The following is a 70,757-nucleotide window of genomic DNA, read 5'->3' as shown; positions in this document are numbered from 1 at the left end:
AGAGAAGGAAACAATCAGCAAAACTAAAAGGCAACTGACAGAATGGGAGAAGATATTTGCAAATGGCATATCAGATAAAGGGTTAGTATCCAAAATCTATAAAGAACTTATCAAACTCAACACCCAAAAAACAAATAATCCAGGAAAGAAATGGGCAAAAGACATGAATAGACACTTCTCCAAAGAAGACATCCTAATGGCCCACCGACACATGGAAAAATGCTCCACATCACTCATCATCAGGGAAATACAAATCAAAACCACAATGAGATACCACCTCACACCTGTCAGAATGGCTAACATTAACAACTCAGGCAACAACAGGTGTTGGCGAGGATGCGGAGAGAGAGGATCTCTTCTGCACTGCTGGTGGGAATGCAAACTGGTGCAGCCACTCTGGAAAACAGTATGGAGGTTCCTCAAAAAATTAAAAATAGAACTACCCTACGACCCAGCAATTGCACTACTAGGTATTTATCCAAGGGATACAGGTGTGCTGTTTCGAAGGGGCACATGCACCCCAGTGTTTATAGCAGCACTATCAACAACAGCCAAAGTATGGAAAGAGCCCAAATGGATAATGGAGTATTACTCAGCAATCAAAAAGAATGAAATCTTGCCATTTGCAACTACGTGGATGGAACTAGAGGGTATTACGCTAAGCGAAATTAGTTAGAGAAATACAGATATCATATGACTTCACTCACATGAGGCCTTTAAGACACAGAATATATGAACACAAGGGAAGGGAAGCAAAAATAATATAAAAACAGGGAGGGGGATAAAACATAAGAGACCCTTAAATATGGAGAACAAACAGAGGGTTGCTGGAGGGGTTGTGGGAAGGGTGATGTGCTTAATGGGTAAGGGGCACCAAGGAATCTACCCCTGAAATCATTGTTGCACTATAAGCTAACTAACTTGGATGTAAATTAAAATTTTTTTTTAATTTTTTTTCAACGTTTATTTATTTTTGGGACAGAGAGAGACAGAGCATGAACGGGGGAGGGGCAGAGAGAGAGGGAGACACAGAATCGGAAACAGGCTCCAGGCTCTGAGCCATCAGCCCAGAGCCCGATGCGGGGCTCGAACTCACAGACCGCGAGATCGTGACCTGGCTGAAGTCGGACGCTTAACCGACTGTGCCACCCAGGCGCCCCGTAAATTAAATTTTTAAAAAAGAGTATATTTAATACTCTTGTTTTCATGGAACCAAAGTATAATCAACACAAATATTCAGCCTTTATGATAAAGTGCATGCCTTTGTTTAGATTTGTATTAGGTGTAAGTAACATAGGCTATATTCAATAATCCATCATAACAAGAAAATCTGTAGGGATAGAGACCTGACTACATGATTCTTTTACTACATGTTTTAAAAGACTGGAGTTCCTGTCCCCTGTGCTGGTGCATTGCCCAGTGTACCACTGTCCCTGTGGTCTGCAGCCCACTGCTTCCTGCCCTAACCCCTCCTGCCCAACCCCCAACGTTTACTGAAGGGCCGTGTCGCGGTGAGATGGGGCACGCCTGCTGGCACTGAGCCCTTAGCCTGCTGTCCTGCCACACAGCCCCTACAATGGAAGCTTTGTACCGGGGAGGGGCGGTCAGTACTGCCACTTAGCCCGAGCCAGGAGAAGAAACTGCAACCACAGAGATCCCCGACGCACAACCCAGGCGCCTGGACTCCCCCACCCAGGCCTCCCTGAGGTTCCAAACCTAAATCCGCTGTCTTGGGGACCATTGCACAGATGCGTTCCTGCCCGCTCCCCCAGCCCTCACCCCACTTAGGGGACTCCCCCATGACCGGGCCCTCAGCCATGGACACCTGTTTTCCAAAGCTCACACTGAGAAGGGGTCATCCCGCAGCTCCAGCTGACCCTGCGATGCCAGACCTCTCACCTGTCTACATGCTTCAGACCCCGGGGCAGAAAGCAGCCAAAGCAGACGCTTCTGGTAGTACTGGGAAGGTCCTTGGTGCCGGGCACCACGGTCAATGGCAAGTGACAGCCGCTCATTACTAGACAGGATCCTGTCTCTCCACAACGAAGCGACCAGTCATGCGCCCCCGAAGGTGAACAGCAGTCTGGACCAGTGGCTGCTTGCGTGGGTGGACTGTGGGCAAATTGCAAAGTATAGAAGTCATTGTCCAGTACGATAGCTACTGTAGCACTTGAAACGGGGCTAATCTGAATTGAAATATGCTGTGAGTGTCATATCCAGATTTTGAGACTTCGTATGATAAAAAGAATATACAATATATCATTAATAATTTTATATTAATAACATGTTGAAATAATATTTTGAAGTAGTGAAGTAAATAAAATATGCCATGAAAATGCATTTTACTCCTTTAAAGTTTCGATGTAGCTTCTGGAAAGTGTGAATTTACATAGGTGGCTGATATTACATTTTTATTTAACAGGCATCGCTGCCCTAGGAAAACGATGATGTGAAAAATGCATACATTGTTTGGAAAACCCTGCCCTCCCTAATGTATAAATGTACATGGAGACAGACCCAGGAGGAGAGCAAGGAGATTTGAAAGGAATAATGAACAATGGAGGGGGAAAAAAAAAGAAGGTGGAAAGATGTTTGACTTACTCGTATTTCAATATCGTGTCAATCATTCCCTGTCTCTTCCCTCCATGATTCTGTTTTCACCATAGGATAGAAGACATTTGTGGAATAGACACCACCAAAGAGGCCGAATACTGGATTTTTAAAAAAAATTTTTTTTTCAACGTTTATTTATTTTTAGGACAGAGAGAGACAGAGCATGAACGGGGGAGGGGCAGAGAGAGAGGGAGACACAGAATCGGAAACAGGCTCCAGGCTCCGAGCCATCAGCCCAGAGACCGACGCGGGGCTCGAACTCACGGACCGCGAGATCGTGACCTGGCTGAAGTCGGACGCTTAACCGACTGCGCCACCCAGGCGCCCCCGAATACTGGATTTTGACTGAGCACTGGGTTTGAAATAGAAAGCAATGGCCTCTCCCAAATGGCTCATTCCAAGGAGAAATTTGGAGAGTTCTAACCCTTTGAGTCAAATATTGTTCCGTGCTGGTCGCCACAAAGGTGGGTCTGTGAGGCCCCTCTGAACATGAATCCACACCCTTCTTGGGAGAAACTGTTCGGTGGCTAAAGTTGTCCCAGCATTTCTTATACTCACCAACTTGGAGGTGCAGACTATTTTGCCTCTCACAAAAGAAAAATAACATGAATCTAGTCCATGTTACAAGTAAGTGGTTGTTGTGCCTGTGTAGTTGTTTTTTATTAAAAAAAATTTTTTTAACGTTTATTTATTTCTGAGACAGAGAGAGACAGAGCATGAATGGGGGGAGGGTCAGAGAGAGAGGGAGACACAGAATCGGAAGCAGGCTCCAGGCTCTGAGCTGTCAGCACAGAGCCCGACCCGGGGCTCGAACTCGTGAACCACGAGATCATGACCTGAGCCGAAGCCAGACACTTAACCGACTGAGCCACCCAGGCGCCCCTGTGCCTGTGTAGTTGTATAAAGACTCTTTTATAGGAGACATGGAAAGGGGCTGTGGAAGTTTATTTTATTCAGGGAGTCTTTTTCATCCATAGCTGTCATTATTCATTTTTTACATTCAAACTGTCCAAGATGTAGCCAGTGGGATCCCCTTCAGGCTGCCTTGTCCTTTTGACAGGTCCCCCTAGTTCTCTGAGCGTGTCCTACTTTCCAACATGTTCCAGGATCATCTAGAACATCGCTTGCCCCCAGCCTTCCATTTCCCCCAGGTTCCCTGGTATCTTTCGGTGGGGGAAGGGTATGCTTCCTGCTCCCAGGATGCCATTGCTTTTAGGTCCTTTTGATGAACTAGTTAGGGCACTAGGTGTGAGTGTGTGCCTGTAATTTTTTAAAATCATAGGTTTATACTAATCCTCCAATTTAAATCAAACGCCAGCAGGTTCTTCTCTATTTTTCCCCATTCCCGGTTTGTATTCCCTTTCTCCCATGGGGACAGCCCTGGTTACCCCACAACATTGGGAAATGTATGCATTTCCTCAATCCTATAACCCCCCAAAATAGTTTCAGTACTCCCATGCCTGTTGTACCATCAAAAACAAAACTGTCAAGCAAAGTTGAAGATTTCCTTATTGATCTTTTGGTTCTTAGAGTATATCCCACTAGGGAAGAGTATATATTCGAAGTGTTGTTTTTGAAAGTCACTTGAATTATTTATTTATTATTTATCATTTTATTATTTATTTTTAACGTGTTCAGTTGTTATCAATTTGCTGCACAGGTTTGTGTTCTCCTGTTTGTATTTGATTTTTGTATTTTGTTTTTTATGCAACTTTATATTTAGCTTTATTTCCAAATTGGTAAAATGTTGACACTGTTAGAAAGTCAAAATTATATTTTTGAAAGTGTAGCCGGAGAAATTGCCTTCCAATCCCTATCCTGTCCATACTATTCATCTAACCCTGAGAGCAAAGCATTTTCATTAATTTCTTGTTTATTCCTCTTGGGTTTCTTTTTGAAAGAAGAAACAAATACATATGCATCTATATCTATATATTCTTACTCTCCTTCTTTCTTCAAAATGCACATACACTTTGTAAACTGCTTTTTTCACTTAACAGTATATCCTTGAAATCACTCCATAGCAGTTAAGCAGATGGCTTTCATTAGTTTTCACAGATGCATGTTTTGCAATTTGTTTTAGATGTAGCGTATTTTATTCAACAAGGCTTCTCAGCATGGACGTTTAGGCTGTTTCAATATTATGCTGTTGCAAACAATACAGCCATCAACAAGCTCATGTGCACTGGTTTTTGTGTTTTGTTGGGGAGGGGGGGCTGGTTATCCTTTGAGGTGTAGTTTCAAGCTTTCTCCTGGAAGTGCAGTTGCTGGGTCAAAAGGTAAATGCATTTGTGGTTTTGTTAGATAGATAGTGTCAAATTCCCCCCCCCCCACGGCTGCTACACTGTATCCATACCCCACACTTACAGAGGGTGTAGTTGAGGTCGGGAATTTTTGCCAGTCCGAGAGGTGAGAAGTGAGATTTTATAGTTTTTCTTTTGCATTTATATAATAAGTGAATTAAAAATCTTTAGTGTATCATATGAGCCATTTTCATTCACTGTTCTTTTTTTCTGTCAATTTTAAGAGCTCTTTTCCATTAAGTAGATTAACCTTTTGAAAGGACATGTTGTAAATATTCTTTCAATTTTATTTGTATATTGGCTTAGCTTATGGTGCTTTTTGCCCATGCAAGAGTTTTTTTTCTTAGCACTTACGCATTAACCTATCAGTCTGTTCTTTTATTGAATCAGAATTTTTGGAGCGTACTTATGAAAGCCTTTTCCACGCACAGGTGACAATGGAATTACCCAGATTTTTTCTTCCAGTTCGTAAATGGTCTCAGTGTCTCCATTTATATCTCTGGTCAATATGCAGTTTATTCTTGTGTAAGGAGCAAGACACAGACCCGACTTCACTGGGGCCTGTGAGCAGGGGCTGCTCACACCCACCCTGAGGGGGAAGAAATCACGTTTCCCACCAAACCACTGGAAACACAGTCTTCACTTTGCCCCCTCCCTTGCTCCCACATCTGCAGTGACTCCCTACTGTCTGCAGAGACATGTTATTTGGGGCCTCACTGTGAGCTGACGTGGAACCCCTAGGACCCTGCTGAGCCAGGCCACGCACTGTCGCACATACTTAAAGCACTCCTGCCTTCTATCCACCGTCCCTGTCTTCCAGAATTCCACTTGCCCAGACCTCTCTTCATGATCCTCAAAGATCAGTTTCCTCCTTCTCTGCCTCCTTCCTGCTCCAGCAGCCGGGATTTAACTCATTTCCTCCTCTAAATCCTCCTGGAATAAGTTTCTATAAACAGAGTTTAATTTGGTCCTTAGACCCTAGATGAATTTTCTTTCTTGGGTCACGGACTGAGCTACATTCCCCCGGACCCCCTCCGGCTGATGTCCCAGTAAAGTCTCGGCTTCCTGAGTCAAACTTCAGGGCTGGTGGCTGCACGGTTCTAACCACCAGTCAGTGCTCAGTTCAGGGCTGGGGTGGGAGGAGTATCTAGGAGGAAAGAAGTTTCCAAGACATAGATGCGGCCAGGGAGGGAAGGATCCTTCTGGAGAGGTGGTCAGGACTAGCCACTGAGTCCTCTGGCAGCGGTAAAATGTGAGGAATCCAAGGATTCAATCCCTGTGAGAGTGAAGAGTGAGGAGGAAAAGCCCAAGGACCAGAAGGGAGAGTGAGGAAGGCATTGCCCGCACTTCTCCTTCCCTGGAAATCTATCTGTTGGTTCGACACCCTCCCTGGAGCCTCCGAGTTGAAATCTGAATCTGGCACCTATATTCAGAGGGCAGGGAGAGACTGACGGAAAAGGCAGGCCACTCCAGATCGGTAGGTGGCAATTTTAATCATAGCAAAGGGAACTTACATACGAGGCTTGTCTTGGGCAGCAGAAAGATGAAGGACCCCTGCCCCCACCCTCCAGCTATTAAAAGGTTTGCAGAGAGGCGCTAACTGGGCTCAGTCACATACATAAAGCATGCAGGTGTTTTCAACACCACGTCACCATCTCAAGACTCTGTCCTTGATCACATTCCCTAACATCGCCCCTCCCTTCGCCCCTGAAATTCCATTTCTGCAACCTCAGCTCACACACCGTCTCCCCCAGGAGGCCACCCCCTAAGCTGTATGGTTGGCACTCTGTCGCCCTACCCTGACCCAGTGTAACACATTGCTCTTGTCCCTGCGGTCTTCTTGCTGCTAGTGGGCGGTGGCTGGTGGCGTGCTTCATGCGATGAGCCGTGACGCCATTAGGCGGGTTGCCTGACTCCATTAGGACAGTGTGTTTTTCAAGTTTGAATTGCCATGCCTCTCATGCACATGGAAGGTCATTTTGTGGACCCTGAAGCATTTTCTAAGTGTGTGGGAGGGCCTGGGAGGCTGAGAACTGCTCCAATAGGCTGGGAGGCCAGGCAGAGAGACCCTGGTCCAATCGATCATCCTAGAATGTTGAGGGTTCCTTATACATTCCAATACCAGCCCTTGGTTGGCTACACGGTTGGCAAATATTTCCCCCCATCTGTATTTTGGCAGTCCCTCCTCTTTTAAGGGTGTTACACAGAGCATAAGCTCTTAATTTTGCGGAATTCTAATTTATCCAATTCTTTCTAGGGACCACGCTTTTGGTGTCAATCTAAAATCTCTTTGCCTAGCCTTAGATCATAAATTCTTCCGGAATTCCCCCCGCCAAAGCGTGTTCTAGTTTTATGTTTTACATGCAAGTATGAGTTCATGTTTGTATGAGCTGTGAAGTGTGGCTGTTTAGGTTAAGAAATTTTTGTGTGCTGGCTTGCGTGTTTTGCCTGGGGATGTCCAATTGCCCTGCTCCTGTTTGATGGAGAGGCCACATCTTTCCTCCCTTCAATGGCTTTTGCACATCTGCCAAAAATCAGTTAAGCTTGGGCATATTTGTTTGAGTCTCTGTTCCATCCCATTGATCAACATGTCTCTCCACCTGCCAACATCATCCAGCCTCTGTCAGCTCTGTAACAAGTATTAAATTAGGGGCAACTTTATTCTTGGTTTTCCAAATTTCTGTACTCCTAGTTTCTTTGCCTATTTGTAGAAATATTTTTTAAGGTAAACGTGTACATTTTGTAACACCAAAGAAATTTCTACAACTTGCTTTTTTTTTTTTTCATTTGACTGTTCATCATGAACATTTACTTAATTTTTAAAAACCCCACAAATTTATAGTATTGCATTTATGGATATGCTGGAATTTATTTAACCCCTTCCCTCTTAATGAGTGGTTATTGTTTTCCTCATTTTTTTGTTTTAATATAACTAATGCTAAAATCAATATTCTTATCACACATGTATTTGCGCAAATGTCCCCATACCTGTTTTCAGAATCCACATTCTTAAAAGATGGGGCCACATGGAGGCAGGGCTAGACTTCTGAGGAGGGGCCACCCCCCGGCCATGGAGATACCTCTGGGGCGGGCAGGCAGAGCACCATTTTGAGCTGGGACCCAGACCTCTGGAAGAAGGTCTTGATGAAAAGTAGAACAATAAACTTTCTAGAAGACATAGGAGCGTGTCTTCTTTATGTTGTGGTATTTGTGAATTTGGTATAAGAAGTGCTTTCTTAAATGGGACCCCTAAAACGCAATAGCCATAAAAGAAAAGTTTGTTAGGGATGCCTGGCTGGCTCAGTCAGTAGAGCATCCGGCTCTTGATCTCAGGGTCGTGAGTTCCAGCCCCACGTTGGATATAGATTTACTTAAAAACAAAACAAAACAAAACAAGTAAAGAATCTTTAAAAAAAAAATAAAAGATTGTTAAATCGGACTTCATTAAGATTAAGAACTTTGAGTAAAAAACAACAGCCAAGGGGTGTGTGGGTGGCTCAGTTAAGGGCCCAACTCGTGATTTCAGCTCAGGTCATGATCCCAGGGTCGTGGGATTGAGCCCCAAGTTGAGCTCTCTGCTGAGCTGGAGCCTGCTTAAGTTTCTCTCTCTCTCTCTCTCTCTCTCTCTCTCTCCCTCTCTCTCTCTCTCTGTCACCCCCTCCCCTGCTCACACACACTCTCTCTTTAAAAAAAAAAAAGACTAAGTCAAAAATTTACAAGACTAGTAAAACAAGTGTTGCTAATGGGAGTGTAAATTAGTTCAACAACTTTGGAAGATCGCTTGGCAGTATCTATAAATCTAAACATACATAACACACCTCCTATGACACAGCCTGACAGTGGTTATTGCTAATGCCCACTGAAAGACACGGAAGTAGGCAAAAGCTAGAAGAGTCAGACACAAAGCAATTTTACATCAATCGTAGAGCAGATATGTATATTTTGATATATTCGAACAACAGTGCATAGCAATGAGGAAATCAACTATCGCTACATGAAATAATATGGATGAAGTTCACAGACATGACCTTGAGTGAACAAGCTAGAATAAGAAAAGTACCTCATGTATGTTTTCATCACTGTTCTAGCTTTGATTGCTTCTGTTTGTTTCCTAACTTTGCTTTCACCAATACTCCAGCACAATAGCAAATAACATGGATGGAAACAGACATTATTGCCCCTTAGCTAATTTTAAAGGACATACTTCTGCTTTGTAATTTCCCCCTTTAAAGGAAAACACCCTCTTACATATGGGTCAATCTATTCCTACTTATTCTGGAGTCTTAAAATTTTAAAGATGTATTTATAACTATCTCAAATTATATTTGAGATGACAGTTTTATTTTTGCACGTTAAATGCTGATAAATAGATGTCTAATTGTTGCCAGCAGTTGGATGAAGAAGCCATGTTCCTGGTGGCATTGTCAGTGTAACTACTTCAGGCACATTTGATCGCTTATCTTCCAAACATCATTCTCTCTGAACACAGTATTTTTTTTAGAGTACAGAATTTAGTAAATAGTGCCATATTAAGGAAAAAGAATAAGTTTAAAATTGGAAATCTCAGTAAGATATTCATTCTGTATTCTTTTTTTAATGTTTATTTATTTATTTGAGAGAGAGAGAGAGAGTAAGTGGGAGAGGGGCATAGAGAGAGGGAGAGAGCATCCCAAGCAGGCTCCCACCTGCCAGCGCAGAGCTGGACACGGGGCTCCATCTCAGGAAGCATGAGATCACGACCTGAGCCTAAATCAAAATTCGGACGTTTAAACCGACTGAGTGACCCGGGCACCCCTCATTCTGTATTCTTACTTATCCTATTCAATCTGACTTCACTGGATCTTTCATAAAATCAGTTTTGAGTGGCTTATGTTTCCACACAAATGCGCAAGAACTAAAAAGGCAAGAATACCTGATGTTTCCTATCCCCAGACCAAGCGACGGTCTAGGGACTGGTCTTTTGCTGCCCTCTGCTGGTTCCAGTTGGAAGCCCTTGTTTAGATACATTCCAAGAAAACAGCTTTATGGTAGAATTTTTATAGAAGTTTACCTACACACAAAACCAACAAAAATAAAATAAATAAAAATATGAAATCCTTGATGTATATACACTTAGTCAAATATTTTAAAAGGCAAAAGTATTCTGATCCCAAAGAATATTTCAAATCTACATTATTTGGCTCTTGGTGCCATTTGAACTTAATCAAAACTCTGCAACATTTTACCCAGAACGTGAGATTCTCAGTTAATAGTAGAGGTCAATAGTGACTCCTTTCGTGGGAGCGGTTTCCCCAGGCCATTTGCTGAACAGACTGTCTCAGCTGCAAATCCTAATAGAGTAACTTTTCTCAAAGACAGGAAAAAAAAAAAAAAAGTCATGTGTGACACATCTAAACATAAGTCAAGCTGACAAAGTCTTAATATTCCAAATGCTTTTTATGTGATCTTATTCATGTAGGCACCAAGATTTTCACCACTGGAACCAGAGAACTTCCACCTGGTTCAGGCAAACACACACGCACAGGGGGACAGGCACAAGAGCACACACACATACACACACACTCACAAGATGATACAGAAGCTCCTGGTAGGTAACCCAGGTAGCCCAAACTCTCTCAGGACTCGCACATGGCCCAAACAGAGTTTCTTGTTTTCACCTGAACAATCAAGGTGACCTTGTCTCTGTGCTCCCCACTGTCTCTCAGCAAGTCAGGACTTGCTTTCATGCATTCTTTACTCGTCTGTCCCCTGACTGCTTGTCTGCCCCGTGCCTCTGTCTGCCTGCCTCTATGTCTGCTGATGAGCTGTCTATCTTGTTCTCTATCTACCTTCCTCTCTTTACGTCTGTCTGTCAACCTGTTGCTCAATTAGCTTCTCTATTTGTCATTCTGTCTGCCTGAATTTTTGTCTGTATATCTGTCAGCATGTCATTCTAGCTCTGTGCATGTCTGTCTGTCTGCCTTTCTGTCTTTCTGATAACTTTCTCTGCCTGTCTTTATATTCATCTGGCCATCTCTTTGCCTGTCTGCCAATCTTTCTGTCAGTTATCTATTTGACCGTCTTTCTACCTGTCTGAATGCCTATGTAATATCCATTTGTCTGCCTTTCTGTTGATCTATCTATATTATAAATCTACTTGTCTCTCTAACAGCCTTTCTGTTTGTCTGTCTCTTTGGGTTTTTATTTATCTTTCTATATGTATATTTGTCTATCCTTCTACCGGTCTATCCGTATAACTACTTACCTCTAGAGATATGTGTATATCTATTTGCAAGTCTACCCTTGTGTCTGTATGCCTTTCTATCTCTTAATTAGTGATCTATTTCTCTATCCAGCTCTCTGCCTATCCATTTGTTCATCTATCTGTCTATATGCCTGTCTGCTGCTCTTTCTGTATATGTGACTGTCCATTTTCCATCAGTCTGTTTCTCTCTCTCTCTCTCTCTCTCTCTACCGGTCTGTAGACAGATAGTGTCTTTCTGTCTGTCTCACTCTCTGTCTATCCATGTATCTGTCTTTCTATAAATATTTGTCTGTATGCCTGTCAATCTTTCAATCTATCTCTTTTTTTAAAAATTTTTTTAATGTTTTTATTTATTTTTGAGACAGGGAGAGACAGAGCATGAGCAGGGGAGGGGCAGAGAGAGAGGGAGACACAGAATCCCAAGCAGGCCTCAGGCTCCGAGCTGTCAGCACAGAGCCCGATGCGGGGCTCGAACTCACAGACCACGAGATCATGACCCGAGCCGAAGCCAGACGCCCCACCGACTGAGCCACCCAGGCGCCCCAATCTATCTCTTTTTATATATTTATCCACATGTTGTCCATCTGTCTCTCAAGCTATCTTTTTACCTATCCATTTGTCAGTCTGTCTATCTGCCTATCTTTCTATCTCCCTGTTCATCTATCCATCCATCCATCCATCCATCCATCCATCCACTTGCCTATTTTTCACCTCCTTTCTGTTTTTCCTTCTATATTTCTGATTGTATCTTTATCTGCCCATCCACCAATCTATCTCTCAGTCTGTTTATCTGACCCTCTTCCTGTAAATCTATCTACCTCTGTCTACCTACCTAGCTGTATGACTCCCAGTCTGTCTTTCCATCTGTCCATCTGAATCTTTTTCTGTATGTCCCCTTATCTTTCTATTTGTCAGTCTGCCTTTCTCTCCATATATCTATATGTCTGGTTATCTCCCTCTGTCCAGATAGATAGATAGATAGATAGTAGACATCTGTCTTTTTGAATGGCTGTGCATCAGTCTCTTTCTATTTTCTATCTCTGTCTGTCTGGGTCTTATGTGCATATGTGTGTCTGTATGTCTACCTATTTTTCTGTCTCTGTAGTTGTCTGTCTATATGTGTCTCTCTATTCGTGTTCCTGTCGTTCTATGTATTGTCCATCTGTGTCTGTCTGTTAACGTGTCCGTCTTTCTGATTGCATCTGTTTGTCCACCTATCAGGCTATGTCTTTCAGGCCATCTGTCACACTCTCTATCTTGTCTCTGTGTCTGTTTTTATTATTTTTTATTTTTTTAATGTTTATTTATTTTTGAAAGAGAGTGATAGAGTGTGAGCAGAGGAGGGGCAGAGAGGGAGACCCAGAATCCGAAGCAGGCTCCAGGCCCTGAACGGTCAGCACAGAGCCCAACGCGGGGCTCGAACTCACGGACCGCGAGATCATGACCTGAGCCAAAGTCGGACACTCAACCGACTGAGCCCCCCAGGCGCCCCTCTGTCTGTTCTGTCTTTCTGACTATATTTTTTCTCAGTGTATCTCTGTGTATACATACATATAAAATTTGTCTGTCGGCCTTTTTGTCTCTGAATATCTGTCTGTCTTCTGTAGATATGTGTACCTATCTCTCCAAACGTCTTTCGGTTTATCAGCTTCACATTGTGTCTGTGAGGAGCTATGTCTTGTGATGTATTTGCTTGAGATGCCACGTTTACTGGTGCCAGTGTGTGTATGAGACAGAGAGACAGAGTTGGGTCACCGGTGTGAGTGTGGCGAACTGTGTTCACTGACATGCATGTGGCACTGCGTTCAGTGATGCGTGTGAGAGACTCAAGCGTGTGAGATGCCGTGTGCAGAGGTACGTGTGTGAGCACCTCACCTGGGTGCATGTGGCCTGTAGGTGACGGCACCTTAAAAAGTCTTCCTTTTGAAACCTCAAGCCTGTGGGGGCCTCTGAGCTCTTTGATCCAACAACCCCATCTATAGACGGACCACCGAGGCTGGGCCAAGCCCTGAGCAGAGGTGAGGTGAATCGCCTCTCCCTTCATGCACGTGTCCCGGTCTCTTGAGGGTGAGAGGGTGGGGGTGTCCGTGCGCCCCAGCGGGACGATGTGGCAGGAGGAGATGGCGTCATTCTGATGCCTTATCTGCACAGCAGAAGCCCCAGTCATCCTCGGTGCCTCCCTCCCTCCCTCCCACCACGTCCTGCTGCATCACCTGTGTCTCCACCATCTCGCGACCGTTCGGTTCCATCCACGCGCCAGTGAGTCCCTGGTCTTGACCTGATCTCTTCTCCAAAACCTGATCTCTTCTCCAAAACCCAGCCCATTGATGTCTCTGCACACAGGTTTTGTTGGCAACTGCTTTTTCTTCCCCTTTATTTTGTTCAATAAAGTATAACTGACCTACATTTATCCTTCGTTGTGTGGAGTCCTGCGAGTCTTGACAAATTGCACCTAGCTGTGTGACCGTCATTACAGTCAGGATATACAGCATTTTTCATAGCCCTCCCTCCCATCCCTTTGTAACCCTGCCTCCCTGACCAACCCCCACCCCACCCCCCAACCCCCGCCCAGGCCCTGTTGACCACGGATGTGTTCTCCATCCATATCATTTGGGATCTTCCAGAATGTCACATAAATAGGAGACTCCTGAGTCTGGCTTCTGTCACTCGGCATCATGCCTTTGGGACGCATCCTGTCACACCATGCACCAACATCTGTTTCTTCTCCCTGCTCACACCAAAATGAATAGGGCCAGCCAGACGCCTCAGTGCTCCCATGAGCCCCCCTCAGCCCAGCGGCCATGCAGACTCCTAAACGCGGCCCCGGTCTCCTCCTCTCTTCCCAGACAGCACACCAGCCTCACTGTCCACTTCCTGCACGGCAGCTGGTGTGATCTTCTTAAGACGCCAACCATCTCACAGGGCTTTCTTGCTCCCACCGTGGACACCTTGGACCCAGTCAGCAGAGCCCATCCCCAGCCCATCCCTCCTCTTGTCCAAGCTCTGTCCCTGGCTCTAACTGCTCCAGCCACCCTTGCCTTCCTTCTGCTCCCCCAGCCCATGGAGCACCAGCCCAAGGTTGCCCCCACCTTGGGTGCACATCCCCAGATAATGGCGATGAGAGACAGTGCCCATACTTACACGGCCCCTTTGTGTGTTGCTATTTCTTATTCATTTAATCCCCATGCTTCTTCGTGATTATCAGCCCCATTGTACAGAGGTGAGAACTGAGGCACAAAGAAACTTGCTCACTGGGCTGGGGGCACAGAATTAGGGAGAGGCGAAGATAGGTTCACAGCCAGGGTGTTGGACTTGAGAGCCCGTTCACACTCTCCCGGTGGTTTCAGGGCCACTGTGAAGGTCACCTTTCCAAGGGTCCTTCCGACTGCCCTTTTTCTCTGCCAACCAATTAGTTTGAGCATCACTGGCATTTATCACATCCTAGGCCAGGCATGGAAGGAGTACCCATCTACTGAATGAATGAAAGTCACACTTCACTGTCTCCACCGCTGAGCGGGTCCTGGGGAGACATCACAGCCGCCTGAACTTTCCTAGTGCTCCCCCTTTGTGGCCACCTGGCTGGGCGGACGGAGGGACGCTCTGTCTCTGAAGTAGCAGAAGGCTCAAGACATGACCCCAGCCCAGTCCACCCTCTATGATCGGAACCCCAGGACCTGGGGCCTCATGGTCACTTGGGGGGGTCCTCGTCTCAGAACTGGGACCCAGGGGCTCCTCCCTGGGAGGAGCTGGGGCTCATGACTCCCCACCCCAAACAAGGCTGTTTAGCAGAGTTCACTAACGCACCTTCTATCACCTGCCCGTCTGGCCCCAGCAGCGGAGCCCCGCTGTTCTTCCGAGGGCGAGTAGGGCCTGATTCTGAGGGGCTGGGGTGGGGTTGGGGGTCCTTGTTTGTGCTGAGCCATTCCTGGGAGGGCCAGAGCCCGCGGCGAGCAGCCTGTCGGTGTCTCTGAGCAGTGAGGGTGTTGAATGTCGTGTGCCCCTCGGCTGACACCCGCCTCAGTGAGGGGCTCACCGCCCACCACGTCCCTCCCAACTCGCCCTCTGACCGCCAGCTCACCTTCCTTCACCTTCAGCCGGCATAGCCCACCCCCCCCCCCCCCCCGTCAGCCCCCTGGCCTCTGTCTGCCTGTCCCTTGCAGGCTCCACCTCCAGGATGACTGCTGTCAGCGGTGGCCGGCTGAGAGGGCAGCGCCGTGCAACCTTGGGTATAAGTCACCTCCGACCTTCAACTGGGAAACCCACTCTCTGCTGGGCAGGCCGTATGGACCCAGGACCTCCCCTTGTCAGGCCCTTCCTCTCGATCCAGGCACTGCCTGTCCTCTGAGCCCAAACCCAGCCCCCTGCTCCAACAGGAACCACCTGTTCCCATAGGCGACCACTGCCCCGATGTCTATCACCACAGATTAATGTCTATTCTAGAATTTCATGTGGAAATTCACACCACCATGTGGAATTTCACCACCGTGTGCCCTCTTGTGTCTGGATCCTTTCATTCAACATTGTGTCTGTGAGGTTCGGCCGTGTTGTTCCCCGCAGCGGGAGGCTATCTTCTCCGTGGCCATGTAACTAATATTCACACACGCTTATATGCGTGTGTGCTCAGTGTGTGCGTGTAGCTGTGTGCATTTTGGGGGTGTGTGCATGTGTTGGTGTGTGGGTGTTTGTGTGTGTGTCTGTGTGTTGGCATTGAGGCTGCACCACCTTTCAAACATTTTCTAGCTAGTCGGTGAGTTCACAAAACAACTTATAAAAGCTGATTATAAAAGCAGCCCCCGTCTCTGCCCCCCATCCCTGCCGTCCCATGCCACATGTTCCACGTGTGCTGTGGGTCCCCCCCCCCCCGCTACGTCGAATCCAGGGCAGTTCCTCTCTGGAGCCCTGAGGCAGTGAGGACAGGAAAAAGGCCTCAGAGATTGCATGTTTGTATAGGCTGTGAATGGCACCCCTGGGTTTGTGTAATACACCATCTGGGCAACTGCACCGCTCCAGAGCCCGGCCTGCAGCCCTGCCCTGGTCCAACGCTGTGGTCTCAGAGTTCCAGCTCAACCTCTATCCCAAGCCTCAGCTGGGAACCGCCAGGGTGCCTGGTGGCTCAGTTGGTTAAGTGTCCGACTTTGGCAATCTCACGGTTCGTGAGTTCGAGCCCCACGTCGGGCTCTGTGCTGACAGCTCAGAGCCTGAAGCCTGCTTGGGATTCTGTGTCTCCCTCTCTCTCTGCCCCTCCCCCACTTGTGTTGTCTCTGTCTCTCCCAAAATAAATAAATTTTAAAAAATAATAATAATAGGGGCACCTGGGTGGCTCAGCCAGTTAAGGATCCCACTTGGCTCAGGTCATGATCTCATAGTTCATGGGTCCGCGCCCCGCGTCGGGCTCTGTGCTGACAGCTGGGAGCCCGGAGCTTGCTTCGAATTCTGTGTGTGTGTGTGTGTGTGTGTGTGTGTGTGTGTCTTTGCCCCTCCCCCGCTTACTCTCTGTCTTTCTCTCAAAAATAAATAAACATTTTTTTAAAAAATGGTCCCAGGCCTCAGCAATGACCCCAGCATTGATCCAGGAAGGGAAGAAGATCTCTAGCACCTGGGCCCACAGAGCTGGCCCAGCACTCAGGGCCATGAGAAAGCACCGTTCCTGGTAGGCCAGATTGAAGATGGGGAAACTGAGGCCCAGGGAGGAGCTACAGCTGGCAGAGTCGGGGAGGCTAGAACCAGGCACAGGTTTGTTCAGCTAAACTCTCTGCCTTGCCAGGACGCCATCCCTGCCAGTGCCTCTTTGGATTCATGGGGGTCAGAGAGCCCAGATCCCCCAGTCCCAAAGCCAGGGGGCCCCAAAGACTTGCCCAGGTCAAGAAGAGAGCAAGAAAGCCCCAGTGGGCCAGAGAGGGGATAGTGGCCGTCATCTGAGAAGCAACGATGGCGGCCTGGACCAGCGGCAGTGGCATGGAGAAATCCAGTCAGGCTCCAAACGAATTTTAGAGATTAAAAGGGTCAGCATGTTGCGCCAGAGGGGGGGGCGTGAGGAGAGAAAAGGGGCATCAGAAATCTGGCTTGAGCCACAAGACAGGCTGCTGGCCCATTCCTCTGCTCCTTGAGCCTCAGTTTCCTCATCCATAGAACTCTTTCGAGGCGCTGTGTAAGCATCCATTGGAATTACTCATGCCTCACTTCTCCCTGTGTATGTGCCAAGCTCGGGCTAATAAATGCCTGTATTCTCTTGTTACTCTGTCTTTTGTCCATCTAATTCGCAGGGCACCAGGTGGAGAACCTAAGAGGAGAGAAGAAAGAATGTTCTCTCTCCTACACCAGAGAGGGGCTGCGCGGCCTGGCACCTCTGTGGGGGATGCCAGGTCACCCGGAATTCGATGAGAGCCTCGGCTAGGGGGTTAAGTCATACCTCTGGGGCTCCGTCCTGCCTGGCGTTACAGGACGTGTCCCTGGACAAGCAGCAGCAGCTCTGCAAGTGAAGCCCCCACCGCAGCACAGCCTCCTCGGGGAGCTTGTCGGAAATGCACGTTTCAGGGGCGCCTGGCTGGCTCAGTCGGTTAAGCTTCCGACTTCGGCTCCGGTCAGGATCTCACGGTTCGTGGGTTCGAGCCCCGCGTCGGGCTCTGGGCGGACAGCTCGGAGCCTGGAGCCTGCTTTGGATGCTGTGTCTCCCTCTCTCTCTGCCCTTCCCCTGCTCAATGCTCTCTCTCAAAAATCAATAAACGTTAAAAAAAATTTATAGGGGCGCCTGGGTGGCGCAGTCGGTTAAGCGTCCGACTTCAGCCAGGTCACGATCTCGCGGTCCGTGAGTTCGAGCCCCGCGTCAGGCTCTGGGCTGATGGCTCAGAGCCTGGAGCCTGTTTCCGATTCTGTGTCTCCCTCTCTCATTGCCCCTCCCCCGTTCATGCTCTGTCTCTCTCTGTCCCAAAAATAAATAAACGTTGAAAAAAAAAATTAAAAAAAAAATTTATAAAATGAAGGACACATGCATCTGGGTGCGAAGACTATATCTCCACGTTGTTTCACCACTAACACAAATTAAGTATTCTCTTCCTTTTATAATGGAGGCGACGGTGGGGGTCATGACCCCGCCCCTCAGTTTTATGGGACCCCCTGGCAGCGAGGCTGTGCTCCTCACTGGGGAGATGACAGCAGCGGAGCCACCGCCGGGGGGCGCTCGCCCATCGGTGGTTAGCGAGGAAACACAGCCGCTAACATGCCACAAGTTCATTCGTTCCCGTTTTGATGACGGCATTCCAGTGAAATGGGTCTCCTATGCCACCCTGTGTGTTTTACGTGGTACATTTCAAATTTTTATTTTATCAGATTCGACTTCACGGCACAGGAAACCGTCAAAGCCTCTGGGCAGCAGCTCCCTACGACCCGAGGCTGGATTTTTACTCGTGCGCGGAGAATGCCGACAGGCAGCTGCACTGACCTTTTTCTTCGGTGGCTCTTCCGCAGCTTGAGAGCAGCCAGATGGAGCACCTACTCAACTGACTGAACACCTAGCGGGTGCCGGGTCTTGCGTCTCTGGGCGCCGGGCACAGCCGTGAAGCAGGTGGAACAGGGCTTCCCCGGCCCTACAGAGGCTGACCTTCCGGGAGGTCGAGGCCGTGAGGCTGTGGCACAGGCCTGAGAGGCCGAGTGCCGGGAATGGGGACCCTTCATGGTCTTCCCTGCCCCTCCCCCAACGGAGTCGGTTCCTTCTGCTTCTCCTTGTGTTCTTTCCCCACTCAGGGCCTGGGAACTCCTCACATACTCGGCAAAGCCTGACTCATCCCTCAGATCTCAGAGGAAGTGTCACTTCCTTGGGGGACCCACCCTGGTCCCTCTCTCACCAGGCCTCCCTTTGCTTTTCTTCCCACGGCACCTTGTGTGCGTCCCATTACCACTCAGGCATCACTCCGTATTGTTACTGCTTGGTGCGGTAGGCTCCGTCCAAGCTGGGGCGATGGGAAGAGGTGGAGATTGTAGGTTGGTGACACCTGCAGACCCCTTTCAGGGTGGGAGGCCCAAGGGACCCACCCCCCCCTCCACTCAACCATCCATTAGGCAAACTCACACGAGGCACATACTGTGCCGTGCACCGGAGACCCGGCAGTGAATGAAAGAGAGGACAATCCCTGCCTTCATGGAGCTCTCCGACACTGGGTCAGGGAAGGCCTAGATGGGAAGGAGGAGGTAGATCTGAGGGGAAAGTGTTCCAGACAGAGGGAGTATCATGTGCAAAGGTCCTGGGGTGAAGATGAAAATATAGTGTTCTCAAAACAGTAGAAGGAGGCGGGTGCCTGGAGCAGAGGGGCACAGGGAAAGGGGGAGATGAGCTGGCTGAAGTCAGGGCAAGATGGAATGGGGCTTCAGGGGCGGAGAAGTAGTTGGAATTTTATTTTCAGTGTAGCAGGAAGCCAGGGAGGGCCGTGGGAAGTGGGGTTACAAGGCCTGATTCTGTCACTCTGGTGCTGGATGCCTGGTGGGCCGTAGTGGGATAGGGTATGTCCTCTGAAGCCCCCACTATCCCCAAGGGGCAAACGGACAGCAATGATGTCGACCATCCACACTGAAGGGAAACCCATTTGTGAGTCCTTCCTGAGCCAGTGGGGCCCTTCACTGCAGGAGACAGATGATTGGAAGGATAAACGGAGTCCAGGGCAGGCCCCCTGGCTGGGCCGTCATCCCTCCACTGGCCGAGAATCTAACCCCAGCACCGGCCACTGGTAGACAGAGGAAAGGTCCTGGATGGTCCGGTGCCTGGGAGGGTAGTGGCGTCTGGGTGAAATGAAGGCCGCAGGAGGGCTTGGGGACCCAAGGCCTGGATCAGATCCCAGCTCAGATAACCTCCCTTGAAAGTCCCTTAATGTCCCTGGACTGATTTCCTCTAAAGCAGGTAAACCCGGCACCTTAAAGACCTCAAACTTCAAGTTCGTGAGCGCTCACTAAACACTCATCACCCCACCCCCCACGCCGTTCTACCTTTTAAAAAGCAGATTCTGAGTTGGGCTCATCTCATCCTTGGGAGGCAGGTAAGTGCAGGGGGAGCCTGTGGTCTCAGCCACACACAGACCCGGTGTTGCTGCAACCTCGAGCCTCGGGCTCCTTCCACGTGCACCGGCCCCACCTCGTGGGCTTGTATATACAGCATGTGTGCAAGGCATCTGCTAATTAAAGGTCCTCTTTCTCCTTCTCGTTCTTTCCGACAAGCGTGAGAGCTAGCAACGATTATGGACACCCCTTCTTTAGAGACCAGGAGACCGAGGCCACAGGAGAAAAGGAATTCAATATAGGTCACCAAGCAAAGGAGTGGCCTGGGGTCTGCCCGAGGGTCACAGCCAGGACAGGGGGTATCTCAAGGCTCCTGAGCTTCAGTGCTACGAAGTTTGAACAATAAATATTTATCAAGCGCTGACTGGGGCCCCATACCCGTCTGTGGGAACTAGCACTCGGGGGGCTGGGGGAGGCCATCACTCCCTGGCCTCAACTGGCTTAGATTCAGGTACTGCGGTGCCAAGGAGGGCTCCAGGGTTAGGAGAGGATGAGCTCCAACCCCGCCCCCAGATTTAGCCGTAACCACCCTCAGCTCTCCCTGTCTCCAGGTTCAACCCCAGGGAAAAACAACCTCCAAGAAGCCTTCATGACCTGCCCCCAACACCTCCCAACCTCCTGTCCTTCATCAGTGCATACGTCACCACTACCCAGGCTTCCTACCTTGTGGTCTGGAATCATCATCTGAATCCTACAGAATGAAGGTCCCCTGGGGTCCTTCACTGATGCAGAGGAGTTCTCAGGCCACGGAACTAGTTTGGGCAAAGGAAAGAATTCTCTCCCTGTGGGCCCTCTGCTAGAAAGCCACTGAAATCCCAGAGACTGAGCCCTCCTACAGATAAAATTCTCCCTTCCCCAGAATGGGCCTTGCTGGCCTTCCTGCTCCCCCTTCTGGCCGCACTTGTCTCTTCCCTCTGTCCCGCATCGGCCCAGCCTCCCTAGGGGGGACACCACTCCAGGTCCTCCCCGTCACCTCACGGCGCCAGGCTGCAGTAGGGGTTCCTCTCCCCTACGGTGGTGAGAACCGGGGCTGCTGTCCAGCCGGGGCTCCTCCGCGCCCGAGTCCCAGGAAAGAGCTACTGTTGCCCTGCAGTCGGCACACGCGTGCGTGTGGACGCGCTCCTCAAATCTCTGCAGAAGGAACGCAAAGCGGGGAGGTGTGGGCCCAGGGAGGACAAAGCGGTGGCCCAAGGTCACGTGGCTGGGGAAGTGTGACAACCGGTCCGAGTGGGTGGTGTGCCCCCGGGGGTCTGTGTGGGACAGGGTGTGCAGTCACAGGAGAATGAGGGTCTATGTGCCAGTTGGAAGAGCCCGCTGGGGGCTGCGAGCAGGTTGTGTTCTGTCCTCTCTCCCAGAGCTCCTACCGTGACCCACCCACCCCCGCCCCCAAGGCCCCTGGGGAGCCCCGTCGCCCCAGGACACAGGGGGCTGAGGGAGCATCGGAATGCCAGGCAGGGATTTTCAAACACATATCTCCACACGGTGGCACTCAAAGAGATCAAAATGCATTTAATGTGGTCTAGTCTCGTGGCCTATGTCTTTAGATACTGCTATGTATTGAAAATAACATGAAAATTCTCCAGTTTCACCATTTAAAATAGATTTGACATTCTATGACCTCACGCAGGGCAGACACCCCTGTGCAGGGGCCTCCTTCCCATCAGGACCCCGCTCCCGCCCCCCCGGCCCCCACCGGGACCCTCAGCAGGCGGGGACGGGGCGGCACAGCACCAGCAGGGCACGGGGGGGCGGCCAGCATGTTCCTAGCAGCACGCACGAGCGTGCACAGACACACCATTTCCACTGACATCCGTGTGCACACACCCCTGGGACCTGCACATGCTCACACGTGCCCATACACGCTGCCCCCAGCAGGCAGGCGCCAGCCCTGCTCACAGAGCCTGGCCCAGCTGCCACGCAAATGCTCCACACGTGCATACGTGTTCACTGGGACAAATGCACACACGCATAGGCCATCCTTGGATGCCATGTACTCACGCACACACGAAGACACTGCCTCGGAGCCTCCGGCACGCACATTCCACACATTCCCCTCCGGACACAATCAGGGCAGGGGGTCAGCAGGACTACTGCGTTCAGCTATGTGCCCACGTCCAGAGCCGGCATCCGTCCTGGGCGGCGCGTCCCCAGCCTTCCAGCCTGGCTAACAGTTAAACCAATGCCCACGTATGGAACGCACACCCACAACCACGCCTACGGGTAAACGCACACACGAGTCTCTGCGTGTATCTGCATACGCATGCGTACACATCCCGCATGGATGCCATCAGCCCGGATTCACACACGTGTGGAGATCGCCCTGCGCACACACCTGTACGGCGCTCCCATGACGGGGTGAATCCGCACACCCGGGCACTCAGGCAAAGCTATGACTGCACACGTCTGCTTGAACAGAGATGAGATGGGATGATTGTCCACGTCAGTTCCCACACTCGGGGCTCACACACTCACGCTCCTGAGCACACTGCCAGCACGGCCCCTTTCCCACACAAGCGGCTCGGTGTCTCAGGCGGGAGGGTGTCAGAGGCCACATTCTGGGCCAACTGCAACCCCCACACCTCCTAGTTCAGGCTGTCAAGAAACCCCTTGGAGATCTCAGTGCCGGGGAAGGCAAGGGAGGGACCGGATTGGTACGCACACCTGCACGGCACACGGACCACACACACGGGCACAAACGCTCCCCACTCACCTGTGCTCAGCACACACACCACGCACGGCATGTGGCACACTCAGAGGACTGACGTGCTTGCCACATGCCACACACACATGCACAAACATGGGTGGCACACGCACACACACACACACGCGGCACACACTCCCAGGGACCACGTAATCCTTGCTCTGCACACACACGGCTCCTCCCATCCACCCTCCCGTTTCAAGTGCACTAGAGAGGGAGACTATTTTGGTCTTTAGCACAAGCAATAAATAAATAAATAAATACAGGGGAGGAAAAAAAAAGAGGGCAGAAGAGTTTGAAAACGCAGCATCTGCCTTTGGCAAGAGATGAAAGGCAGATCAGGGCTGCTCTCCCGCAGGGTCTGGGGCTGAACCATCCGGTGTGGGCCCGGGAGGGGGACAGGCCTGAGAGGAGGCGCACCAAGCCGAGGTGGCTAGGGCCTGGGGGGAACCCAGAGTCCCTGGCCCCTGCTCCGGAGGGTGGGAGCGGAAGCCGGACACACCCGGCCCGGGAAAGATCTCCAGCTACTGGGCACAGCAGAATGCAGGCTCCTATGCCAGCCCCAAGTGACCAGGACCACCTCGTCCCTCCCTGGCTCCCTGACAACCTGGGCGGGGGTGGGTAGGTAAGCCCTCCCGCATCAACTCCACCCTCGAGCCCCAGGGCTCAAATGGAGAAAGCCGGCTCTGGAAGCCAGGCCCTGGGCTGAGAAGGAGCTGAGGTCCCTCCAGCAGATCCTGAGAGGAAAGAGCTGCCTCCGCGGCCTGAATCATCCCAGCCAGAAATGAGGGTGGGGCCTGAGGCTAGGGCAGGATGCTAGGAGTCAGGCGCACCTGAGGGCACGGGCCCAGGGTGTCTATGGGTGGGAACTGACAGCTCGTGCACAGACCCTCCATGGCCTCTGACTGCAGGCCAGGTCTCCGGCTTCCCTGGGGGGCTGGAGAAGGAGAGAAAAGGCAAGGGCCCCCAGCCCAGCCCCCCCCCCCCCCGCCCCGGCCTCTCCCTGCCTCCCAGGACCCACCCACTCACTGGGTGACCTTGCACCCTACCTGTTTCCCCACTTGGGCCAGAGTCCTTGGTGCCTGGCTGTCTTGGGGGACGCGGATTGGAGTGGCCTAGACAGGCAGGCTGGGGAGACACACATGGGCTTTCTAATTAAGGACTTCCTTCCAGGCCTGGTTATTTGGGAGGACAACATTCTCAGCTGTCCTGGAAAGGGCCCCAGCTCCATCTCTGCCATCTGTGTCCTCCACCAAGAGCAAGCCCACACTGGGCAGCTCCTGGTCCAGGGGCCTGCTCTGGGCCAACAGAGCCCAGTGCCCCAAACCCCTTCCTGACGAGGGTGCCTGGATGCATGTGCCACCCTCAGTCATCTCTGCTGACGATGCCACACCTTTTCTAAGACGATTCCTCTGCCGTTCAGCAGCAGAGTACAGCCCGTGCTGCCCCAGGTGTGCAGAGAGCACCAGGACGGCCCAGCCTCTGCAGACAGGCTGGTGGGGACTTCACGGTGGAGTCAGGGGCGGCTGGGAGGAGGGGCGAGTCTGATAAGAACAGAAACAACCGGAGCTGGCCCACCCGGGTCTCTAAGGCACGACTCACTGGGGTCCCGTGGGAACGGGGCTGATCTGCTTCCTTGTAGTCTGGGAACCCGGCCTCCCTTCCCACGGGGCCATCTCCTCCAACGTTTTCCAAGTATCCCTCACTGTGGAAGGGGTGGGGGCTACTGGGCAGAAAAGGAGAGAAAAGTAAAACAGGAAAATCTGGCGGGTGGGGGGAGAGCGGACCCTCCACGGCAGGCAGATCCCATATCCAGCCCTGAGACGCACCTCTAAGGTACAAAAGTCAAACTCAAAAAGCTCAAACTGGTTTTTTCCCAGCCCCTACCCGTACCACCTCTACCGGAAAGCTTTTATTACGGTCATTCACATGGTCTTGGTTTTCTATCGCAAACGTCATCTAACGCGCCCGTGAGCATGAAGAACCACGGGTGGGCACCGCGCTCGCCCTTGCGGATGTGCCGCCCGGCACGCACCCGCCTTCGCAGAGGAGAGGCCTGTTCGGCCTCAGGGAACCTCGTGGAGCCTCCATCTGACTGCTTCCATCTCAGCAGACTAGTGGGATTCTAACTGTCCTTTCTTATAACCCCCACAAAGTAAATTGTTTTCAATCACGTGTTATTATTATTATTTTTTTTTTGTAAACAGTCTTACTCAAGCTAAGGTTGAGAAAGCCAAAACTGGTGTTTCTCCCCAAGTTAAAAACCAGCGAGGCGCACTGCAGCCTGCCAGCCTTCGCCCACAGAGGCTGGGTGGCTGTGGAGCCGTTTCCAGGCAGGCTGCAGTTCTAGCCTCAGGCAGAAGCCCCCGGCTCCTGGCCTGGACCCCGAGAGGCCACCTCCCTGTCCCTGCACCTGCTCTGGCCCCTGAGGCCAGGGGCAGCCCACTGGCCGCCCACTCTCCCGCCAACCTTGCCAGGCCACTGTGAAGAAACATAAAACATCTAAAACGCTACTGAGTCTGCAACCGGGGCACCTGGCCCGTTCTGCTCAAACCCGGGGCCCTTGCGGGACGCCGGGCCTCTCCCTGGCGGGGCGGATGCTGCATGTTGGCCGATGGCGGCTCAGATCTCTGACTCCCGTCTGTAGGGCCGCTGCTCGAGGCCGCCGCCGCCGCCACCGCCACCGCCACCGGCCTGGGGTCTATCAAAGTCATGCCGGGCCTGGGGGCTGCGGCCATCCTGGTCTCCGTCTGCCTCGTCCTCCTCATCACGGCTCAGAAAGGCCAGCTCGTTCTCGTAACAGAAGGAGTTGGCACTGGGAAGCAGGAATTTGTTCTCCACCAGGTCCTTGGCGCTGCAGCGGGGTGTGGAGGGCACCTCGTAGGTCTTGTGGAAGTGGGAGTAGTCGATCTTGTACTGGTTCTTCTCCTCAAAGAGGACAGGCTCAAAGCGGTGGCCCCACAGGATCTCGTTGGCCAGGTAGGAGCTGCGGGCCTGCGTGGTCATGGCCGTGGCCTCCACCATGCCCTCCAGGATGACCACGATCTCGAAGTCATCTGTCTCCAGGTCCTGCCGGCTGATGCCAAACAGCGGGCTGGCCTCGTCGATCTCGTGCAGGATGGTGATGGGTGACACGAGGAAGATGCGGTCGAGGCCCTTGTCGAAGCCGACATCGATGTCGATCTGGTCCAGTGGGATGTACTCGCCCTCCTCGGTGACCCTCGGCTTGATGAGCTGGGCCCGCACGTGGGCCTCCACGATGTGGCTCTTACGCAGGTTGCCCACGCGCCACATGAGGCAGAGCTTGCCGTCGCGCAGGGCCACCACGGCGTTGTGACTGAACAGCAGCGTCTGTGCCCGCTTCTTGGGCCGAGCCATCTTGGCCATGATGGCGCCGATCATGAAGGAGTCGATGATGCAGCCCACGATGGACTGCGCCACCACCATGAAGACGGCCACGGGGCACTCCTCGGTCACACAGCGCAGCCCGTAGCCGATGGTGGTCTGCGTCTCGATGGAGAAGAGGAAGGCCGCCATGAAGCCGTGGACCTGCATCACGCAGGGCGTGCGGCCGCGGCCCTCTGCCGGCTCCAGGTCGCCGTGGGCCACGGCGATGACCCAGAAGATGACACCGAACAGCAGCCAGGAGGCGAGGAAGGCCAGCGAGAAGATGAGCAGCATGTAGCGCCAGCGGATGTCCACGCACGTGGTGAACATGTCGGCCAGGTAGCGCTGCGACTTCTCATCCATGTTGGCGAACTCAATGTTGCACTGGCCGTTCTTCTTGACGAAGCGGTTCCGGCACCTGCGCCGCGTGTGCACCTTGCCGTTGCCGAAGCCGTTGGCGCCCGACATGGTGACCAGGTGCAGCCCGTCCTCCTCTGATGACACGATACTGTAGGGGTTGGCCCTGCCGGCCGAGGTCATCCCGGGGGTGGGGGGGCCCTGGCTCGCCCCCAGGCCGGCTCCGGGTGGGGCGTCTCCTGTAATGGAGAAGACGGCATGGCTGGCGGAGCAGGCCACTCGGGCCCGTGCTTCCGCCCCCACCCAGCCCTCGGACGTGGCGGGCGGACATTTTCGCCCTAACTCACCCATCACCGGACTCTCCATTTCCCCTCCTAAGCCAGCTCCTTATCCTCCCTCTCGGCTTGGAAAAGGGACACTCCATCCTCCCAGTAGCTCTGGTCAAAAACCTTGGATTCATCCTCAACTCGTCTTGGTCCCACCCCAAAGGCTCTGACTTCAAAATATATTTGGGATCCTGCCTCTTCTCCCGCCTCCGTGGCCCGAGTCCCCATCATCACCCACCCGGACCAGTATGGCGGCCACCTCACCAACCTCGATGCTCCTGCCCCGACCCCAGTCCAGAGGCAGCTGCAGTGGGGGCGCCTGTCCGTCCTCCGCTCAAAGCCAGAGTCCCTGCTGGCACTTGCCAGGCCTGCGCGAGCGGAGCCTGGGACCCCTCGGAACCCACCTCCCGCCTCCGCCTCGCTCACTCGGCCACAGCCCACTGCCTCCACGTTGTTCCTCGAGCCTGTCCTGGACGTTCCTCCCAGACATCCTCCTGACACCTCACCTCCTTCGGTCCTTGGCTTCAATGCCACAGGAGCATCTCCAGAGGTCTTCCTGCACCCTCGGGAGACCGCACCACCTCACCCAGGTCCTCACTGTAACCCCAAAGCACCGACCGGTGAGCTGATAATGGTGGTAATAACAGCAATGACATGCACGGGGTTGGCTTGGCTGCCATTCCCACTATGAGATCCCTGGCCACCGGAACACGGGGGGTGTGCTGTTTCGTTCGCTGCTGTCTCATGCCCAGGGTCTGGGACACAGCCTGGCCCCGAGGACACCCTCCTGACGCTCACGGGCTCTGCCCCAGGGCACCCACTCCCAACACCCCTTCTGCACGTCCTCTGAGTCCCCAGCAGTAGCTAGGAGGGGGTCCACGAGTTCAGTGCCCAGAGAGGTCCCTGACTGACCCCGGCCCAGGGGCCTTCCCTATCCCTGCCTTTCTCAGCTCCAAGTGACAGCACATAGGGAGCGCTCAGAAGCATCACTGTCCTGGGCCCACGCAGGGGAGCACGTGGTTGACTTGCCACAGACACGCGCACATACACCCAAGCACACCAACGAGTCTCAGGGCGTGCCCCGCTGCACAGCACCCGTGGCCGGACAAACACTGCTCTCACGGCCGGTAGCACACATTCAGCCCCCAGACACACAGGCTGGCGGCCGCCCCTCCCCCAGTGCCCCGTTGGCTCCGGGCTGGCCTGTTGGTGCCAGGCTGAGGCATCTGCGGGCCGGAGGCCACGGTGCCGCCCGGCCCTGCGGGCACTGAGGCCATCTGGCCATTAGCATCGGGGCTGCAAGTGCTCAGGCCCCCAGCCTGGCTCAGCGGGGCTGGGCTGGAAGGAGGGGGAGAACCCTGGCCGGCCGGCCTGGCCGAGGCACTGAGGAGTCAGGTGTATTCCTCCCCACTCACCCCTGATCCCCTCCTCCGGTCACGCCAGAAGGTCAGTGCTAGACAAGGCTGGGAGCCCTCGAATGCCCAGAAGACAATGGGGCCCCAGATAAGAAGGCCCCCACGGTAGCCGGGCCAGAAGCAGAGAGGCAGGTGGCTGGGCACCCACCAGAGACCGGGAAACAGGAAGTGACACAGCCAGGGGGAGGCGACACTGGCATTCAGCCCGGCTCTGTGTGACCAGGGGCAGCCAGAGCCTCCGGGGGAGCGTGACATCTGACCTCTGCTTCAAACCCCTGGGAGACAGGTGCGGGAGAAGCTCACATGACCACCCAGGCTGCAAACCCGTCCCAGGGTGTGTCTCAGCTGCCAGGTGCTTCTGGATCCCCGGGGCTGTGGCACATGTGTGACACTCTCGTTTCTCATTGCCTCAAACTGCAGAGAAAGCAGGCCAGACTCGTCAGCATTTGCTGGTCTTAGGTCATCCTCTCAGAAACCCAAGAAGGTGGCTGCTAGCATTACTTCTCCTCTGACTGGAGATTCAGAGAGGTTAAGCGACTTCTCCACAGCCACACAGCCACAAGGCAGGAGAGGTGAAATTCAAACCACTCTGTCTAAGGCAAGGTCTCATGCCATGGGGGACTCTAGGCTCCATGGGGGCCTCTTCTCGCACTTCCCTCCTCCCCCCACAGCTACTCCAGCTGACCACCTCACCATGGGTCTGAGGAGCTGAGGCCTGAGGCTGTAATGGTGGATGCTGCTTCTGCCCAGCCCAGGAGGCAGGGAGCCGGCGATTGTGGGGACCCCGGAGACTGCGCCGAGAAGATGGCTCAGCCCCGGGTTCCTGGCCCCTCCAGGCACAGGTGGCCAGGCTCGGGGTACTTAGATGCCGGCGGGAGGCCACCGGATCGCAGGGGGCAGGTTTATGTGGCCTGGAGGCCTGGAGGGATGTCCAGCGGGTCATGGCTGCTCCAACTGGGGCTCTGAGCGGCTCGAGGCCTGCAAGGGACAGAATCGGAAGAATCAAAGGCCGGAGAACCCAGCCTGGCGCGCTGCTCCCACCAGCCAGGCAGCCTCGCGCCTGGCCAGCAGCGCCCAGACAGGGAAGGCTGCTGCAGTGACTCCTGGTGTCTGTGCCCGGGCTGGGCACTTGGGACCCACCCAATGTGTCACACCGGCTGGGGAACCCCTCTTCTGTTGGTGTTCCTCCTAAAACCACACAGAGAAAATCAACAAGGTCACGTTCACGCCCTGCTCCCCTGTTTCTCAGGTAGAAACTGAGACTATGAGCAAAGTCACCCAGAAAGTAAGGATCAGAGATAGAGTTAGAGCTGCAGGCATCAGTCGGGTCCTCAGCTTCCCATGGCCCCCCTCTGCTGGGTGTATACGCCTGCCGGTACATGCACGTGTGTGTGTGTGTGTGTGTGTGTGTGATTCTAGGGGTGTGGGGAGCCCCTCCCAGGCTCTTGGTGAATACAGCACCACAAAGAAAGACCCAGAAGAGGACCCATGAGTAGAAAACCCAGCACCACAAACTTGCCAAACATCCCAAGGACACTCCAGGCAGACAAACACAGGTGTGGCAAGAAGGTTACGCAGCTCTGTGGTCTTTAAAGACTTGATTTAAGAAATGTGGGACAATATCCTCAACCAAGGATACGCAGGCCTGTTTGGCTCTTGCTCGATGGATGCATATGGTTAGATCAGATAAGAAATGGAATTAGATTTGTTTTGCTGGAAGAGGCCTTAGCAAGTAGAGAGGCCGGCTCCCCATTTCCCAGATTCAAGAGCTAAGGCTGAGACTCGTCCCAGGTCACAAAGCCACTCGTGGGTTTGGAGGAGACAGTAAAGACAGCAGTTGGGACCGCTGTGGGCAGATGCCCAGGTTGGCCAGTGGGGATCCCAGGCATTGCCCGGAGGGGAGCAGGAGAGAGGCAAGGGCTGTGCTACCTGAGCGAGCCAAGGTGACTTCAACGCCGCAGGCAGGGAGCGAGGCAAGTCCAGCAGGCAGAGAAGGAGCAGTGGGCAGCACAGACCCAGACACCTCTGAGAGACGGGGAAGCTGTCCCAGCCCCGTTGTCTCTTGAGCCCACTTCCTTGCCGGGCACAGCGTCTGCAGACTCAGGACTCCTGGCCCCCAGTGTGTTCAGAAGGCGACAGGGCCCGGGCTGGGAGCTTTTAGAGAGGCAGCTACCACATGACCCAAAGGTGGGGCCCAAAAGTCACCGGGAGGTGCCTCCGGATGCAGCAGGACACCCCATGCCCAGTCCCCTGAGGCTCTGGGCACCTCAGGTTTCGGTGACATCCGGAAGGGGAAGAGGACGGGGCCTGGGCCCACATTCTCAGATATTGAGAAAGCGCTAACTAAGTACAACAGCCAGGGGAGGGAGCCCAGAGTGGGAGGGGCTCAAGGTCCTGCCTCCGGGCTTTCAGCTGGCCAGAGCACCTTCCGAGGTGGGAGCACACTGATCAATGCCTCCTGAGTGCTCACTACATGCCAGGGCGGGTTCTAAGAGCTCAAACTATCTCACTTAATCCCTCCACAACGTTATAACTATTATCCCCGTTTTCCAGATGAAGAAACGGAAGCTCAGAAAGACTACATCACTCGCCCAGGGTCACGCTGCCTTTAAGCAGCAAGTTCCCAGTCTACAGTGTTAGGAGAGAAGCCAACACCCCATCCTACCAGGCCCTGAGGCCAGACTCCAGGCATGACACTGAATTCCTGTCTCAGTTCTCAAGGCCTTTGTCACGCCGCCGTGTGCTGAGAAGACATACAAATCCCAAATCTCAGCACCAAAAGCAGAGGTAAGCCCCGCACCAGCACCCCTGACCCATGGCCACTCAGCCCTTGCCTGGACCATCTAGGGATGGGGCACTCATTACCTCGTGACCAAAGCCTACAATTAAGAAATCCTTGGAGATCACTTGGTTCAGGGAAAGCCAGTGTGTGGCCTACACGCAGCTGGCACCCCCTCCTCTACCCCATACCCATGGCAGACATCACTAATCCATCAGAGAACTATTTCTCACGTGTCCTGGCACAGCCCCAGAATCTTTCTCAATCTAGTAACTATCCATCAGACTTAGAAAGAGGGTGTGAATGGGGTGCCTGGGTGGCTCAGTCGGTTGAGCGTCCGACTTTGGCTCAGGTCATGATCTCACAGTTCGTGAGTTCGAGCCCCGTGTCAGGCTCTGTGCTGACAGCTCGGAGCCTGGACCCTGCTTCGGATTCTGTGTCTCCCTCTCTCTCTGCCCCTCCTCCACTCATGCTCTCTATCAAAAGATGAATAAATGTTAAAAAATAAAAATAAAGGGGGTTTGAAGAATCCAATCTCTGATTTGTAGGCTCCAAGAGGGGCTCCCCTGCTCAGTCACACAGGAAGCGAGAGGCAGGGCCGGGCCTGGAGGGTGCCCCCCAGCCAGGCAGAGCACCTCAGCAGCGAAACGCACCCAGGGCTGGGAGTGCACAGGCAGGGGGCGGGGCACTGCTGGCAGGGGGTCGGGGGCCCCGTAGAGCAAGAGGGAGGACACGCTGGCACACTCAGGGGCCAGGGAGGAGGCCGAGGTCACGTTGGAGGGGGCCAAGAGTTTGCATGGAGGGGAGATGGAGGGTTGGGGGCACCATTTCCGTTCTCACAACAGGGAAGAAGAAGACAGTGTCCTTTGACCTTTCCAGGCCAAACTCCCCTCCCCTCCGCCAAAGCACAGACAGCCGTTGCCCACAGTGCACACCACGGCCCGCAAACATTCAGGGTCAACACGGTGCAGGTGTTCTGTGGCAAGCCCATGCCAGGCCCAAGGAGAGAAACAGTGATGACACCCCAGTATGATGCTGGAGATGACTGGTGCCCCACCCATCCCCCAGGCCTCACCACTGCAGGGCCCAGCTGCTCAATTTCCAACCGCCAATGCTAGTCTTTTTGCCCGAGAGCTCTCTCTGGCCACAGGCACGCGCTCTGCTCACGCATCGGGCAGGCTAGGGAACTAATGCCCCCAGGGCAGCCTTCCTTGAGGGGCAGCTCCCTGCCCCTGACAAGCCTCCTCCGGTGCCAGCTCTCTGCTGCCTCCCCAGACCCGAGCCTCCCCTCCTGGATGCTCCACAGGACCATGTGGCCAACTATGGCTCCCCGTCTTCTCCCAAACCTCCTCCCTCCTCCTGTGCCCTTCCCCCCTCCTCCCCCTCCTCCTTGCTTTTCTCGCCCATCCTCCCCTCCCCCACATCCACTCCTCCCCCTCCTCCTGTCCCTCCTCAGCCTCCTCTTCATCCTCCTCATCCTCCTCCTCTTTACTTCCTTCTCCCTCCTTCCCTCCTCCTCCTCCTGACCCTCCTGACCCTCCCCCTCTCCCCCTTCCTCCTTACCTCCTCCTCACCATCCCCCTCCTCCTGTCCCTCCTCATAGGGTCATTTGGTAACCTGACCACTTCCCCAATTGCCTGGCCTCCTCTCTCTCCTTCAGCCCCTATATCCACTGCCTCACCAGGTCCTGTGTAGTTTTCCCTCCTGAATTCTCAAAGTTGTCCACCATTTCCTCACCCACATCTTCCTTCCGGTCCAGGCCACTCCTGTTTGGACACACCAACAAGCATCTAATGGCTTGTGCTGTGGCAACCTTCCCCCCCATGTGGTCGGACCCCCAGATCACAGCTAAAGTGAATGTTTAAAATCCTCCCATCTGTCAGGGATCACTTCCAGGGAGCACTTTTGGATTCTCCGGTCCCGGGCTTCTCCTCTCGTGGCCAGAAGCTACCTTCTTCGTTGTGTGAGTCGCCCTTCCCCAGGCCCCATCTCTGACCAACCTCAGAGGTCCAGAGAGGATGGTGCAGGCCCGGCACAGAGGGGACACCCAGGAAACGCCCACTGACCAAACAAAAGGATGAGGGGATATGCAGCAGGTAGCAGACGGATAAGGAACTGGATGGATCAATTAATGAGGTGACAGATACGTGCACAGGTGGGTAGTCGAGCACAAGCATCAATAAATGGGACGGATGGACGGATGGACAGATGGACGGACGGATGGGTGGTAACCAGAAAGATGGATGGGTTAGGTGGATAGGAAATGATTCAGTGGGTTGGGTGGATGGATCAGTGGGTCGACGAAGAGACGGATGGATGGATGATGGATGGATGGATGGATAGATTTGTGGGCAGGCAGATAAACAGATAGATGAATGACTAGATGGATGAATGGGTGGATGGAAAAACAGATGGGATTTTGGGTGCATGGATGAATGGCCGGGATGGTGGGTGAATGATTGGGAAATGGGTGAATCTATGGATGGAAAGATGGCTGGATGGGCTGGGTAGGTGAGTGGACAGGTAGATGGAAAGAAAGCAAATGGGTGGAAGGATGTGTGGAGCTGGTGGATGGATAATGGGTTAATGAGAGGTCAAACAAGTGGTTGGATAGGGGAGTAAACAGATAAACAGACAGACGAGTATTTGGTTGAGGGGATGACTAGATGGATAGATGCACATTGCTGACCTTAATCTTACCTCTTGAATCCTATCTTCTAAGTAACGGTGCTGAGGGGGCAAGTGGCTGTCTTCAAGTCTGTGTTAGCAGCAGTTGCCATTTCCCAGGCACCAGCTGGAGAGGAAGCAGTTGCTAGAAGACCCTAAAGTTAATAGGACAAAGCCAAGTTACTGTCGGTGGTTCTGCTCTCCTCACAAGTGCTCAAAAGTCTGAAATTTCTGCGTGAACCCACATTTCTGCTGCTTCTCTTGGGGCCCCACAGGAGGTGGAAGAGGCCTCCAGCCCACACCTCTGTTACCTCACACCTTCGCAGAACGTGATCTATCTATAAAACCTTTCGGAACCAAATAAGGGCAGAACAAAATGGGTCCCCAGAGAAAATAACAACTGATAATTATAGAGGGCCTACCACATGCCAGACACTGTGGTAGGTGTTTTATAGAGATCAGCTCATGTAATCCTCACAACTACCCCACAAGGTTGAAACCATTGCTGTTCTCATTCCAGAGATGTAGCTAATGTGGTAATTTTCCTAAGTTCACAGAGGAACTCAGATCCCTAACCTATGCTCCTAGCCACCACCTACAGAGCCTTCCCAGTGCCAACCACAGGATTCAAGTGTAGATGGGTAGAAGGACGGATGGAGGGATGGATGGATGGATGGATGGATGATGAATAAATGGATGAATTATGGATATAGTAGGTGGGTGTGTGAGTGGATGGATGGATAGATGGATGGATTATGGATGGGTAGGTGGGTATGTGAATGGATGGATGGATGGATGGATAAATGGATGGATTATGGATGGGTAGATGGATATGTGGATGAATGGATGGATGGATGGATGGATGGTGGATGAATGGGTGGGTGGATTATGGGTGGGTGAGTGGGTGTATGGATGGGTGAGTAGGTAGATTATGAAGGGGTGAATGGGTGTATGGGTGGATTATGGATGGATGGATAATTAGATGAATGGCTAGTTAGATGGAGGGATAGTTGGATTGATGGATGAATGGGTGGGTGGGTGGGTGATGGATAGATGGAGGAATGGGTGGGTGGGCGGGTGGGTGATGGATAGATGGTGAATGGGTGGGGAGATGAGCAGGTGAATGAATGCCTGGATGGATGAAGTGGTTGGGTGAGTGGATAGATGAACAGACAGATGAGTGAATGGGTGGATAAATGGCTACATGGATGGGTACACATCAGTAACTTGTCAGAGACTTGTATTAGGCATACACATATCCTACGTGGTCACAGCATTCCATAAGCCTCAATTTTCTCACTGTCAAAGGAGGCCCCTGCTTTTCTTTCCGGCACACCGTGTGGATCGGGGGAGAGTGTGGCGGGAAGGGGCTCTGTGAATTTCCAGAGGCAAACTGACTTGAGAGGCCCTTCTCACCTTTCCCCACCTCCCAGCCACTGAGCCCGTGGAGCCCCACCCTTTCGCGGCTGAGGCTGGCTGCAATCCACTGTCACACTGGCTTTTCTGGCTGGGATTAAGGGAACTGTGGGTGAGTCACCCCCACATCATAAGCCTCCTGGGGCAGGTGATAGCAGTGGGTTTAGAGGCTCACAGGCCTGGGTTCAAGTCGCAGCTCTGCCCATCACAACCTGTGTGACCTTGGGTGACTCACTTCCCCCTTCTGGGCCTCTGCTCACTCCATAAGGGAATGTCTTGCTCGTCCCTCTTCACCTTCCAGTCTTTCACCTCAAGACTTCCAGTCCTCAGCACCCTGCTTTCTTGTCCCTCATCATTCCCTGAGCAGCTGCCATGGGTCTGCAGGGTGCCTCCCTTAGCCCTTACACTCTCAAAACTGATGGGGAAATTGAGGCTCAGGGAGAGTCCATCATAGACCATATCACACAGCTGGGAGACTCCATGGCAAGGACTTGTGTCCAAGTCCCTGATCTTATGTCCTTCCCCTTGAAGGGGCCTACACTTTGTCTGGCCCTGAGTGCTCAGCTCTTGGCTTCAGTTATTCCAAGCTTCACAGCCCCACCTTGAGGGAGAGATAGTTCTCCCAGCTGGACAGACTGGGAAATTGGGGCTGGGAGAGGCTAAGTCACTTGCTCCGGGGTCACCTGGAGCTGGAACTCTGAAAGAGGAGGTGTGACAGGGCAATGGGAGCCAAAGAAGTTTAGGGAGAAGGGTGCGAGACAGCCTGCCCCTCCCTGCTTCCTGTTGGTCACTTGGCCTGCCCCAGGCTCTCTCAACCTTGTTCCTGGTGCCCTAGTTCCTGGAAGGGGCTTTCTTCAGACCCACAACCCCAGGCACATTTTTTCTCACAAATGGGCAAAATTAGCTCGATTCTAAGGGTAACTGAGGCTCAGAGCAGAGAAGTGACTCTCCCAAGGTCAGAAAGCCACTGAATGAGAGGCAGCTTGGAGACAAGAACCCAGGTCTCTGGACACCCTGTCCAGTGGTCCCCCTGCCACCCTGTGGTGGCCACAGCAGCCCATGATGTGAACTCAAAACTTCTGAAGTCCCCCAAATGCTTCTACGGGTCACGGTCACAGTCCTAGATGGGACAGGCTGGGTGGGGGGCATGGCTTGCACATAACCCTGGAGCGGCCCGAGCCCACACAGGCCAGACCGGCCCTCAGTCTCCCAGCCAGTGAAGGCAGCACCTGGACGGACACTGAGGCTTCCCTACTCCTCCCCGTCAGTGCCAACCCGTCAGCCAACACCGGGCTGACATCGCCAGGGACGTGGTGCAAGTCACTTCCCCTTCCTGAGGCCCAGCTTCCTCCTCCACAAAATGGGCTGATGACGCCTGCCCAGCGGATGTGCCTTGCAATTCAGTGTGGTGAGGGAGGTATGCTCTGGGCACAGGGCCTGGGACAGCAGGGCTCTGGGAGGAGGCAGCTGTCACCAACGTGCACAACAGTCCTCCCGGGCGGGGTGCGGCCGAGGGGGCCGGTGATCCCCGATTCCCTAATTCAAGCCTGGCTGACCCCAGCTCGTGAAGGGCCCTTTCTGGGCCTCAGCCTCCTCATTTGCAAAACAGGTAGACCCTGCCTATCTCAGGAGACTGTCGAGGGAGTAAACCGAGGCCCTGTCCCGGTGCAGACCCACGACAAGTGCCGAGTCCCTTCCGTGTTCTCTGAGAGCGGGTGTCCGGCTCTGACCGGCACCGGCAGCTGACAGCAGAAGTGGGGACTCCCCACAGGACTGAAAGGTGGCATATGTATCCCTGACCCTCCCACACAGCCCCGCGTGATCCTCTCCGAGTGCATCCCAACAGGCAACAAAGCAGGAGAGCCATGACCTTGCACAGACAGAATCCTGGCTGCCTCCTTCCCCTGTGCCTGGACGGTGCTGGCTGGCACGCAACCCTCAGGCCCCTCGTGTTCCACGGCCCATGACAGGGGCTGGACACATCGATCCCAGGGACAGGCTGCGCCAAGTGGCCAGGAGAAGCGGACATCTGCCTTCTGAGCCCCAAGGTGAAGCCAGGGCAGGAGGTTCTGGCCCCCAGGATGGACGGCGGGTCATGCCAGACACTAAGGAATGTTTCTGAGGGTATTTTTATCTTGAGAACATCCTTCTACAGGGGGGGCGGGGCCAAGAGGGAGACAGGGTGTCCTTGGCCCCAGGCCCCTGGGAGCAGCAGAGGACAGAGGCCCCTGGGAACCCTCCACTAGAGTGGCCATTACAGACACTGTGCCGTCCCCAAGCTTCACTGAGTCCCAGGAGCAGATGACACCTAGAGGGTCTTGGGGGTTTCACGGGCTTGCTGCTCCGCTCCGACTCACTGTGCGACCTGGGGCAGGTCTCTGTCCCTCTCTGGGCCTCCGTCTTGCAGTCAACCTTTCCTGAGGGCCTGCTCCTGCCGGGCTCAGCTGGGCACCAGTGACTTGGATGGACCAGCAAATAAATGCCTGTCTGCATGGGGCACCCTGCCAAGCAAGGGAGATAGTGAGTTTACCAGCAATCACAACAAGGCTGGATCAGAGCCACGGTCAGAGCCCTCGGAGCCCAGGGGAGATGTCTAACCCGGTCAGGGTGCAGGGGGACTTCCTGGAGGGAGCAGCAGGAAGAAGCCCAGGCCAAGACTGACCGCAGTGCAGTGAGGGGCGCTGACAGCCTCACGAATCAGGGTCCCCACCTGGCTCTGCTCCTCACACACCGAGCCTTGGGCAAGGCTCTCCCCACCTCGGAGCCTCCCTGTTCCTATCCCAGGGGCTGGCCCTTCCAAGCCCAACATTCCAGAATCCTAAGGGATCTGGGGCCGAGGAGGGTGCAGAGCGACAGGCGGGGACATACTTTATCACTCTAATAACAGAGAAGTGCCTGCATGCACAGGTGCTGGGGCCAAGGCATAACATTAACAGATGGAGAAACCAAGAACCTGAGAGGCGCCAGATAACATATTAAGGAGCTTGGACTTGATCCTAAGGGCTATGAGATGTCAGAAGGAAATCTGAAAGTATGAGCTCTGGGGCAATATGACCTGGGTTCAAGTCCCATCTCTGTCCCTTCCTCTGTGTCCTTAGGCAAGTCATATCATCTCTCTGAGCCCATCTTCTCATCTGTAAAATGGGATTAATAATGGTATCTATCTCGTGGGGTTTCAGCAAGTTAATACACGGAGGTTGCCTAGCTGGAAATTTCCTGGTCCCCCACCCATTCCCATCATCATATATCTGAGGCCCTGATTCACTCTAGAAGAGGGGCATAGGCCCCTGGAGGGCCTGGACTGGACCTGACTCCAAGTAGGAAGGAATGAACAGATGGGAAGAGTGGGAAGGAACTCCAGCAAGAGGAATACAGTGAGCAAAGGCACCATGGCCTCTATATTTCTTACAGCTGTAATGCTTCAAGCTTCCACTTAATTGGGGTCTCGGACATTTCCTAAGCATGCAGCATGTGCACAGGAGAGCAAAGACCTGAAATAAAGTTACAAGAAACACTGGGGCGCCTGGGTGGCGCAGTCGGTTAAGCGTCCGACTTCAGCCAGGTCACGATCTCGCGGTCCGTGAGTTTGAGCCCCGCGTCGGGCTCTGGGCTGATGGCTCAGAGCCTGGAGCCTGTTTCCGATTCTGTGTCTCCCTCTCTCTCTGCCCCTCCCCCGTCCATGCTCTGTCTCTCTCTGTCCCAAAAATAAATAAACGTTGAAAAAAAAAATTTACAAGAAACAACCTGGGACAAGGAAGACCGTGAAAGAAAAGATAGGACAATTTACCCACATCAAAATATTTATGATGTTGTTGATCACAGTCCATCATAAGCAAAAAAGGTAAATGAAAATGTTATAGAAAGGACTGGAGTGCTTAAATATATAAAGAGTTCTTAGGAATCAACAACAGAAAAAGACAGAGTAGAAATGAACCCAGTGCTAGAGCTGGGCTCCCCACTGAGTATCATGTGATCCCCAGCAAGTGATGACTCAGGAATGTCCACACCTCAGAGCCCAGCATGAGATGGCCCCTGACAGTGGAATGCCTTGCTCTGCCTTCCAGAACTCAATGCATTCTTCAGGCTCAAAGGATGCCTCCTCCATAAAGCCTTCCAAGATTTCCCTGGGTCCCCTGTTACTCCTTGCTGAGTCCCCACAACATGTCGCGTGCCCCTTGAACTGAGTGCCTGGCTTCAGCTGAGTGCCTGGCATTGCATCAGAGAATGTTCCAGGTGGAATAGCACGAGCATTTTTGACAGAGGAATAAATAAGGCAGAGAAAGGATCATGGCCATGTCCAAGGTTACCAGACTGCGAGCTGAGTCTATCACCCAGGTATCCTGCCTCTGGTCCCTCTGTGCTCCAGCCACCTCCTCCCTAGTGAGTCCTCCAGACCTGCCTTGCCCCCATCGGGGAAAAGGCCCCCTCTTGGAAGCTGCATTTCTTCATATCAGGCTGGGCCCAATGTGGGGCCTGTCTGGGACAAGGCAGGGCAGGATCGGGGCCTGAACCCCTGGCCTCAGTCCCCCAATGACCCCGATGTTCTGCAGGGGGAAACACAAGGATGGTTGTTTTCTTAGCTTCCCTTTTTTTTTTTGGTCCTCATTTGGCAAATTTGTTTTTATTTGGAGAACAGAAAATGCACCGGGAGAGCCTGCCAGACCTCTCTGAGGGGCCCGGGGTTCCTTCTGGCATGGACAGGAGGCTGAGCTCTAAGATCAGGAGTCCATGAAAATAGAGGGGGCTTTCTAGAAGGCTCATCACTCCACTCCAGGACTCCTTTTTACAGTTCAGGTCTGGGGGCACCGCCAAGGGCTTGGGCCTTCACCTCCTCACCAGAATCACACTTCATACTCACTAACTCACTCAACAGGTATCTACTGAGACTACGACGTACAGATACAGTGCTTGGGGCCAACATTCAAGTGGAGCAAGACGGACAATGACCACGTTAGAGGGGAAAAAAAAGAAGCGATTCCAGAGGCAACGTGGGCAGTGTTCCAGAGGTCTCTCAGAAAACTGTGATATTTGACTTGAGACCTACAGGAGAAAATGTGGGAACAGTGTTCCTGGAAGTAGGAACAGCAAGAACGAAGACCCTGAGGCCAGAAGGTTGCTCCATGTGTTTAAGGAACTGGAGGGAGGGCAGCAGGGCTGGAGCTGCGTACGCCAGGGAGAGGAGGGGAGTTGAGAGGGGACAGAAACAGCTCAGAGAGAGGACTTGGCTGGGGACACGCCGCCAGCTGGGTAGATGGGAGCACCTGAGCTGCTTTTTGCTCATCTGCCAGTGGCGGTAATAACCCAGGTCCCAAAAATGGTGCTCCGAGGAAATGCTTCCCACCGCCCTGCCTTGCCACATGCCAGACCCTCTGCCCAAACCCCTTTCTTCCTTTTTCTCCCTCAAACTCTTCTGCATCCTTCCAAGCCCCTACCGCTTGTGCTTCACTCTGTCTTTGACCAGACCATGCTGGGTGGCACTTACCTATCCCTCCAAGTTTTCCCTACCAGGCCAGGGGCCCCCTAAGGCCAGGGCCTGGGTCTGACTGCCCTGAGCACGGTCCAGGTTCTAGAAGAGGCTAAGGAGGGCAATGGAGACTAAGCCTCAGAAGGCCCCTCATGATTCTGCCACTATGACCCAGGAGTACCCTCGAGGCACGCGCTGCAAAGCAGCAGGCATGGCTGCTGTCCAACCCAAGACCACTTCAGTCTCAACTCGCCATGGGACCTTGCTCTGTCTGGGCCTCAGTTTCCCCATCTGTCAAACGAGAAGCTCTTCTGGGTTTGTTCATGTTGCCTCAGGGAGAAGGCTGTGGCCCGGGGAAGGGGAGTCCAGGGGGGGGGTCCAGGCCGAGCCTCAGGGTGTTGGAGGGTCCTCCCACCCCTAATAAGACCCTGCTGGGAAACATCCCAGTGCCTGCCTACCCAGAACAGCCATGTAGGTGGCACTAAACTAAACTAAACTGTAGGGTGCAGCTAAACTTTTCTCCCTGCCATGGCCTGTGTTGGTCCCCAAACCCTCACGAGGGCTGCTCAAGGACACCAAAGCCAGGGAGCCTGAGTGAGGGGAGAGGGGTGCAGGGAGGTCCGGAGGACCACGTGGGGCAGAGGCAGGGCTGTGTGATCCCTGCCACTCAGTAGCATGTTCCGGGGGGGGGGGTCCTACCCTGGGGCCCCGAAATGGAATCCAGGGCTCTCTGAACTTGATGGGAAAAACACCCGAACTTCCCCTTTTCTCTCCGTAAAATGTTCCATCCCCTCTGCGACAAATGGAGGCAGCAGAGCCCAGCAGCCTGGCGCTCAGTACGGCTGGTCCCGGGGCCAGCAAAGGCATTCTGAAGCAACAGCGTGCTAATTACCGTATCACACATTCCAAAATCACGTTTTGATAAACAGTTCACGTTTCTGGTTTCCTTTGTGGTCCTATGTGGGACCAGGCCAGGGGGCATCATAGGTGCTCTCACGCGTTCAAGAACATTATCCTGAGCAAGTGCACATCAAAGGCATCCACAGCCAGGCAGGTCGGGACTGGGGCATCATCGTGAAATGGTGGAGTCACCTGGGCCGTCTCGTTCGTTCACTCGTTCGTTCATTCATTCACGCGTTCGCTCATCCATCCGTCATCCATCCGTCCGTCCGTCCATCCCACAAGCATGTCTTCATGGAGCACCAATTCCGTCTCTGGAATTGGTGTAGTGGGAACAGGGTGAGAAGCCCGTGCCCCTTGGTGTTTCTAACAGGTAGGGGAAGAGACAGACACTTCAGAAGGAAGTGAATGAATGGAGAAGACTCACGCTGCACCGGAGGCTGTGCGACCACGGGGGGAGGTGCGGTCCGGCTGCCTGGGGGGAAGCCAGGGCTTGCAAGAGGACACAGGGCTCAAGCAGGGAGGGCAAAGGCACAGGCCAAAGGCAAGAAGGAGTTGCTATCTGAAGGAAGAGGGTTGGCAAGAGGGAGGCGGGCAAGATGAGGTCCGAGCGGGCATGGGCGGGTCCTCGGCCTGTGACCCACCTATGATGCCCCCTGGCTCCTGGTCCCAAAGTCACTCGGGAGTCTTGGGGCCCAGGCCAGGAACATGAGCCTGAGGAATTCTCTGGAACACAGGGGTGAGTATTGACAGCATCGTCTCCCAGGCATTGCTTCGTCTAGTCCTGGGTGAGGTACAGGATCTTCTTGGCCCAATGTCACAATGAGCTGAAGCTCAGGGTGGGAAGGGACCCACAGCCAGAGGGCAGTGATGCTGTGACCTCACAGCTGTCTCACCCCGACTCCCCCCACCGCACACGCTTCTCCAACCTCAGGAAACCGGAACTGCGCACCAACCGTGCACCAGGCACACCCAACACCGTGACATATGCTGCTTCAGTTCACAGCATCGTTCCTCTTGATAAAGGCCAGAGACGGGCTCAGAGAGGGTGAGCACCTTGCCCAGAGCCACACAGCTGGTCCACAGCAGAGGGGATGGGAATCCAAGACTTCCAGGGCCATGGGAAGAGAGACCCTGGACAGGACTACGCCAGCCTGGCCCTAATGTCTCCAGGAGAACCCAGTCTCTCCAGATGTCTCAGGACCACCTCCTGCAGTGAGCCTCCCTGTGCGCTGCTGTCTGTCTCTTCCTGAAAGCTAACTGATGCTGGGGCAGGACAGCGCGGGGCGGGGGGGGGGGGGGCGCGGGGGCACTGCTGACAGCCCAGGGCTGGCGGGGCAGGGGCCTGGGGGTGTGACCAGCAGGTCTCTGCCCCAAGAGCAGGTGGGGCAGCCACTGAGAACCCCAGGAAAAGCTTTCTCATGCCTGAAGCTTTCATTTAGCACCTCTGCTATATTCCTCTGAACAACCCCACGAGACGCTGCCTGATGACCTCCCCCAAGAGGAAGAAACAGGCTCAGAGAGGGAGTCGAGCACCTCAAAGCTACAAGCCAGTCAGCGCCCAGAGGGCCGTCTCCTCCTCAGGCGAGGCCTGGAGGCCTGGAGGCCTGGAGAGTTCGTGTGTGTTAGTGGCTGGGGTCAATGGCCAGAGCTCAGAGGACGAATGAGGCTGCTTCCTGACCCCATTCTCACACCAGCATCTGCCGGCAGGAGGAAGATGTTAGGGGCCCGGGGATTCTTCCCACACTTGGTCCCAGCCCTTGCCTGCTCCAGCTTGCCCTGCCTCCGCTTTTAAGACACAATTACAGGATTAACCCTTGCCTCAATTTCCACATCGGTTACGCGGGCCAATTATATTGCCTGCCTGGTACTGCTGTTTAGGGAATTAGTGGAGTTGGTTTATGCAAAGTGCCCAGATCAGGGGCCAGCACACAATAGGTGCTCATGTGTGGGCACATCCTTGCATGAACCTACAGCCTGAGGTATGGGTGCATGTTTTTCTAGGAGTGTCAGGGAAGTGTAGACACTTGGCCCCACTTTGCATTTCCCCAGAAAAGACCTTGAGTGAAGGATGCGGGAGCAGGAAGTTTACTTGGGAGGTGATCCTGGGAGCGGGAGAGAGAAACAGGGGAAGGACGGCAGCAAGTCACTGCCAAGGGCACGTAGGCTCCGGCCTGCTGGTGCCCAGAACTCGAGCCTCGGTTATCCCCCCAAGGGGCAAGGGGCGAGTGGTGCTGGGGGAGGCGGGGGTTGCGGGGGGCCTGACGTCCACTCCACTGATGGGTACAGGGCCCCGGGTGGGGGTGGGCGTGGGGGCGGTGCGGGGAGGACATGTTCATCTCCCCCCCCCCCACCGCCGGCCACACGTGCAGGCAGCTCCGGTGACCAGAGGAGGCGCTTGTGCAGAGAGTTAGGGTGTGGTCAGAAGCGAAGTGGGAGGTATGAAGCGGGCAGCCCCGAGAGCTGGTGTCTCACACTCGGGGGTACACGTACGGCTGGGGCTATGTGCGCTCCTGCTCTTGGGCAGGACCACATGGGTGCCTGTGCAATCTGCGGTGTGTGCACACAGACACAGACCTGTGCCTTCACGAGGACAGATCTGTGCCTACATTTGTGCTGAGGCTGGACACCATGGGGTGGGTCTCTACGTGTCTGCCCTGGCACACACGTAGGTATACGTTTAAGCTTTACAAGGCGCGGCACACACATGCATGTGCGCTCAGCCTGGGTGCATGTGCATGCACTGTAGTCCCTCGCCCAACCCTGGCAGTGGCCATAGGATGGCAGAGATGGTCTGGTCACCTTGGCAACGGGGCAGGAGCTGGCAAAGCTGGGACAGCCTTCGTTCAAAGGAAAAAAAAAAAAAAAAAAAAAAAAAAAACCAAACCACTGAACACAAAGAGGCTGGGAAAAGAAAAGGAGGTGGAGGGCCCGGATGGGGAGAGGCTCAGCCCCCAGCCCCCAGCTTCTGCTCACAGATCTCCTACCCCCACTGGATCTGAGGCCCAGTCCCTGCCCTGGCTGCCGGCTGCCAGGAGCCAAGACACGGGTCCAAGGACCCATATCAGGCCCAGTTTTCTGAGCATCCCCTGTGTAAGATCCCTTTAGAGTCCTGGGAGCTCACCTAGGAGGAAAGCAAGAAGGGACGAGGTGGGTGCCACAGACCCCGACTGCCAAATGCCCCGGGAGAGCCCTCTCCCAGATTCGCTGCACCCCAGAAGAGGGCGCCCCAGACACGAGGCACTTTGCAAACCAGGGGACCCTGGGCCGTGCCCACACAGAAGTCACCCTCTCTGGACAATTAACGCACAAATTGCGTGCACCGCCCCACAGCCGGGCCATTAGCCCAGATCCTGCGATGATTTATTCACGAGCTCCTATCTCCTTCTCATCCCCACGGCCAGCTCATCGGCCTCACTGCCTAGGCCGGGAGGGACGACCCACAGACGCTTTCCTGGCCTCGCTCGAAAACATTGCATGCTATTTATATTTCATCAGACGAGTGCACGGGATGAAACCGCTGGTGATCTGCTCCCGCAGGCAGCCGGGAGCTGAAAGCCCCACATGGGTGGCCTCTGGGAAGGGAACTCTGGCTCTCAGACAGGAGAAGTCCAGATTTCTTTCACTCTTTCACGGTGGGCCCATGCTGAGAGCCTGTGGCACAGGACCTCGGCTCACATTGACAGGGGCTTTACCTTGACTGCCTCACTGTGTCCTGACAAGGCCCCACTGGAAAGATTCTGCCATTATCCTCATTTAACAGATGAAGAACGAAGGTTCGGAGAGGTGAAGTCACGAACCTGAACCACACTGCCTGTAAGAGGCAGAGCTGGGAAGTAAACCGCAGGCAGCCCCAGAGCCTGTACCTTTACACCCCAGCATCTGGCCGCCCGGAGCCCCAGGGCAGCGCTATGAGGTCGTAGGCATCCTGTCTTACAGGTGAGGACACCAAGGCTCAGAGAAGTACAATGACTTGCTCAGGGTCACATAGCCAGGAATGGAAGTCAGGCAGGTGACCTTGACTGATAATGTGCTCTAATCCTTGCCCCGGGAGACCCCGCTGATGTGCCCAGGGAGCAGCCCCAGGAGGAGGAGAATGGCTCGGGGCAGCCAGTCTCCACTGCTACCTGAAGCCACAGCCATGCAGGGTCCCCTCACCTGCCAGGCGGTGGCCCTACCTCAGTGCCCAGCCCCGCCTCCCAGAAGCCAAGTGGAGGAGCAGGGTGGGTGGCTCTGGTATAGCTCCAGCTGTCAACACAATGACAAGCGTGAAGGGCACTCAAACCACAGCGCTACCCTCTTGTCATCGCCCTCACAGAGAAGGGACCCTCACACAGTCGGACGGGTCAGGCCTCACCAACATCGGGCTGGGGAGCTCTGGATAACCCAGAGCTCCCATAACCCCTGGATTTTCCTGAGACCCCTGGGAGCGGAGTTGGCTAGAATCCCAAATCCTGCCAGACAGACTGCCCCCTCTTTGAGCCTCAGTGTCCTCATCTATAAGATGGGAACTGACAGTGCCTCCGAGGGCTGGGGTGGACATGTGAGAATTTGGTAGCCAGCATGAGGCCGGTATGCAGTGGTCACCCAGCAAGTGGCCACTGTGCATTCACGTTATTTGCAAAGCCTGAGGTACCTCACCGGCTTGAATACAGACTGCACGAGCTTTGCAGTGGGCCAGCTCTGGGTTCAAATTCTGACTCTGTGACTCCCTGGTTGTGTACCTCGGGCACCTGGCTTCCCCACTCTGAGCCTCCGTTTCCCTGCCTGTCAGCTGAGGATGTCACTCCTTCCCTATGAGACTGTGGGAACAAACTACGTCCAGGCGTGTACAGCACTGATCTCCGACCTCAGCAAGCACTTGAGAGCCAACCAGCCCCCCCACTCGCATTTCAACGCCAAGGTCAGGGTGGCAGGCACCTCTGAGCAACCCCCGGCCAGTATCTGCCTTCTAGAGACCCTGAGAGGCCGCCATGCCAGGCCTGGCAGGGACCCAGGGACAAGAGGACTGTGGCCCAGCTGGGGAGCAGAAGGTGTCCCAGACTGGCTGCAGGGGCTCAGGGCCCAGAGAAGGGCAGGCTGTACCTGGACCACATAACGGAACAGGGTGGGGGGTTGGGGGGACCCAGCCAGGAGAGCCCCCCCTCCCCGACTTACCCTGCCTAAGCCAAAACCAGAACACCTTTCTCCTCTCCCTGGACCAGTCCACAATCCTTGCCTGAGCACCAACCGTGTTCAAGCACTGTTGAACTGAGCACTGTTCAACCGTGTTCAACCGTGTTCAGTTTCCCCATCTGTAACATAGGGGTGAGACGACGTGATTGCTGTGATGATGAATGAGTTCATAAAAAAAGAACCGTGCCTGGCATAGAGAAATATTATTAACACGTCAACATGATCAGCAGGTGCATTTGTGTGCCAGGCCCCGGGGATACGGAGGGAAGAGGCCCGCGGATCCCAGCGCTGACCACACTGTGTGTCCGTGGTCTCTGTCCAGGCCTGCCAGCTCCGGGGCTCCTCAAGCACTTTCAGGCACCCCTTTTCTATGACCCCAGCAGGGCCAGGAAAGAGTTTTTGGAAACAAAATGAATTGACAGTTTATCTGACAGTTTATCTCTGGCCACACTGAACTCCCAGCAGGCCGTTCGCCTACATGCCTTGGCCCAGGCTGTCCCCCTAACCCACAGGGTGTCCACCTCCTGGCTGACCTCTGGCTTCTTCTTCAGGCTCCCAGGCTGGGTTTGGAGCCACCCGTAACCCTCTGCAGCCCCCTGGGTTTTTCTCTGTCACAGCCCTGACCACACCAGGCACCCCTACCACCCCTGCCTCAAGCCGACCTTCTGGTCACCCAGCACGGGGCCGGGCACAGTACAAGGGCTCCGTGTCTGCGTTCAGAACAACAACAATCTACAATTTAAGCTTTTATGTTTACTAAGCATGCACTATATACCACACCTTGTCCCCAAGGACAAAGATTTCCTTGTTTAAGCTATACAAGAGTCCTACGAGGTAGATATTGTAATTTTACAGGGGAGAAACTGAGGCTTGGGGAGGTGGCCTGAGAACACTGGAGACTTCATGTGAGTCACAGCCCAGATCTGGACTCCTCTCTCTGCTCCAGCCCGTGGGGCGGCAAGAGAGGCCCGCACTGGTGACCATTAGCACCCTCAGTGCCCCAGACCCAGCTTGAAGAAGGATCCTTCTGCCAAAGAAGGGCCCTCAGTGTGGGGGCAGGACAGAAGGGGCACAGGGGCTGGCTTCACACTTGGGGGGCTGAACTGTGCATTCCAGGCCTCTGAGGCCTCATCTGTAAAGTGGGGACACTGAGACAAGCCTGGCGCCTGACACAGACCGGGCACTCGGCAATCAGTTGTTGAAGAAAAGTGTGGAGGGGCCCTCATAGCCTGGGATCCCCTGGCCTCCCTCTGCTTAGGCCTCTGCCTAGTGGTGGCGGCAGCTCAGCCCAGACAGGGGCCCCAGGCCCCCAGAAGGACATTAGGGGCCCCCAACACCAGATCGATGGCCTGCAGAGAGTGCTGGCCCTGTGAGCAAGAAAGCAAAAACACCCGAGGCCTTGCACAAGGGCAAGATGCTGCACGGGCTCTGTGTGCACAGGGAAGGGCAGCAGGGGGTGGGGCCAGCCCCGGGAACAGCCAGTGACATAAGGACAGACTGTGTGGGACCCTGAAGCTGGGCTTCGGAGGGCTTCTCCGTCAGCCAGAGCCAGACCCCTGGACCCGGGCTGAGAAAATCCCTCAAACCTCTCTGCGCCTCACGTCCTCCTTTGTAACTGGGGATACCAAGAGGACAGCATTTCCACGGTTATCTTGTGAAAACACCCATAAAACTCTGAAGCAGCAGAAGCTTCCAGTAAACGTCCTTTCCAGAGACCCAGGAGCCTGCACTTTCCCTCCAGCTGTGGGTGGAGGGCAGGTGACAGGTGAGCCAGAGAACCTGGGAACTGGGGAGACACGGGCACCGTGGCGCAGGGAACGGGGTGTTAGAGTGATGTCAAGGGACACAATAATGACTTACAAATCCAGCCCCGGCCTAGAAGCAGCCTCAGCCCCCCCCTCCCCCCCCCCCCCCCCAGAGAGCGGTGGGCTGGGCAAGAGGGGCAGAAGGTACCGAGGGTCAGGGAAAGGGGAGGCGGGGGGACCAACCCATGTATACTCCCCACGCCCACCCGCGCTGCCCTCCCCACCTGTGCCATCGGGCCACATCCACTTCACTGGCCAGGACACACACATCTCTCCCACCTGCTCACAGAACTCAGGCGCACGCCCTCTCCACGGTCAGGGCCCCTGCACGACCACCACACACACGGAGCCACGCACCCCCATCTCCAATGGCTTTCCACCTGTCTCTACAGTCCACGTCCGTCTACACTGTCCCCAAACGGGACTCATCACCACAGGCCTGGCCCTGTGAACACGGCTGGTTCACACTGACCCCATGTGCCTGGACTCCTGGGTTGTGAGGACGGGAAACAGAGAGGAGGGCAGGGGACCATGAAACCCTCCACTCGCAACAGTACCAGCATCCCCAGGCCAAGGGGAGCCAGGTGGCTTGGACGCCCTCCAAATCCAGCCGTCAGGCGCAGCCCCGGTGGGGGGCTCCTGCCGGATCCTCGGTGCTGACAGGCTGATGAGGGGGTGGGGGATCAGCTGGGTCTGTGCCTCCGCCTCAAGCAGCTGCAGTCTCGGGAGGGAGGGGTAGAGGGGGGGGTCCTATCAGGAGGTGGCATCTGTCCCCTTCCTGCCTTTCCATCCCCACTGTAGCAGGCAGGGCCCCCCTTCCCTGAGGAGCCCTGCCTGCCAGGCTGGGCACTGCTGAGCACACTCGTCCGTGACCCCCAAGCAGGCACAGGTTGAGCGCCCACTGTGTGCCGAACTTGTGGGAACTCCTAGACACAGAGCCCTGCTAGGACCTCTAGTGGGTAGCTTATTATTCCCACTTTACACATGGGGAAACTGAGGGTCAACAAAGCTCTGTGGCATGCCTGGACCGCTTCCTGTAGAAGTTGCTGCAGCTCAGGAAGAAAGACAGGATAGGAAGCCGCTTCAGAAAGCCCACCCCACCCCCGTGCAGGCCACACACTGGGCACCCTCCACTGATTGTCTTGCTTCACCGTAAGGACAGTCCTAGGAGGTGGACAGCAGGATGCCTGCATCCACCGTTCAGATGAGGAGTCCAGGCCACAGCGGCAGAGCCAGGAAGCAGTCCTGCCAGAAGGCCAAGCCGTGGCTCAGTTCCCCCAACCCGCGGGCCACCTGAAGCCCTGCTGGGAGTTGTGGGAGGTCGCCTGCCGCCCGGGGAGGGGGCAGAGGATCAGGGGAAGGTAAGAGCTCGCAGGGGAGATGCTGCTGGGCAGGGAGGGGGCTGAGCCTGGAAGTGGAGGGCAGGCCTGGATGAGAGATGAGACCGAGAGCTGGCTGAGGACACGGCTGAGGCCCGGGGTTGGCGGGGAGGAGAGGGCCCCCCAGTGAGCGCACCTCAAGGCGCTGGGGCGGATGTCGAGCCACACAGACCTTCCCAGGGGGAGCCAGGGCCCTGGGCCCAGACGGTGCTGACGGTGAGCCAGACGAACTCTGGAGGTGACCAAGGGGGACCCAGGTGACCTGGACCTGAGCAGTTTGTACTGCCACCATAGGTACAAAGATCAGGGGCAAAGGCCAAGAGGAGAAATTGGGGAAAGCGACTGGGGACACACGCAGTGAGGAGGTCTGTAGTTACAGGGAGCAGAGAAATGAGCAGAAGCCAAAGGGGAGGGGGCGGTCAAGAGAGCGTGCTTTTAGTGGCGGGAGATAATATATCCTCAGAAACCTAAACACAGGGTTGCCATATGACCCAGCAGTTCACTCCTAAGTAGGGACCCAAGAGAACTGAAAACCAGTGTTCACACATGACCACGCACATGACTGTTCCCAGCAGCACGACTCACAACAGCCAAAGGCGGAAACTGCCCTGACACCCGTCAACTGCCCAAGGATGACCAAAATGTGGTACATTCACCCATGGACTATCATTCAGCCCTACAAACCATCAAGTACTGAGCCACACTGAAGCCTGGATGAGCCTCAGAAACACTCTGCCAAGCGAAAGCAGCCAGACCCAAAAGGCCACAAGTTGGATGATTCCACGTATATGAATGTCCAGAATTGGTAAATACACAGACGCAGAAAGCAGTGGCTGCCAGGGGATGGGGGCATGGAGAGTGCGGGTTGGAGGGTGGGGGTGATTATTTAATGCGTACAGGGTTTTGTCTTGCGATGAAAACGTTTTGGAACAGGATGAGAAGTACATTTGCACGCCATTGTGAATGTATTAGATGCCACCGAATGGCTTGCTCTCAATGGTTAATTTGATGTCATGTGAATTTTGCCTCAAAAAATATTTTTTTTTGAGGAGTCACATGAAAGGGATTTGAACCCAACTAAAGCCTGACAGATGCAAGGCTAACTCCTCACACCCACTCAGCGGGGCCACGGCCACGGCCCAGAGAGTGGGAAAGAAACGCTTGCTGTTGCAAGAAAGAAGGAAACAATAGCAGAGCACTGCATGGCCTCCGGGCCACCTGCAAGGCCCCCTCCTTACTCACGCTGCTCCAGCCATGATGTTCTGTTCTCCACACCAGTCCCTGACCCCGATGGGGGAACACCACCTACCTTTGGCCTCTCCCCGGGCCCTCTTCCCTCCGATATGCTCCTGGCTCCTCCCTGACTCCATGAAGGTCTCCGATCAGATGTCCCCTTCCCTCCCGTGTATTCTACGGTCACTTATTCAGAAATCTATGCTCAGTTGCCCCTTGACATGTGAGGGCAGGGGGGTGGCATCCAGGACTACTCGTTTTCCAAGACTATTTTGTAGAGGTGTTCTAGGTTTACACCAAAATCGAGGGGAAGGTACAGAGATTTCTCATATACCCCCTGAGTCTACACATGCACAGCCTCCCCCACTGTCAACATCACTCACTAAAGTGGTACATTTGTTACAATTGGTGAACTTAAACTGACACACCATAATCACCCAGAGTCCACAGTTTACCTTAAGGCTAACCTCTGGCGTTGTACTTTCTATGGTTTTGGACAAATGTGTAATGACTTGTATCCATCATTATGGCATCATACAGAATAGTCTCACTGTCTAAAAATCCTCTGTGCTCTACCTATTAAACTCCCCTTCTCCACGCCCGGCAACCACTGACCTTTTTATTGTCTGCATGGTTTTGCCTTTTCCAGAATGTTACATAGTTGGAATCCTACAGCATATAGCTTTTCCAGACTGGCTTCTTTCACTTAGTAAATTTGCACTTAAAGTCCTCCGTGTCTTTTCATGGCTTGATCTCTCTCTCTCTCTCTCTTTTTTTTTTTTTTTGTTTTTTTTTCTGAATAAGGTTCCATTGTCCGGATGCACCACTTATCCATTCACCTATTGAAGAACATCTTGGTTGCTTCCAAGTTTGGGCAATCGTGACTAAAGCTGCTATAAACATCTGCGTGCCGTTTCTGCGTGGATGTAAGTTCTCGACTTTGTTAGGTAAATACCAAGAAGTATGAGTCCTGGATCATACGGTAATAGGATGTTCAGTTTTTAAGAACCAAACATCTTCCCAAGAGGCTGCACCATTTTGCATTCCCACCGGCAATTACAATTCCTCTTGCTCTGTGTCCTCGCCTACATTTGGTGTCAACAGTATCCTGGATTCGGGCCATTCTAATAGGTGTGCAGTGGCATCTCGTTGTTTTAATTTGCATTTCCCCGATGACATATAACGTGGAGTGTCTTTTCCTATGTTACCTGCCATCTGTGTATCTTCTTTGCTGACACGTCCATTCAGGTCTTTGACCCATTTTCCAATTAGGTTGCTTGCTTCCTATTGTTGAGTTGTAAGACTTCTTTGTATATTTTGGATAACAGCCTTTTATCAAATGTGTCTTTTGCAAATATTTTCCCCAAGTCCATGGCTTGTCTTCTAATTGTCTTAATACTGCCTTTCCCAGAGCAGAAGTTCTTAATTTTAATGAAGTCTGGCTTGTCAATCATTTCATTCACGGATCGTGTCTTTGGTGTGGCTAAAAAGGCATCACCAGATCCAAGGCCATCTAGGTTTTCTTCTATGTTATCTGCCAGGAGTTTAATACTTCTGCATTTTACATTTAGATCTATGATCCAATATGAGTTAACTTTTATGAAGGGTGCAACGTCTATGTCTAGGTTTTTTTTTTTTTTTTTCTTATGAATGTCCAGCTCTTCCAGCCCCTTTTGTTGAAAAGACTATCTTTGCTCCATCGTCAGAGCTGGTTGACAATACTTATAGGGGTCCATTTCTGGGTTCTCCACTCTGTTCCTTTGATCCATTTGTCTATTCCTGTGTCAATACCACACTGTCTTGATACCTGTAGCTTTATAGCAAGTCTTGAAGTCACGTGGTGTCAGTCCTCCGACTTTGTTCTTCTTCAATAGTATGTTGGGCTCATCTGAGTCTTTTGCCTCTCCATATGACTTTAATCAGTTTGTTGATATTCATAAATTAACTCGTATTTTTTTAAAAATTTTTTTTAACGTTGATTTATTTTTGAGACAGAGAGAGACAGAGCATGAACGGGGGAGGGTCACAGAGAGAGGGAGACACAGAATCGGAAACAGGCTCCAGGCTCTGAGCTGTCAGCACAGAGCCCGATGCGGGGCTCGAACCCTCGGACCATGAGATCATGACCTGAGCCGAAGTCAGACGCTCAACCGACCGAGCCACCCAGGCGCCCCAAAATTAACTCGTATTTTGATCAGGATTCCATTGAGTCTATAGATCAGACAGGGAAGAGCTAACATCTCGGCAATATTGAGTCTTCCTATCCATAAACACGGAATATCTCTCCATTTATTTAGTTCTTCTTTGATTTCCTTCATCAGAGTGTTGGAGTTTCCCTCTTAAAGATCTTGCATATATCTTGTTAGACTTGAACCTAAGCACTTCATTCCAGGGAGTGCTAATATCAACGGTATTGTTTTTAATCTCAAATTCCACTTGTTTGTTGCTGGTATATAAGAAAGCAATTGACTTTTGTATATTAACCTTGTATCCTGCAACATTGCTAAAATTGCTTATTTGTTCCAGGGCTTATTTGTTTTTTGTCAATTCTTTCAGACGTTCCTACATAGACAATCATGTCATCTGTGAACAAAGACACTTTTATCTTTCTTCCCAGTTTGTATATCTTTTATTTCCCTTTCTCGCCTAATTGCATTAGCAAGGACTTCCAGTATAATGCTAAGAAGGAGTGGTGAGAGGGGACATCCTTGCCTTGTACCGGATCTAAGTGGGAAAGCTTAAAGTCTCCCGTCATGAAATATGATGTTAGCTATAGGATTTTTTTGTAGATAGTCTTTATCAAGGCAGGAAAGTTCCCCTCTAGTCCTAGTTTGCTGGGAGTTTTGACAATGAATGGCTGTTGTCAGGGCTTTGTTTTGTTCCCTAGAGAGTCCTGGTACTTGCAGAAAGTGCTGGCCTACGGTGAGCCCTTAATGCCCACCTTTGGAAGAAACAGGTGCAGAGTGTAGAGAAGTGTCTAGCAGAGAGAGGGAGACTCACCACAGTGACGATCTTGGGTAGGTGCGAGGGATGGGGGCCCAGTGGGCAAGGCAGGAGATCATTCCATCCGCAGGAAAGAGAAGAAGGCGCGCTGAGGGGCACAGGTGCCAGGACATGGGTGGCTGCGGTGGGAGCAAGTAGAAGTTCTCTTCTTTGATTTTCTCAGTGAAAGAGGAGGCCACACTGTCAGCTAAGGGTCCGGGACCTTGAAGTGAAGGGCAGGGCCCCAGAACTGAGGGAAAAGGTTCTGGAACAGGCAGGAAGGGGACAGGCCTGGGATCAGCAGGGTAAGCGGAGAAGCAGTACCTGGAGTGAGGTGGGGCTAACTGGCCCACCCCAGGCAACAGACTCAGGGGTTCGTGTCCCTTACGTCTTTCTCCCTGGTGTCTAGAAGGGTCGGGGTATGCCCAAGAGGCAGGTGGCAAGAAACCTCTCTGCCCCAGGCCCTGCCCAGGGCCCCAGGGATGGCTCTGAAGGACTCTCTAAGGTCTCCACTGGCTGGAAACTCACCCTGGGAGGCACTGGTGTAGAGACACCTCCTTAGGGTGCCTTCTCTGCTCTGCCAATCCCCACCGTCCTCTGCAGAAACTTCTCCTCAGGCCATGGGTTAATTTAAGTCCATAATTAAAGGAATCAGTGAGTGAAGGAAGAAGTGATCAACGGCTCCTCTGTCTGCCCAGGCACCAGAGCGGCTGCCATCACATCCCGGGGCATCAAATAACATTCGTGGCCAGGTCTACAGACAGTGTGCTGTGCCTCCACCCCATATCCACAGACCCACAGAACTCAGCTGGGGGTGGGGTTGGGGCTCCAGGGACGTGGGACCAATAAACAGACGTGAGAAATGGATGAAGGGGAGGAACCCCGACCCTGAGAGCTTTAGCAAGACCTCGACCTAAATCTTTCCCCTGCACGAGCCTCCCAACACACAGTAGGTGCTCAAGCGATGACCTTTCTGCTCTAGTCCTGTGGGGGTAAGAATGAGGGAGATTGGATGGACGCCGTGTTCGGTGGCCGAGGTCTCAGGGGACAGAGGACAGCAGGTCATTCAATGTGGGCATCAGCTCTGCCGCTCCCTCCCTCTTGGGGCTTCAATTTCTCCCCCTGCAAAATGGACAGAACTCTGGGAGCCCTCCATCGTCTAGAGCTCTGTAATAGTGTTAACACTTGGCACACACGATCGCAGTTTAAACGGGGTGTAGACTTAGCCCCATTTCTCAGAATAAGGGAGTGAGGCTCAGAGAGGTGAAGCTGCTTGCCTCAAGACACACAGCTAGCAGAGGGCGACAGCCCCATTGGAATCTAGGCCGACCTGGCTCCTGCCCAACATCGCATTTCCCGGATCCTTGGCCAGGGCATCTCTGCCCCCTTGGGGGAGAACATGCCTTTGGAGAGAAACTGAGGCCCGCTCATAGGGCCTGTCAATCTGGGTTCAAATGCTGTTTTGGCCACCTGTGTCCCTCAGTGGCTCCTCTCTCAAGCCCTACGCCCCGCCTGGCCAGGACGTTTTGAGAATTAAATGAGATAATGTTCGGGAAAGCACTGAGCACAGCACCTGGCACCAGAAGACACTGGGTAAACAGTCATTTTCATTATTATTTTTGGGTGCCAAGTCTCAGCGAAACGTCACGTCACTTCCTGAGAAATAAAGGCACCCGGTACCACCACGGGCTGCTGATTTCACCACCAGGGCATGCATTTTGCTAAAGCCCCCAAAACGTCCTGACGGCCACCGGAAGCCAAGGGAGGGGCTGAGGACACCCAGGCTCTCCTGGCCACGTGGCATCAGGCCAGGGCATCGCAGCGGCTCATCCGTGGTGGCCCGAAGCGGGGGCGACGGCGGGAATAAAACCCAGCCCCCTCCCTCTGGCAACTTCGAGCTCTCAGGGAAACCCAGACCCCTGAGGAGCCCACCCCTCAGGCTCCGGGCGCAGACTGGACTGTTGAGAGACACGATGGGCTGCGCGCGGCCTCTCTGAGACTCCGTTTGGGCATCTGCAAGACGAGGCAGCCGCTTCCTGTCCCTGGCGTTAGTCACGAAGACCCACTGCGATGAGAAAGGGCAGGGGCATGCCACCTGACTCCCAGTGACCTGAGCCTGGGGGAAGGATGAAGGTCAGGAAAACAAGGTCCTTGCAGGAGCTGGCTGCGGCCAGAAAAGCTATGGGAAGGTGTCTGGATGTAAAGAGCTGCCCCACCTGACTCCAGAACAAGAGACGGGCAGATGAAGCAACAAGCAACAGAAGTGCAAGGGCCACCGTCACAGCCAGGACTGGCAGGGGCTGGGTGGCCAGCGACACTGGCGGCCGTGGGTGCGAGGGCGCAGGCTCGCTCGGCTCTGCCGAGAGGTGAGGACGCCGGGATGACCCGGAGGAGGGCACAGCAGTGACGGCTCTCGACGTCACAGAGGCACAGGCCCTCTGACCCCACAGGGCCATTTCTGGAACGTTTGGCTTGGGCAACCCAGGCATGGGGACCTAAGTCCGGGCAGGAACAGCCCAGGGGTGGGCGGAGACACAGAAGCGTATCAGAATGAGGCGGGCTGACTAAATGGAAACTCAGCCTCGCATGGGAAACGCCAGCTAGATTTTAAAACCATTTCACTGGTTGGTATCCTAACAAAAGGTGTCACACACACCCCATCCCAGGGCTACGTGTTTCATCTGACTGCTCCCAACAGCCTAATGGACAAAGGACCCTAATAGCCCCATTTTGCCAATGAGCAAACTGAGACACAGAACAGCTGAATAATTTGTCCAAGGACACACAGCTGGCACAGTAGCAAAGATCAGGCATGTAACCCCAATGCTGTATGTCTCCAAAATACATCGCTAAAATAGAATATGTTTCTTAAAAAAGAAAGGACAGCGTATCCAGGTTGACCATGTGTAGTGGGTTGAATGAAAGCCCCCCCCCCCCGCAAAAGATATGTCCACCCAGACACCTGTGAAAGTGACATTATTTAGATAAAAGGTATTTGCAAATAAAATTAACCCAAGGACCTGGAGATGAGATCATTCTAGATTAGGATGGGCCCTCCATCCAATGACAAGTGTCTTTAGAAGAGAAGAAAAGAGAAGACCAGACAGGACACGACAAGACACAGAAGAAGGCTGGGTGAAGAAACGGGCAGAGATTGGAGGGATGTGTCTATACGGCAAGGAACACCAAGTTTTGGTGTCAGCTACAGAAGCTGGGAGAGAGGCATGGAATGATTCTCCCTCAGAGCCTCAGCAGGAAGCAAGCCTGCCGACCTCTTGATTTCAGACTTCTGGCCCCCAGAATTGGGATATAATAAATCTGTGTCGTTCTAAGCCACTCTGTTTGTAGTAATTTGTTACGGCAGCCACGGGAAACTAATACAGGGTGCAGTTTGCTCCCCACTGTCCCTGCGTCTGTTTTCCTTTCTGGGACCTGGCTGATTGTCCCCCCTGGACTGCTGCCTCCATGCTCCTTCCACCACCCGGACACAATTTCAAGTGTATGTGTTCATTCAACCCATTTTCCCTAGTGTTCCCATTTCACAGATGAAGAAACTGATACCACTGGCTCGGATCGCTGCTCCAGAGGACCCCTGGAGCCTGCCCAACCACGGCTGGTCCTGCGACCACCAGGAAGGTAGCTGGGTCAGGACAGGGCCCAAAGCCTGGTCACCTGGCCCTGGAGCTTCAGAACTAGGGCATCTGCTGCAGGATGAGGGCCAGGCCCCAGGGGTGCCTGTGAGGCTGCGGCTGGCAGGGTCCACAGAGGAAAGGAGGAAGGCAGCCAGGGGCTCCTCATTATGCAGCCCCCAGGGAGGGGCTGGACCATTCTGTAGCTGCCCCAGGGTCTGCTGGGGGCACCCCTTCCAGGGGTCCTGAAGGCTCCCCAGGGCCCAGGAGGGGGCCTGGCCGCCCCAGCCAGGCAGGTGCTGCCGACAGCTTGAAGCTCAGCAGGCCAAGAATATGGGCACGGTTGAGCCTCCGGCCCGAATGGCAGAGGGCGGGGGAGCAGAGAGAGAGAGGAAACTGCCCTGCCCTGCCCTGCCCTGCCTTGACCGCAGAGCCAAAGCCAAGAGGGATGAAAAAGTGGGTGCCCAGATGTGGGCCTGGTGTCCACACCCATTTCGTAGATGAGGAAACTGAGACTTGGGGTCCAGGAGCAGTGGGGGGTGATTCACACCCCTCTCGGACTTAGGCCAGCAGATCCTCTCCACCAGGGGCCCTCAGTGGACCGAGGCAGGCAGTGTCTTTCAGATTCAGGCTCAAACCAGGTTATGGGAATGATGGGCTCACCAAGCAGGTGGTAGACATCTGAGATGGAGAAGCTCAGAGATGAATCAGGGGTGACCGATTCCCCAGAGGCCCTTCTGAAGACCATGAAGAAGTAAACGATGGCAGCGAGCACCTTCCCCGTGGTGCATGAGCTGTGGGTCACTAAGGCCCAGAGGGGGTGGGATCTGCCCCGGGGCAGGGAGCTTCGCGGTGGCATGGGGACCGAAGGGGGCTGGGCTGGGGGCTCCGAGGTTCGGAAGATTGAAGAGTGCAGGTTCCCAGGCTCTACCCCAGACCCTCCGAACCAGAATCTCTGGGGATGGAGCATGCTCCCAGAGAGGTCTGAGGAAGGAGGTACCCCGTCCAGGATTCGGCACCTCTCCCACGGCTTAGATGCGCCAATTCTGCAACTCTGTAATCTCGGTCTCAAAGAGGTTACAACTTCCCAACTCAAAGAATCCAGGACCCGTACGCTTGGGTGGCTCTGGATATTCAAAGACTCCACAGCTAAGACTCTATGATCTGGACTCTGTGACTCAGCCCTCAAGCCAATGCCCATCAAAGGAGAAAGGATGAAGTCCCTGGGTCTGGAGCCCTGGGGCACCAGCAGGGACAGTGCGTATGGAATGATCCCACGGGGGAGAAAAAAAACCAGAAAGCAAGAAAGGAAGAAAGGGGAAAGGGAACTATAGATGTTGGCATGTTTATATAACTACATTCACATGTTTGCGTAAGCACTCAGACAATCCAGAAAGTTCTCTAATAATGGTCACCTCAAGAACATAAAGCTTTGGGCTGGGGTGAGGCGGAAGACAGAGTCTGAGAAGGAGAGATTCACTTTCTATCCCTACACTTGTTTAATACTTTACCATGAGCATGTAACACTCTAATAATTAAAAACGATAATGATTCATGGGGAAAAAAAAAAGGCATGACAAAGTCTATGCTTCCTTATGTGTTTGTTCGCTTGTTTCTTTTATCCTCTTCCACCCACCAAGACATCAGCCGCGATCCCAAGGCACAGGGCACAGCTCACCGTACTCGCTCAAGAGCTAATCGTGGAAAGCATGAATAGCGCCGAAATCCTGACATCCCCAGAGCCTGCACACTAATAACTTGACCGGTGAGACCTCTCCGAGAAGGGAAGGGAGGGGCCTGGGAGAAAAGAGATGCCAGGGGCTGGTCCTGAGGATGGGGTGGCACCGCGATTCCCAGGTCCTGTCACACCCTGCTTCCACGAGGCCACAGTCAAGGCCCCTAGGAAACCCCACTTTTGAGCTCCCTACCTGCCCCCAGATCCCCACGCCCTGCATCCACCTCTGCCCTCCACGTGACCCAGACAGGCCTCACACTCTCTGGGCCTTACCAAGCTCTAGTCCCGCGAAGGAATGGGGCGTGAAGGGATGGGGCCAGCTCCCCCCGGCCATCCCCAGTCCTCCTCAGGCCCCCACAGGCCCGAGTGGAAGCCTGGCCTGGCCTTGGCCCGGAACCAAGAGCCCAGAGGCATAGGGTCGGGGGCAGGAGGCAGGCGGCTGCTACCACCCAGAACGCCAGCTGCTGGCAGTGATTTATTTTTGCTTTAAGTGCTGGAGAATTGCAGGGCTGCAGCCGCCAGCTCAGGGGGCTCAGGCTGCAGCTGGAAGGAGAGGGAGGTGGGCAGGAGGTGGGGGCCGCACAGCCCCTCCCTGACCTCTCTTGCCCTCAGCCTCTCAGAGTCTCCATCACACACACACACACAGACACACACACACTCACACACACGCGCGCGCGCACACACACACACACACAGAGCTCAGGACCTCCCTATCTCCACATGCTCCCTCCTCCCCGCCCCAGCTCTCCTAAGTAAGTCTCAGAACAGCTGCAAGGAGGCTCTAGGGGGCAGAGAGTCTCGACCAAGACCCCCCACCTTGCTTCTGAGACATTTCACCACCTCTGGCTGGGGCTGTCCCTCTCTGGCCCACTCCCACCTTGGGATGTCATATTCACCCTTCCCGCAGGACACCCACTCACAGGTCAGAGGCTGATGACAGTCACAGGCAATCTGGAGATAGCTCTGGTTTTCATTATGACCTGATCCCTTTTCTGCCCGGAGGGTGGGCCTCAGGAGACAGTGCCCTGCCCTGGGGCACATCTGGCTAAACGGCCGCTGGGCCCCTGGGGTTGCTGAACAGCCCTGGCCGAGGCCCGGCCCCTCGGGAACCTGTCTGCACATCCACAGAAGGAGTGTAAGCCTTAGGTTGGCAGAGGTGATGGGGTGATCTGGGAGAGCCAAGGGGCTGTGCTTTGCCAGCTAGAAGGCTTATAGGTTCTTTTTACAGCTGGAAAGCTGCTAAAGTTGGTAATGGCCAATCTTGAAACATAAAATGTTTCAACCTGGGTGTGGTGCTCAAAAACAGAGACTGTGCAGAGGAGGTAAAACACACCGACACAAAACAGAAGGCCGATGGGCATGTGAAAGTGCTTAATTGGGCAAGAAATGGAGACACTGTCCCCTCTGCCACCCCCAGCCCCTGCAGCCGGCCTCCACACATTCTACTGAAGGCCCAAAGATTTATAAACGTGAAGAGAAGCGCTGAGGACCGAGCGGCCCTGACCCTCTGCACCTCAGTTTGCTTAGATCTGCAATGGGAATGTGGTTTCTGCCCCTCACAGGGTGGGGATGGGGGACGCCCTAAGCTGCAAGCAAGCCAAAGGCCAGGAACACGGCAAGGTTCAGAGCTTGAAGCAGATAAGGTCACAGACAGAAAGAGCTCAATGCAGAGTTGGGGCCTGAAAGAAATGCCACTTCTCTCCCCCTCACAGACAGATGGCAGGCCAAGGGCTCAGAGGAGAGGTCTGAAAGCTGGCTCTGCCCCCGACAAGCTCCTCAGTTTGGGGACAGTGATGTCACTTCTCCGAAGCTCGGTTTTCTTATCTGCAGAATGGGATGATAATTGTGGCTACCACTGCTACTATCTATCAAGCACCGCACATGGAGGAAGCAACCCATTCATTCCCCACATGTGTATTGAGCATCTACTACACACAGGGTAGTGCTGTAGGTGCTGGGGACGTAGCTGGGAACAAATAAGACCAAAACCTCTGCACTTAAGGCACTTATATCCCAGTGGGGGAGACAGACAATAAACAAGATAAGCAAATAAAACATAACATGGTGGATGGCATTAAATTTGACGCGTCGAAAAAAGCAAGAGAGGGAATGTGGGCAAAGGGAGCCCATGGTGTCATCCAGGAGAGGCGTCATGGAGGAGGTGGCCTTTGGACAAGACCTGAAGGTGGTGAAGGAGGAGGCTTTGTGGGGATCTGGGGAAGAGTGTTTCAAGCAGAGGGAGCAGCAAGTGCAAATGGCCTGGGGCAGGAGCAGGCCTCAGGTGTTGGAGGCACAGCAAGGAGAAAGGCAGGGCGGCCTGAGGAGAGGGAGACAGTGGGGGGGGGGGGGCAGAGAGGGTAGTACCAGACTGTGCAGGGCCCTGTGGACCACAGTGAGGAGTGTGGCTTTTATTCTGAGTTGAGGGCAAAAGGGGGGGGGGGGAACACGGGAGGATCCTGAGCCCAAGACCAAGACGACAGCACCCAGAGTGTGTCAAGTACACAGTAGGTGCTCAAGTAAGCATGGCCACTCTGAAGGCTTTATCTTTGTTCCCTGGCCCTTCCCCAAGCCTGAGTCCCCCAAAGAGACCCAGACCACAGATGATGGAAGGAGGGGGAGGCTTCAGTTGCCCAAGTGGTGGGAGTGCTCAGTCCAGGCTGGTTGAAGGGGGACGGGTCCCTGGCAGGATCCAGGAGGCTGCTCCCACTGACTCTGGGGCAGCACCAACGCACAGCCGGGGTAGACCTGCTCCCCGGGATCACTGAGAAAGGGGCCCCCGCTCCTCTCTGGCCGTGCAAATGGAACTCTGTCTGATGTTACAGGGCCGAAGGCCAATTAGGGGGCTGGACCAGGGGTCCCCAAGGTCCCCTCAGCCTCACGCTGCCTCTGCAGCTGCCACTTCCGCAGCTGGGCAGGAAGACCTGCGCTATGGAACGTCAGGGGGGGTGGATGGAGAGAAGGGGTGGAGAAGGGGAGGGGTACAAGACACACAGCAGGAGCAGGAGGCCTGTGTCTGAGGCCCTCTCCCGCTGCAGCAAACCACTTAGCCTCTCTGGGCCTCAGTTTCCCCACATGTCCAAGGACAGGCTGCACTGGAATGACAGATTCTCAAGGCTCTGGTGCCACATTCCCCTCCTTCGTGCAGCTCCCTTTCCACACCCCCATTTCTGCTCAGATCCCCCCTACCCAGAAGCACACACGAAAGCTCACGTTTCTACTCCCCCCCTCCCAGGTGTTCTCAGGGGTCCCCCCAGCTGCGACTTTGATCCCACTTCACAGATGATAAACTGAAGACCACGAGGAGAAGTGACTCAGCCCCGCTCATCTTGGCTGTGTGCCCTGAAGCCTCCTCCCAAACAGTGAGATTCTCGAGGGAAGGGGCTGGGTCTCCATTCATTCACCACCAGTTTATTAAGCATCTCCTGTATGCCGGGCACTACACCGGGACCACGGCTGAGGGTGCCAGGGTCTCCACCACTAGAGCTCACGGCCCGCCACAGCTCCCATCATCACAGCGAGGCCTCTGCGGCCAGAGAAAGCGGCCCAGACACAGACCCACCAAACATTTACAGGGCACGCCAGGCCTTCCCCAGGTCCCAGGGATACCGCCACCTGGGCACTGGGATGGCGAGCAGGCACTCTGCAGCCAGCCTGGCACACAAACGCAGCCGGGCAGGGTGTCTGGGGAATAGAGGAGGGTGCAACTCCGTCCCCGGGAGAGCGCCAGGGCTCTGGACCAGAGGGACACAGGTTCCAGTCCCTCCCGGTCCCTCCTTGGGCCTCAGATCTCCTGTCTGTACAATGGAGCTAATGCCACCCTAGGTACTGGCAGACCATTAGGAAATTAAATCAGGTGGCAGAGTGCTGGGCCCTCGGCCAGTGCCCGGCGAGGGCTCCAGTCCCGCCTGCGGCCCGGCTCCTCTGGAAAATCCGCCTGCCTCAGTCCAGCCCCGCCCCCACCCCACCCCCAAGGCTCCTCTGAAGCCTCCAACCTCCCTGCCCCGCCTGCGGCCCAGTTTCAAGCCGGCTTTCTTTCTTTTATCTTCGGCCTTTGCTGTCTTCCTATCACGCAGCCAATTCCCCTGGTCCAGCCAGCCTGCGGGCCCGAGCCCACACCCACCACACCTTGGAGTGGCCGGCCCAGCCTCCACCCTCCCGCTGCCCACGAGCTGCCTCCCTCTCAGCCTCTTCTCTGTGCCAGCCTATGGCAGGGCTCCAGCTGCAGGCCCCAGGGGAGGGGCAGGTGTGCCCATGTGTCACTCACAGCAAAGCCCTGGCGGGGGCCCAGCACCGCACACCAGGTGCACCTGTCGGAAGGATGGCCCAGCCCAGAGCCAAGAGGCAGCGAGACCAAGAGTGGCCATCGGGTGGGCTCTGAGGGAGCACCAGCAGCCTTCAGCCTGGGGCTGGGCGAGGGCCGCAGGGGTTGCCGGGAGTGACGACGCAGTTGCTTCTGCCCCAGACGTGTGCCAAGGCCGCCGGGTGCCATGCCCGGTGCTGCCAACTGTGGCCCAGGGCACCAGAGGGAACTGTTCACAAGCAGAACCCGTCCCAGTACCGCATAACTGCAGGGAACTGCTGTCATTGTTACTGTTATTACTATCTTCATTGTTGTCACTATTATTTCACTGCTGCAGGGCCACCGATGTTACCTCGTTCTGCTTCAGGAAGACTTGAGGGGAGGGACACTGTGGCCCTGGGACAAGAAGCTTGACGGGGCAGCCCCCTGGCCTGGGAAGAGCTAGATGATTCTGCTCAAACCCCTGACTCGCTGTGTGGCTTTGGGCAAGACCTTGCCCCTCTCTGGGCATATCTTCCTCGCAGCACAGCACAGCTCTCTGAACATCCCTGGATCGGGCAGCAGCCTCCACCACATCCCTTCCTGAGCAGCCTGGAAGCCCTACGGGGGCCTAACGGGGCAGGTGGCCATGATGGGGACAGAGGTCCAGGGGCGGGCCAATAAACCCAGAGCTCCGCCAACACCCAGCATTTACAGAGCACCCCCTACCTATATGCATTCAGCAGCGCACCAGTGGAGAAGAGGGGACCCCTGTCATCTGGCACACTGGAGCGCCCGTTCTTGTCCCCGGGAATGCTCAAGCAAGTCCTTCCTCCTTGCACCCTATTGCCCCTAAGGGGTCTTGACCCCGCCTGAAGGGATCCCGTCCAACATCTCCTTCTTAGAGCTGCCAACCTCCAGTCCCCTGGCCGGAGAGAAGGGACCACCAGAAAGCTGATGGCAGACTTTACTGAAGATTCTCTTTGGGCTCTGAGCACGAGGAGTGGGGTGATTTTCTGAGAACAGAGGAGCGGGGACTTCACAAAAAAAAAGACCATAAGCCTCCAGTGGGCCCAAGACTGGGACCTCCTCCCTAACGCTCCGGCCATATGGCAGCGGCCTAGGGAGGAAGTCCCCGGTGAAGGGCCACAAAGGAACAACCTAGCAGAAAGTGAGCCTGGGGTCACGGCGAGGCAGCGGGACTGGCCTTACTCGGCACCTAAGGGAGAGGGTCAGGGATAAGGCCGGAGGCTAACGCCTTGTAGGTTCTACCTTCCAGAGGTGGCTACTGATTTCAGCGGCATATGGGCACCTCCGTGCTCCTGGAAGACAGAGCCTGTGAACCTGGGTTCCGGGAGGTGGGTATGGGGGCAGGGGCAGGAGGTCCCCCGCACTTTACTCCAGGGCTCCAACCTGGGCACAGGGAGCAAAGAATAAAGTAGAACGGATCACAGGCAGTGCAGCACTCCCGGATGGGTACACCCCCTACGAAATGGGCAGCAGGGTGAGGGGCCAGGAGAACCTCCCAAAACAGAAGACCATCTCTAAGGAAACACTTTCCTGTGACCTCCCATTCTAAACACAGGTTTTAAAATATTCACATGACCAGTGCACACTCAATCAGGACCGGCAGCAGAGACATGCGCTGGGGCCTCAACTCCCATGTGAAGCACCCCCCCACACACACAGGAGCTCCCCACCCCAGGTGCCACTCCAGTGAGCCCCCTGGTTCCCCACGCCGCTTCCCCATAGGGCATCGGGAGCAGAGGTGAGCACCAAGGAGCCACTCCTGCCATGAAACCCTGGGGGCTTCTCAGCTGAGGGGTCATCGCCTCTGAGATCAAGGCCGACTTCTAAAAGCAAAAAGGTGCGGCTGGAGTTGGCGGCTGGCTAGCGGAAAACACCATTTCCAGAATATTTTTACTCCATTAGAGCCCGGGAGGTGGGAGAGAGAAAGGACTCCGAGGACCCGCAGATCTAGGGCCTGGAGGCATTTTCGGGCCGCTGGTAGACTGCGCCCCCTCTGCACCCCCACTTTAATCCCGGGGTCTCCGGGAAGGTCACGCATAGGATTGATGCCGCGCGCGAAAGTGCCTCCCCACGCTCCCTCCCGAGCCCCCATGTGCGAGTTGGCCAGAGGGGGGCCGAGGGCGCCTCAAAGTTTCCCGGAGCGCCCCCAGGACGAAGGTTAGCAAGGAGCAAAGTTCCCTGGTGGCAGTAGCCGGAGACATGGCAGGGGAAGAAAAGCTCGCAGTCAGCATTTCCTCCGATGGCTCACCAAGGGAGGAAAAAAAAAACAGAAACGAGAGGAAGAAAAAAACCTCCCGCCCCACCTTCCCTGTTGCAGCACCACCTCGTGCTCGCTCCGGGCCGGGGAGGGGGGCCTTCGGGATACCGGAGTCGGGCCCCCGGGGGGCCGGGCGCCGGGCGGCCGCGCACTTACCTCGGTCAGTGCCCCGGGCGCGGCGCGCTCCGCGTCCTCCGAGCTCCGGGCGGCCGTTCCTGGCCCCGGCAGCCGCCGCGCTGGCTGCATCGCCGCCGCCGCCTCAGGGCAGCCCCCGGGGGCGCTCCATGCCAAGGGGCGCGTCAGTGTGGGGCGCCGATCTCCCCGGTTCAGCCACGGGTCGGGGGCGCGCGCCTGGACGGCGCCCCCGGCCGCGGGGCGCTCGCTCTGGCCGGCGCGGCTGGCGTCCGTCCCTCCGTCCGGCTGGGAGCGCGGCCGGCCCACCCCCTCCCCCGCCGGCTGTTATCTGATCCCGGGCAGGGCCGGGCGCGCTCGCCTCTACGCCCTGGCGCCCCGCGCCTCCCCGCCCGCTCCGGCCGCGCCAGCCCCTCGCCCCCGGCTACCGTTCCCAGGGAGGCGATGGCAGCGGCAAGGCCCGGGGAAGGCGGGGAGAGCGGAATGGAGGGCGAGGAGGCGGCGGGAGGCAGAGGCTCGGCGCGCACCCAGCTCCGCGCCCCGCTGCCACCAGAACCGGGCTCGGCAACTCCTCTAACTCTCCGCCGAGAGCACGCCCGCCCCGCGCCGCGCCGCCGCTGCCCCCGCCCACCCGGGCCCTAGCCTGGCCCAGAGCGCCCCCAGCCCCGGGCCGCCCCCCACACACACACCGCCAGCCACTTGCGCAATGGGGCGCGCGCGCGCACACACAGACACACACACACAGAGGCATGTCCTCCAGGGACACGCGCACACACAGGTGCATGGCCAGCGCACAGACAGGCAAGGGAATCTTGCACACACGCGTCCACACAGCCTGGTACACAGCTCAGGTGCCAGCATACAAGCATGCAAAACGCATGTCCTGACACGCATGATGGTTCCAAGTGCACAGGTGCATACACACTCACACGTGTGCATGCAGGGGGGTATCTGCACGTGTGCATACGTGCACACAGATCCTAGCTTGTACATCATTCCCATGGAATCCTTTCTTTTTGCACACCAGGCATACACTCTATGCACACTCATATACATACATCATTTCCCCCTCTTTAATAGCATCTCTCTCCTCCCCATCTTGTGCTCTGTTTGGCTTCTCCCATCTCCTTCTTTCTCCTCCGTGCTCCTCCCCCCTACTCTCTCTCTCTCTCTCTCTCTCTCTCTCTGCTGACTTGACCCCCATGTGACCCTCTTCTCTTGCCACCCCAGCAAGGCTCAGGCTCTCTTCCCAGCCTGTCCCCACTCGCCCTACCCTCCCAGCCTCCTGGGGCCTATTGTCTGGGCCTCAGATCTCTCAGCCTCCCGCCGGGCCCAGGCCTTTCATCCTGGCAGACAGACCTGCCCGACTGGGCCTTGGCCCAGGAAGACCCCATTTTATCACCAGTCTGACCCCTTGTTCAGCCTTGGGGCCACAGAATTGGGCCAAGGAGGCAGGTCTGTGCCCGGAGCACAAGCCTCAAAGGGCTTCCTGGCCCCCTTGGCTTCCAGCTTCCCCTTTAATGTGAAATATAATTATGTGTCTGCACAGCAGGGAGACTGGCTGCAGGATTCTAACCAAGGAGGATGGCTCTCTGGCCACCGCCCAGATTGCTGGCGGCTGAGACAGAGCGGTCTGCAGGCCCCACCAGCCCCAGGCTCCCAGCCCCAGGCTCCAGGCCGCTGGCAGCTGGTAGGTACACCTGGCCCAACCCACCCAGAGAACTCACCGACCTCAGGCCTGTCCAGGGTTTGGATTCCGCCAACTCTATTGACCAGCTGTGGAGGCAAGTCATTTCATCTCTCCGTGCCTCACTATCCCTGTCATCAAGTGGGGAGAGTAACCATTCCTGCCTCATGGAGCCGCAGTGAGGATTAAATGCGTGTAAAATATACCTCAACAGTTGATACGGCTCCTGGCTGGGTGAAACAGCTAACACTGAGTGAGCACTCAAGACGTGTGAGGCTCTGTGCTAAAGACCTGGCTGGAATTATTTTGCTGTCACTGCAACAGGGTAAATACACTCACTGGCCCTATTTTACAAGTAAAGGAGTCGAGGCACAGGGAGGCCCATTGTCTGTCACAGGGCTGTTGAAGGTAGTACCAGGACTCAGGGCCCGATCTGTCCCCAGAACAAGAGCCCCTGTCCCCCTTGCCTTGACAGCTGCTAAGGGCTGCAGTGGAGAGAAGGGCCACCCCAAGAGAGTCCAGCCCCATGCCCCACTCTGCCCCTAACTGGTACACCGTGTCCTGGTTTTCTCCTCCTCCTCGGAGACCAGCCTCCCAGAGGACCGAAAGCTCTCAGGAAACTTTTCCTCCTTCTCCTTCCAAGCGACCCAGGAGGGACTTGATTCAGCTCCCCACCGTCCCCCGCCCAGTTTCCCGGAAGACAGAGAGGCCACAGTCCCGCCCCAGGAGCAACCGGCCCCAAGGCACTCCTCCCAGGCTCCGCCGCGGGTCCCCAGAGGACCCCGGATGCCCCTCAGCTGGGAGATAGTTCCATCCAAAGGTCATAGCTGGGGAATGGGCAGGAACACCTTGGGGCACCTCTGTGCCTAGGATTCTGACAGTTCCTGGGACAAGGGTAACTCCCAAGGTATCTGCAACCCTAGAATGTTCCCTACACAGAGTGCCCACCTAGATCCTCACCAAGCCAGGTCTTATCCCTGGGCCCCAGGCCTCCCCCGGAGCCATTATCAGACCCATTTCACAGAGACAGCAGGTGTCTTTTGCCCCAGGACTTCCAGCAAGGCAAAGAATATCCGGCAAAGGTGAAAGCCCGACTCCCCAGGCCACTGCTTTTAGGCTCCCCTATCCCACCCCCCTACCTGCTGGAATGGAATTCAGTTCTTAATCATATCCTAGAAGCGGCTGTTAGCACCCTGACACCCAGGCATTTGCTGGGCAATTTGGGGCACCAGCCTCCCTTTGGTGAACACAACCATGTTCCAGATGCAGGGACCAAGGCACAGAGGGACAGGGACATGTGCGGGTCTTGCTCTAACCAGCTCACATACCTGGCTCCAAGGCTTCCTGGTCTGTAGGCAGAGCGTCCCATGGCCCTACAAGGGCACTGCCCGTAGGGGGTGGGGATCATGCCTCCCTCTAGGGTTGAAGGGGGCCAAGCAGGGCTGCATAGAGATGTGGACACAGCCCTTGCTGAGGTCTCCGTAAAATAAGCCCCTGTCACACGGCCGTGAGAGAAGCCAACGAGATGAACGGGAGTTCAGTGCCCTGCACACAGTAGGAGTTTTAGCAACATAGGTAACACGCTTTGAGTGTTCCCGGCTTTCCCTCAATCTGAAGTGCTTTCTTTCTGAGGAGTGGGGCAGTCCCTGCCCACCTGGGGTGTGGCACGTAATAGCTGTTCAACTAATATTTGCTCATCTCAACATCCTCAGAGCCACAGCCAGGAGGCCAAAGAGCCCCCCGGCCCATCTGGAATCACTCCTTCATTTAAGGAAAGTGAGACCCAGAGACGTGAGGTCGATTCCAAGGCCACAAAGCCATGGAAGGGGGTGACGAGAGCGGGAGGCACCCCCCCAGGCTGGGGTTTGCTGGTCGGGGTGGGCAGCAGGCGCAGAACTGCCACTTCTTTTAATATTCACGTCTTCATATACCAACGCCGATGCATTTGCGTCAGGCATACATTGATCGTTGGTTGAGATGTGACAGCTACACCAGGGCTCCCCAGAATCCTCCTGGGGGCTGCCTCCTCCCAGGAGCCTGCCCAGCTTTCTCCTGCCACACCTAGACCTCGGCCCAGCCCCAAGCCCCACGTCAGGAGACCCTTGAAACATAAAATGGGCTCACGGGCTGCCTCGTTTAGCCCTGCCCAGGGCAGGTGTGAGAAGCAAAGCCCCAGAGGCCCACGACCTGCCACCCGCACCTCACCTACGCTCCACGGCTTCCCGGTTCCAGACACACCAGCCAGCCAGCCGGGCTCTTGGACGCCACCCACCAGCTTGATTCTGTCCCTAGGCTCCCTTCCCCAAGCCGCTCTTCCTTCAGAGGCAGCTCGGGGGAGGCCCACCAGAGTCTCCCATCTCCTGTTTACCACCATCCCCCGTTTCACCTTCCTCGTGTCTGGCCACTCTCTGAGACGTCTTGTTGACTACCGGTCTCCTCCGAGGCTTGCCGGTTCACGAGGGCAGGGACTATGTCTGCCCGGAGCGTTCACGGCCCAGGGCCTGGCACACGGTGGGTGTGCAGTTAGTGCCTGCAAAATGAGAATGAATGGACACAGGATGGAAAGACCCAGACAATCACAGGTTGGCTCTCAGCAGAAGCCTTTCCTCCTCCTCCAGGCAGGTGGCCAGGGTCCAGGGCTCACCCTGCCTCTCACGGCAACCCCTGAGAAGGGAGAGAGACCTGTGCCTAGCTGATCCAGGATACGCATTTCTTGTGGGATGCATAAAGCCCTTGACTGGAAGTCAAGAGGCACAGGATTGCATTCTGCTGGGGCCAAGGGAGGAGAGAGCCCCGACCACCTGGGCAGTGAGCAGCAGA

The 70,757-nt window shown here is 54.7% G+C and overlaps 1 protein-coding gene across 3 annotated transcripts; it reads right to left on the bottom strand.

The window, feature by feature from the left end:
- Positions 1 to 21,691: 21,691 nt before the first annotated feature.
- KCNJ12 (potassium inwardly rectifying channel subfamily J member 12) lies at positions 21,692 to 66,844 on the bottom strand. Of its 3 annotated transcripts, XM_045487661.1 has the most exons (4): positions 66,275 to 66,844; positions 33,868 to 33,989; positions 29,082 to 29,366; positions 21,692 to 26,886 (listed from the first exon to the last, which is right to left on the bottom strand). In XM_045487661.1, exons 3-4 carry the CDS (start codon positions 29,329 to 29,331, stop codon positions 25,526 to 25,528), a joined length of 1,611 nt encoding a protein of 536 aa, XP_045343617.1. In that variant the 5' UTR covers positions 29,332 to 29,366; positions 33,868 to 33,989; positions 66,275 to 66,844; the 3' UTR covers positions 21,692 to 25,525. The 3 variants fall into 3 exon arrangements, with proteins under 3 accessions (XP_045343617.1, XP_045343619.1, XP_045343618.1); XM_045487663.1 differs by lacking the exon at positions 29,082 to 29,366 and having other exon boundaries at positions 33,857 to 33,989; XM_045487662.1 differs by lacking the exon at positions 29,082 to 29,366 and having other exon boundaries at positions 66,275 to 66,843.
- Positions 66,845 to 70,757: the final 3,913 nt, after the last annotated feature.

This window comes from Leopardus geoffroyi, chromosome E1, assembly GCF_018350155.1.
Source record: "Leopardus geoffroyi isolate Oge1 chromosome E1, O.geoffroyi_Oge1_pat1.0, whole genome shotgun sequence".
NCBI classification, from domain to species: Eukaryota; Metazoa; Chordata; class Mammalia; order Carnivora; family Felidae; genus Leopardus; species Leopardus geoffroyi.
This window is presented reverse-complemented; position numbering and strand designations above follow the sequence as displayed.

Coding starts and splice junctions, on each gene's coding strand:
- KCNJ12 (XM_045487661.1), bottom strand. CDS start 29,331: ATGACCCGCTGGACATCCCTCCAGGCCTCCAGGCCACATAAACCTGCC. Junction 26,887..29,081: donor CTCAGCTCCTCAGACCCATG/GTGAGGTGGTCA, acceptor TCTCCATTACAG/GAGACGCCCCACCCGGAGCC.